This window comes from Oenanthe melanoleuca, chromosome Z (assembly GCF_029582105.1).
Source record: "Oenanthe melanoleuca isolate GR-GAL-2019-014 chromosome Z, OMel1.0, whole genome shotgun sequence".
NCBI lineage: Eukaryota > Metazoa > Chordata > Aves > Passeriformes > Muscicapidae > Oenanthe > Oenanthe melanoleuca.
Window position 1 is genome coordinate 13053470 of NC_079362.1, and position 72089 is coordinate 13125558.

General features: G+C 38.6%; 1 protein-coding gene across 1 annotated transcript; it reads left to right on the forward strand.

The window, feature by feature from the left end:
• The first annotated feature begins 2180 nt into the window (after positions 1-2180).
• MACIR (macrophage immunometabolism regulator) lies at positions 2181-15445 on the forward strand. The gene is made up of 2 exons (XM_056513597.1): positions 2181-2462; positions 13142-15445. The coding sequence occupies exon 2, from the start codon at positions 13163-13165 to the stop codon at positions 13784-13786; it is 624 nt and encodes a 207-aa protein (XP_056369572.1). The 5' UTR covers positions 2181-2462; positions 13142-13162; the 3' UTR covers positions 13787-15445.
• The last annotated feature ends 56644 nt before the right edge of the window (positions 15446-72089 follow it).

Genomic DNA, 72089 nt, shown 5'->3' on the forward strand with positions numbered 1-72089 from the left:
TTTGTCTTTCAAAATAAAAATATTCATTCCCCTCCCTGTCCCCCAATATAACATTATTCTGCCCCATGAGCCATACCCTTCTCACAGCTGCTTTTTACTTCCCTTTCCCCTCTCAAATTAGCACCTTGTTTTTTATCATGAATGTAGTTCTATATTTCCAGCAAAAATCAGATTTTCAAAATAATGGTGAGAGTCCTTCAAAAGGGAAAGTGAGTATTTGATAAAAATGTTTGTCTCATAAGGCTTTGGAATTAAATCCATGTACAAAGAGCCAAAGAATCACAATAAGCAAATAATTTATAAATTGCTCAGCTTTCAGCTGTTGAATTTATTAACTTCTCTAATATTCAAAACACCATAGCAGTTTCCAATGTACAAACATGGAATACAGGAATAGCAAGAAAAATAAACCTCTTGATAAAATCACTCTAGGGATAATAAATCAGGAAGAGCTTGAAGAGAAGAACAGAAATTGAGCTGTTTTCTGTGCATTTTACTTTTAATATTGTGTTTACTCACAAATTGCTGTGTATCGTAATTCTAATTGACTGTCATTGATGTGGTAAGCTACTGATGAGCACAGACACTCTAAGATGTTGGTATTTCATGTTCTTGCCAGGATTCTCCAAGAATGGCTTATAATGGTCTCTTTCCCTCTGTTTTGCAGTAGAACTAAAAAGTGTTAATCAGACTTTACATGGGAAAACAAAGCCCAAGTTTTCTAAAATATCTTCATTTTCCATGTAAAATCTTGGATGCCTTGATAAACATTACAAAAAAGCAATGAAATACAGTACTTTATCTTGGGAAAATCTGAACAGCATAATTGCATTGAAAATGCAAAATTTTGAAAATTATGGGCATTTAAGAAACTGTAGGTTCATTTTCAAATATTTGGTTTGGAATTTGAATACTAGCTTTAGAAGAAGTCTTCAGTATCTGCCTTTCTTTTGGTGCCTAGAAATTTAAAAGTTTTGCACCATGTTAATTCTGTCAGTGTGATAAACGTTAATAAATTTTACAGCTAATTAAATACTAAAATGTATGGAGAGAGGAGGGCAAGAGATGATGGGACAGGACTGCTAATCTGTAAAATATGTTTTCTTGCAAGCAGTTATACAGTCAGAATACATTAAAATCACCCCGAAGCACCTGTTGTCTCCAAAGTCAATCACTACTGCTGCCTGCCCTCTCCTCCTTGGAACTCCATTTCAGAGTCTGACTGAAAACTCAGCTGACAACAAGAGCAGGAAGTTGTCAGGAGGAAATTTGATGGGGGAAAGTTGTGATATACTAACTCACAAGATCTTACCTCATTGATACCTCAGGACAACATAGGAAGATGGGATTTCCCATTCAGGCCAGTATTGCAGGTGTCAACATGAACCAAAGGAGTCTGTGTACTGTAAGCAACATGGATGGGGCATCATAATGCCCCTGAATTACATTCCAGGTTCCATTTCTGCTACTTGACCAGATACATTCCCCATGTTCTGTTCTAAATTTACTAATTTCTTAGAGATTTTTGAGATCTTGCAAACCCTATGCCTCTTAAGAACTTGCAGAGCCTGTAATTAAGATTCTTTATAAAAATCCTGGGTTTCATTCCTCTGTTGTTTGTTCTAGCTTACAACTTCCAAGAAACAAAAATTCCAGGACCATTTGGGTGCACAGTGTCTAGTCTGGGTGCATATGGAATGCCTACATCGTTCAGTGCAATTCAAGACAAAAGCACCCGCAACTTTCTTGGCAGGACCATTGGGACTAGAGGGAGAACAGAACATGGCCTTTGTATGGGGGTCATGTACACGGCCTTCCCAACCAGAGTAATAAACTCCAGCTGTGTGTTTAAATTAGTCTTTGAAAATTCAGTTTCAGAAACAAAACCTAACTTATGCCCACCCCCAGATGTTTAAGAGCTGTGTGGTAGAGCTCATAACTATTACTAAGAAGAAACACAGGACGACGACATTACACTTTTTCTTCCTCTTCCCTTTTATTTTACTTACAAAACCCAAGTTAAGCAATTGCCTGTAAGATTTGCTGCACTTAAGAGCATTTTTGCTTACGCAGCAAAATGCAATAGGGAAATTATCTGATTGGTTATTTGCAAAACCCATAACTAAAGGTTTGTTATCTAGTCAGCGTTTAAACTTTGCAGGCTGTGTGGAAATATTACAGAAGTAGGCGGTATTCCCGTGACGAGAAAGTCACCAACAGATACTGACAGCTTCACACTACGGAAAACGGCAGGCCGCACCAACGCTAACTAACCCCGGCGGAAGACAGCGAGAACCAGACCGGGGAGGGAGGCGGGGCTCGGGACAGCCTGGGTGCACGGCACGGAGCCGCCGCCGCGCTCCGCCCTTAGCCCAGCGCCTGGCGGGCCTGGAGAACTGCAGCGCCCCGCACGCTGCCCCGGGCAGCCGCTGCTGCGCGGGCCCTGCCGCGCTGGGTCGCAGGTAGGAGCGGGCAGCGACTGAGCCTTGGCCCCACGGCCTCTAGCCCTGCCCTCGGCTCCCGGAGCTGGATGGGCCCAGGGAGGTTTGGGCAGCTGTACGGTTTGGGCGGGGGAGGAAGCCCGGGGAGCTGCATGGTGCTGCCCGCGGCGGTGGGCCCCGCGGGCTGAGGGGACGGGTGGGCCGTGCCAGGTGGCGTGGTGCGAGCGGCGGCCCTTGCAGGCTCCGGAGCCCGCCCTGCGGCCCTGAGTGCGGCGGGGCTAAGCCGGTCGGGAGGAGCAAGGCAGGAGCTGCCCGGGCTGGAGAGCAGGATGCTTCTGGTGGTCACCCTGTGGGCAGGGAAGCCGGGTAGTTGCCCTGCGGGGTCTGCAGCCTTCGCTCAGGCTGCTCCTGTGCGCTCTCTGTTCCACTGGATGGGTGACAGTGTAAGTGGTGGAAAAGCCCTGAACTTACCCGTTTGTACCTGTATCTAGTATTAGTGTATATATGTATTTAGTATGCATAACTGGCTCCTCAATTGCAGTTTAAAGCCTCTGGCAGCCCCATATTCTCAGGCAAGTGATAAACATGAATATTACCTTATTATTGATTCTGACAGTAACAACGTGCACTAGTGCACAACCTTCTGTGGGTAACTATATTTCTTTGTAATAAATTTTGCTTAGTGAAGAGTAGACATCAGCTTAGAGTTTTGTCTTAATGTTTACTCTATGGCCTGTGAAGCTCACTGAGTTCCTGTGTGCATTCAGAAGTGCATTAAAGTGTTTCTTTACAGTATGAAACTTGATGAGCTGCTTAGGTTCATTAGCAGGCATGTTTTTCCAGTTCTGTCTCTGCACATTTACTGGAAGAGTGTCTTTGAGCATCTACGGGCCTGTTTTGAGTGGCCTGCAGAATGTAGGAAAACAACTTCAGATCTTAATTCTCTGTATATATTACTTTCATGCTGTTTTATATAGGGATTTTGCCTAGCATTACAAAAAAAAATAGAAAATGATGAACACTAACAAAAGTCTTCTTATTGAGCATTTCTTTGTCACTGCGTTTTCTAGAGTAGGTCAGGATGTCATACTTGCGTGCAGAAATGAATCAATATCAGAAAGCTGGTCCTCCCACTGCTCTCTTGCTGTTGGTATATTTTGAACCATATTCCAGCAATACCGGGTGTGTTTGCTTCAGTTGTGTTTTTATTTCCCCCTTGAGTAAGAGCATTTGTTAGAATAATGAGTATAGAGGAGGGTTGTTCTCACACTGGTTTTGAAGCAGAGGGAAATGAGGCAGTGGCAGTGCAATCACTGAAATTAAGCTCTTGCTCGAGTACTGACATTATAGTGTGGCTTTCTGTATAGTGTCTTCTTTGGTCAGCCTTATCCTGCTGGCTTGGCCACCAGGCACATGTAATCATATGCAAATATTGTATGATATGGCAAAGTCAAATGGATCAGAACTGAGTGTCCTGGGAGGAAGATTTCTGTTCACACTAGTTATAAGTTTAATAGAAATTTACTGTAAGTGCATGTACTAGTGGGCTTTTATTGATTGTTACTCCATACTTGAATTACATTTGTTTTTGAGCAGCATGTAAGTAAGGGAAGGAGAATTTGAGAAGCAGGGAAACAACAAAACTTTAAAGATTTTATGTACATTACTCTAGTGAGCTTGAGAAAGTGACCTATATCAATGTGAATGGCATAATGTGAAACTGATGCCGTAAGTTTTAGCTTTCATATTTTCCAGATTCTGTACTGGATTAATGTATAACTCTGAACTTTTTATAAAGTGTTAGTAAGTTCTCTTAACAGTTTAGTTAGATAAAACAATCCAGCCTGAGAACCAAGAACATTGTGGCAGCTTCAGGCCCAAGAAGTATAAACAACAGCAAATTGAGGAGAGCAGTCTGGGGGGATGGGACTTCATAACCTGAAGCTGTAATTGGCCAATTAACTCCAATATGTAAATGGACCAAAACTTATAAAAGTGTGGAAACTTGAGACTGGGTGTCCATCTTAGGTGTATCCTCAGCTGTACTCTTGCACTACCCAAGGTGTATCCTTTGAAGGCCTTTTAATAAATACCTACTTTATTCCCTTAACACTGTCTAACCTGGGTTCCAGGTAGCCTCTCTAGGCGTCAAAACCTTTCTACCAAATATCTAAATACCTGCTGCAGATTTTAGAAAGTTAGGACAAAGAAATAGTTACTTGAAGTGCTTCCGTTAAAAAAACTGAAAAAAACTGAATTGCATTGATTAAACATATTTTTCATAATATCCTTGAGTAGGTCTCTTTTTAAAGTTTCTTTCTTTGAATAGCTGTTCCTAGTCAGAGGCTGAATATTGCATGGTTTAGGCTGATCATTTCAAAATAATGTCACCAGAGCTGCACCGACTTGGCAATATAGAATACTACCCAGTCTAAATTTCTTTTCTAATGCAAAAACAGAGGAGACCCATAGTCCCGTTAGAAATTTGGTTTTTATAGAAAATAAATCAGTATATATCTGGTGAAAACTGGAATACTTTAAGCACTCTCCTTTTGTTTATTCGTTTTTGTCTCTTATTTTTAAAAGGCAGTTTAGTTTTTTGTTGACAAGCCAGATTGTTTGATGTCTTCCTAAGTAGGCTAACCTGAAAATAAGAACTTTGAAAATAAAACTTAGATTTTAGTTGATGAAAAGATGGAAGATCAAAAATACAGAGAAATAAAAATGAAATAATAAGGGAAATACTGTTTTTGTTACTAATCCAGTAAAGAATAAAAATTATTTGTGTTACAGTATGCATCAGCTTCTTTGCGTGTATCTCACTGTTTCATTTTTTAAAGAGTCAGCATAGTAAACTACCACCTTTGTGCTGGCCAGGAGCATAGTTTTACTGACTTAGTGAAGGGGAAGTGCTTGTTTGTGATTCAATCCAGCAAGGGAGTTGCATTGTCCATGTGGAAGACTCTAAATATTTCAGAGAAGTTATTGTCTGTTAAACACTTCTGTCTAGTATTGCTTGGCAGAGAAATGTTAAATTGCTTTCTTTTCCACCATTTTCTTTCACTTCTGCTTGCTAAGTCTGCTCATACTAAATTCATTAGTCTGGTCAAACTGTTGACATTCCATCTGTCTCTTTTCTGTGTAAATGGTATGCTCTGTCGTGAATCTGGTCTGAGCTAGCCACTTGTGTTGCATGTAATTTCTCAGTAGAGCACTAATGACCATCTTCAGTTTTAAAAGGTTTTTTTCTGGATCGTAAAAGTTTTCTGTTTAAAACTGTGCAAATGTCAAGAATTAAAAAACTGATTACTGCTACTTGAACTAGGAGCATACTGGTTGTTATGAATAAATCCTTCAGAGAAAGTTTTACCCTGCTTCCTGCTCCTGTCTGCGCAGGACGGCAGCCGATCCCGATCCCGCTCCCCTTCCTGTCCCTAATGCCAATCCTGACCCCATTCTTGTTCCCGCGGGAGGGAGGGGGATGCTGCCTGTGACTTCAGCTCCCACTGGGATTCCGGGCAGGGCAAGTGGTTTCACGGGGACATTCCCCAGAGAAAGTTTTACAGCGGTTAAAGTTGTATGTTTTCATAAATGTTTCCAGTTGTCTGTAATGTTAATGGTTAATTCTTAAGTTCTTGGCCTCACCCTGTTTTTGGCCCCAATTGTCTTTTCCCATACCCCTTTCCCCTCGCCTCAGGTTAATGCCCTCATTGCCTCCCTGAAATGGCGCCTGTGACAGAGGAGGAGAAGTGACGTAAGTGGAGTACATGCAAATGAAAGACGCAGAGAATGCTGGGACACCATTCAGAGCTGAAACCCCTAAAATAATGAGCCCAAATAACATTTTAAGACTGAAAACAGCATTCCACAGCTGGGAAAAACAACGCAGAAGGCAAGGTCACCATCCAGAGCTGCACCGTGACCTTAATCACACCCTAACATCAGGATCTCCCCTTACAATAATGAGCCACTTCAGTCTTTCTAGGGACCCTGGAGGATGGAAGACCCAGCTCTGCTTGTGAAGACAGAATTGACCTACTTCTCCCTGTTTCTGGAGCAGCAGCGGTGTGCACAGCTGTTCGGGTTCCCTGCCCAGAGCTGATCTCTAAAAAAGCCTTAAAAAGGAGCAGGTCTCCTGGCCCATTTATTTCATTGATAGAAATTGATGTAATCATCTTTTCAAAAAGAGCATCTTGTAAATTCTAGTTTTATGTAAGCCATGTGGTATTTATTGCCTGGTATATTGGGTATCTGAATGGCTTAATATTTTACCTGTTGAACTCCCCCCTTCCCCTCAGTAATACAGATGCACACTTTACTAGTTGTTTTGTCAGCTGTTTTACATTGCATTCTGAAGTTGCTACACTGGCTTTATTAATTCAGTAATATCAATTCATGTTTTCTTAAGGCCTGCAGGATTATAGTGTATGTCTTACACATAATTTCATATTCTTGCATCTAATTTTGAGAAAGTAAATCTGCTACTCGTAGTTGCTACTCCATCTGAATGTTTTCTTATGTGGTGCAACCATTTCATATTGCCCCCATTCTCTTTAGCTTAGAGGAGTATCATATTTTTTGTCAGGAACAACAAACATTTTTTATTTCCTTCAGACTGCAAGGGGAATGATTTAGACCTTATTTTTTTACTCCTCACAAAGAGGCAATTAAAATAATTAAAAGTGCCCTGGCTTCACTTGTGCTGGGTGATTTCACTTACTCCTGATGTTTAACAGACAAAACATTTTGTCTTTTAAGTGCATTGTATATATCAAGTAATGGCAGCATAAAGAAGGAAAAGTATCAAAATTGGCTTGATATCTCAATGCAGTATGTTTGATTCTTACTGTTGGTATCACCACTGCCATTCCCATCCTGCTTTTCTGGTTGCAATTACTATAATTTTATCAATGTGTCATATCCTAGTGATTCTGAAGTAATTTTATTGCCTGTAGGCTTGGCATCTAACAGGAAGAATCAGTTCTTAAGAAGAAAACATTTACTGAATGGACAAAAATTTAATGCTTATCAAGAAGAAAAAGGCGTGTTGTCAAATCAGTTCAGATTCTAGCTGAGTAGAAAAGTAGCAATAGAAATGCCAAATTACAGAGAACCAGTTATTTTGTGAAGACTAACTTACAGTGGTTTGGACTTTCTGCAAAGCATAGGAATGTGGGAATTGAACCAACTGTGATAGAGAACATAAACCTGAGACCCTCGGAGGCTGAGCATGCAGAGATGCTAATTAGCTCATTCCGAAGTAAATCTTATTCCTAGCCCTGATTCTCTGTTGGTGACATATAAGGTCATGTCCCTGTCCTGTGTTCTGGGTTGGGCCTCTCCCCTCAGATATACCCCTGTGTATTGTGAACCTGACCTCTCCCCCACAGCTTTGTTTGCTGCCTGCTCTTGAACAGCATTGCTTTTGGATGCTGCCTTCTTGCATGGATTAAGGATATCTCTGGCACACGACTGTACCTGTCCCATGTATTTTATTAGCCATACTGTAACCCAGTTAAGCTGATGAGGTTCTCGCAAGGGGAAAACCCCTCACATGTGGCACCCCTGAACAGGGACTTCTCATATCAAGAGGGACCTGCAGGGTTTTTCAGGTTAGCTGGATTATAGCAAACTGAAATAGGAACTCTCTGCTGTGGAAATCAATGGGCCTGATGCACTGAGCAACCGTCAGAGCCAGTCATCTTGGAATCCCTGTGGGAAAAGCAGGTGAGCGGAGGGAAGAGGAAAGACCCTGTCGCTCCTCCCTTTAGCCAGGTGGGTTCTCCTGCCTGAATCCCCCAGTTTTTCTGGGTCCAAAATGGGACAAAGACTTTCCACCTTAGAGCAGGATGTATATGGACAATTACAAAAACTTCTAGCAGACCATGGGAAAGAGGTGAAAAAACGGGAACTGAAAATCTTAATGAGATGGGTATTGCGGCATTTCAGTATAAGAGTATCAAGGAAAACGACTCTTTCTTTTTCTTTAAATACTGAGTAATCAAAGTTTGTGTTTAGTAAGTTACATTTCTTTCTGCAGAAAGATAGGAAGTAATACGTGTAACAGAAGAAATAACACTTTACTGGGGAGAAAAAAACCAAAAGACTTGAGTCCAGTGAGGCACACTGCAAGAAGACATTTCAACAATAAAATTATTTACAGTGCATATCTTGTAATATTAGGCCCTAGTATGTCCTGCATGTCTGTTTTTCATTTGTCCCATGTTATGAGAAGGATATGAGTGGTATCTGACTTTTGATAAAACTTTGTGGAAGTTTTGTGATACAACTTAGTGAAAGATTGAGTAATCAGAAAGCCTTTATATTTACAAAACATGGAAATTTTGATGGTTTTACACTGAAAGAACAATCCCAAGAGTATTAATGGATACTTTGAGGTCATACAGTGATTTTTAGTAGTTAATAGAGGATATATCTTCATTAATTCTCTGCTCTGTGTTTTAGACAATTTTCTCAGTAATTATCTGGATTTGGTCTGGTTGAATTCTTTTCTGAAGGCCATTCTAGTAGGTATTGATCAGATGAATTCTCTTGGTAACTGCTATTTTCAGTCACTTTGCTTTTTTTTTTTTTAATATGTGGATCAGCAGCAAAGGATATGCCATCTTGTTGTTAGTCTCCTTGCTTAGATTCAATAATAATACTTAATTATAAGTTGCCTTGAATTGGCATCACTTTGTTGTCATTCTGTTTGAGAGCCAAGAAGACAAGCCATGATCTGAAGAAGTAATCTTTTTGAACAGAAATATTGTTTTTCCAGTGTTATAACTGATGTTGGGAATTACTGATGAGCTTGTAAGCAGCACTGAACATAACAGAAGTTATAAATGCTTTATAACCATAGAAATGTCCTAAAAATACTGTAGAAAAGTTTTAAATATCCATTTATATATAGATACTCACTGTGAATCTCAAATTATTTTCTATTTACTTTCATAGGAGTCTTTTTAATAATGTCTTTATGTATTTTCAGGTTTTTTTCCCAGATAAGGATACAAATAATTTTGAAGCCATATGGCAGCTTGAATAGCTGGCATTAAAATTCTTGGGAAAGAAGAGCTGAACATACATGCTGAGTTGTGGTGGTTTGTTTATGGAACTGTCCTGTCATTCCTGTCACCAGCTAGCAGTGCTATTTCCCTTGAGGTTTTCATGTTCGTGGCACTAGCTTCTGATGCTGCTGTTGCTTTCAAATGGCTGACAGATTTCTTGCTTTTAATACTGTTCTTCATACTGCAGCACAGAATGGGATTCTGCAGTTTCAGAACCTAAAGTACTGGGATGGACCATGCTGGCTTGAAGACTTTCTGCTCTGATTTTCCTTTGTACTGGTTTACAGTGAGGGTAATTACTATGCAGTGAATTGCTGAATTCTTCCCTTCTGCATGGTTACTTTTCCAAGTTGATTGCTCTTGGTTACCAGAGCATAGATCCATGTTTCAAATCAAAGTAAATTAATTTTAAAAGTTGTGTTCTGAGAAGAGTCTTACAGATTTTAAACTCCTAAAGTGCATAAAGATATTTCTTCCTCCTTCCTCTTCTTTAGGGCTCACACTTCTGTGCCAAGTGATTTGTTTGTTCTGGGCTTGTTTGACTTTTTTTCGTTGTGTTTTTTGTTTTTTTGGGGTTTTGTTGTGTCCTTTTTTTTTTTTTTGGTTGGTTGGTTGGTTTGTTTGTTTTGTTGGTTTTGCTGTTTATATATGAGTAGGTAATGTGGTTAATTTCCAACCTTGCAGTACATCCATTTTATTTATACATTTTCTAGCATCATTTCAGTTTCTTTTAACATAACAAATTGAGTCTGGAAGCTTCCAGGAGAGATTTCCAAACTGCAGAGTAAAACTTGGGGATTAAGAGCACAAGCAGATACTTAGGTTTCTTGCCTAAAGTCACAGGGTAGCTGAAAGTTGTAATGCAGAATTTCTGTGTGCTTGTGCCTCCAGTAATCATGGTTCCTGGTGGTACATAATTTCAACTTCAGAAATTGTTATTAATACCTTTGTCTCAGCACCTGAAGCTTGATCAAATTTACTGTTTCACTGCTTGATATGGTGTTAAAATAGGAAACAACTGTTGCTGCTGCTGCTGCTGAAATTGATAATTGACTCCATAAATAGATAATGAATTCAGTTAAATATAATGGGAAGCATTATTTACTTGTGTGGACTTTCTGTGGTGAAAACTTTTGGTCTCTGCTTTGCTTCAGTATTTAAATTCTTTATTTAACTGTTTTACCTGTATTGCCTGATTCACAGAATTGTTAGGGTTGGAAAGAATTTCTGGAGATCATTTAGTTCAACCCCAGATCATCTAATCCAACCCCAAAATGCTTAATAATGCCCTGGATGAAGTATTGTCTGCAAAAGTTATGGTACACAAAACTGGTAGTGAAAAATCCTAAGTGCACCGTGACTGTGAGAATATGAGACCGTAGGAAACATTAAAAATTATCTCTCCATAATAAAAATCTATTAATAGCAAATAAAATCCTCATTTGCAGAACTGTGGGCATTTTGTTTACTTCCTAGTTTATTAGCATAGAGAGCAGGAGGTTTGACTGGGGACTAAGCAGGGAAGGAGAGGTAGGAACATCACACCCCAGTCACTTAAATCAGGGTTAAAGCAAGAATCTTCTGGTCTGGGTAGACACAAAGGAGAAATACCAACCAGATATCCTGAAGGGGTAAAAAAATCACACAAAAGTTTACTAGTGAACTATAGAAGATGAGTAACTTTGTCAAATGATTTAATACAACATGAAACATCACAGCTCAGATATAGTCCACTAAACATAGAAAACCTTTAAACCCATTTGATGTTATCTTCTGCAAAAGGAAAATTAGAAGAAGAAAGGGAGAAAGACAGGAAAGATGCAGAAAAACAGACATAGCTACCAACTCCAGGGTTCCAGTCATGTAAAGCTCCAAGATGAAGGTAGGATTAAAGAACAATATACTTGCCTCATGGTCCACCTTCTTAAAGATCCTTTCCCCCTCGTGGGACTTTAGATTGCTTGGCCTTTTAGGGGCTGGGGCAGGGCCCCACCAGAGCAAGGCCTGACCCACCCACTACCAGACATTCCAAGCCCCTAAGATGTCTTGAAACAGTTTCCCAGCCTATGACAGAATATTATTTGAACTGCTCCTTCCCAGTCCCTTAACAGAAACAAGATAATCTTACATTTTGCATAAGGCTAGTAATTTCTTTTGCAATACTTGCACACAACTCCCTTTCTTATATTAAAACAAATTAATGGAAATTTGTCTGAATGGGATTTTGGGGAGTGTCTAATTGCAGAAGATGGAATGAAGTATTTCCTTGTTTGTTGAGTCATTGCTACTTGGCCTGTGATGTTCTAAGCCTCAAAAAGGCAGGAAGTACTAGCTTCAAAAGTTTGAAATTCTTGGAAGCGTGATTTAAGTTAGACTTATTTGTGGAATATTACTAAGCTTTTGAATGCAGTTTATAGTCACATATCATGAATTTCAGAATTGTTTCTGCTTAACACTTAGATGCTAACTTCCTTTAAGTCTTGTTGCCTTTAAATGTGACATAGTTATGCTGAATTTTTTTTCATGAAGTATATTGACTACAGAGCCACTAGCTACAGTTTAGAGCAAAGGAGAGTCTGACAATGAAGAAAGCATGGATTTGGAAACAAATGTGACCTTTCTGTTTTATGAAGTAGCTGTGTCACTGAAACAGTTCAGGTGACACTGAAAATAGAAATGAAAAAAGGACTTTGTGGTGTTCTGGCATCTACTAGGGTATACTTGCTGTGATGGTGACCATATCTTTCCATGTTAGATGTGGTAATAGCTTGTAGTGAGCACTTGTGTCTTTAAAGGCACCAAATAATGTGTATGGAATAGTGAGGGAAGGGTAAAGTAGTCTGTTTCCAAGAGAAATAGGAAAAAAACAAATAAATATTGCTTATTCTTAAGATGCTTATAAGAATCTAGTGCTATATTCTTTAAACACAGTATACTCTTTTAGAAATACATTAGTATCCTATTAGAATAAAAGAGTATGTGTTTGATTAATTGTGAATAAAAGATGATAGGTGAATTTTCTTGGGGTGTGTGAGGATTGCTGGTGACCTAATCAGACAGGTGTGGAACAGCTAGGATGCTATTATTTGAATTTAAAGCAAGCTGCACATCTGGAAGATAGAAGCATTGCAGTATAATCAGATCATATTTAGTCCATGGTGATATCTGAATGAGGTGGTACCTTTTAGGCGCTTTTTTTGAAAACTTTGTTTACTAAGAAAATTGTCAGTAGACAAATTACACAGGAAAGAGGGAGGAAGGTGCTGTGTATCTGCTAATGGATGTAGATGCTCCAATGGGTGAGGGACTGCAGGGAATCAAATGCACCAAAAGGCTGAAAAAATGATCCAGAGAGGTGCTCCGTTTTTGTGTATGATAATACTCAAGTATGTTTTTAGCTATTCAGAATTACCAGTATCTTTATGGTACCTTTTTTTTAAAAAACCCATCCAAGATAATTTTGAAAGGCAGATAGTGGTGATAGTTATGTGACACCATGCAGAGCTAAGATCAGGCTGAATAGGGAAATACTGGTTATGACTTCTGGGTGATACAGAATTCCATTTCTGTGGTCTTCTCTCAGCACCTTGTGTTGCATTTTCTTATGAAACTCTGTTTTATTTTTAGGATCAAAGCTTTGTATTTAAAATGGAAGTTGATGTGAACGGAGAGTCCAGAACTGCCCTTTCTGCCCTGCCTGTGCCTCTTGCAGAGGTGAGTTCTGCAGCCAGGATGGAAGCAGAAAAGCCACGCTGTTCCAGCACCCCATGCTCACCATTGCGGCGAACAGTTGTGGGATATCAGATCCTTCACATGGATTCTAACTACCTGGTTGGCTTCACAACTGGAGAGGAGCTGCTAAAATTAGCCCATAAGTGTACGGGAAGTGAAGAGAACAAAGGAGAATCTGGTCCTAACTTGGGCTCCAAACATCTTGATTCAGGACTGCCACGTTCTTCACGTTTGTACAAAACTAGAAGTAGGTACTACCAGCCGTATGAGATCCCAGCAGTAAATGGAAGGAGGAGGAGACGGATGCCCAGCTCAGGGGATAAATACAATAAAGCTTTACCATATGAACCTTATAAGGCACTTCATGGTCTCCTGCCTCTCTGCCTTTTGAAAGGTAAAAGGGCTCATTCAAAATCCCTGGACTACCTCAATTTAGACAAAATGAGCATTAAGGAACCTGCTGACACAGAAGTGCTACAATACCAGCTCCAGCACCTTACTCTTAGAGGGGATCGTAAGTTTGCAAAGAATAGCACATGAGCTGTCATTTCAAATTTAGAAATAATGTCTGATCTTTCCTCTGTTGCTGCAAAAATCCATTGTTTTACTATGTACATGACTGTCCACATTGTAGGTGGTTTTGTCAGCTCAGTGTTATCAGGAAGTAATTTATTTGAATACAGTCTTGGCAGTGCAGTGTTCTACAAATACTTGGAGAGAGAAATCTTTCCTGATCAAGCAGCTTCTGAGACAGATTTGACTGCAACTAGTAGATATTTCTTCATACACATTTTAATGAAAAAAAGCTTTTGATTTTGGTTTTTTTTTTCTGTACTACTTCATGTACTATTTACAGTAATTCAGCACTGACAAATTAATGATGTCTGCTTGGTTGCTAATTTTGGCATGATGTTAGAAACTGCTCTTGGATAAGTACTCAAGGAGGTTTTCTGGGTTTACTTTTTGTTTCTGTAGTAAAATATATGGGTTTTTCTTACATCATGAACTAGAAATTGAGCTTGATTGGATGAATCACTTGCTATTTAAACAGTCTAATTCAAATTGAAAATGGGCTTGTACTGGTGATGTGGGTGACATTTGTTTGTAAAAGAAACCTTTGCTACTTGAATCCTGTTAAATTATTTTTTTAGTTTCTGCATGGAAGTAATTGCTTTGTCCTTTTTATTCTATAAAACATGTTCAGAATAAATATTTAAATTATTTAAAGCAAATCTTACAGGAAGTGAAGATTTTTGGTTGTTGGGGTTTTTTTTGGTTTTTTTTTAGTAGATTTTGTTTTTATATTGTCTTGAGACAGAAACTGGAATGTCTGTACTAGTATGTTGGTAATGTTTTTGATTTTAATTTGTGATTTTAATTTCATCTGTAGTTGCAGAAGTTGTCAACTTCAGCATAGCTTTGGAAATTCTGTTGACTTAAAGCACTAAACATGAGTTCTGGAGGGCAGATTTTTTGTTGACAGGAATGCAGTAAAATATTTCTTGTCAGCATTGAAGAGCTGATTTTGAAATTTTTAGCAGAAAAATGCATTGGATTACTTTTGTTACCGAAATTCTATCCAAGCATGACATCAAATGCAGTTTTGACAGCTGTATTCCTACATGTGTTTAAAACATTTTTGGTAACTTTAGTTTAAAAATTAAAGTAGTTTTTATACTGTCTTTTTTTTTTAGGTGAAGTCTTTTACTGAAGCAGTACATAACTTGATTTTGCCTGATGACCTCTGCAGAAGTTAAAAATAATTTCATATTGCTTTGAAATATAAGTTATTTGATCAGTTGTTTCTGATAGAGTTGATTTTTTTTGTTTATTTGTTTAGCACTCAGAATTACTATAAAGCACTAGTTAGTGCATGTGCTCTGGAAAATGTGTTCTTACTCTGTCACTCCACAGTTTAAATGAAGGCAGCCCACTAGTGAGCATTTTGTGCTTTGGTTATTTTTTTTAGGTTTATTAGAAAATACAAAAAAAAAGAGTGTATTTTTCAAAGTTAACTACATTGGTATAAATTTAATGTCTTGAAAGGAAAGTCTTCCTATATAGTCTTTATTTTGAAAAACAGAATATGGTCAGATGCCAAAGAGATAGGGGATTTGTTTATGGAATAAGCACTATTGTTAATTTAAATATCAAATTAAATTGTATTTCTGGCTGAAAAATAAAAAGGGTATTATAAGCAGCTGTTGTGGATTAATTTGCTGTGCAGGAGAAAAAGAAGACGTTTTAAAAAATGCAACTTTACACCAGGGAACATTTAAAAACAACTCAGGGTCCTGGATTTCTGCGAAGTAAATGCTTAGTTCTTTTCCTTTATTTCGGGAAAAGGGTAATGCATTTACCTTATGTCCATGTTTCTGATGTCCAGTGCTGTAATTGTATGGCTACACTAGGAGACTGCTTAATGGCTGTTTAGCTGAGTTCAGACATAGAAAATGTGTTGGTATTTTATCTTTGGTGATTTGTCAATGTGCTCAGACACGGTCATGGTGATTGCTTAACTCACACACACTTGCAACCCTCATAACATGGGAAATACTATTTACACTACCTGTAATACAGACTAAACAAGGAATTGTTAATAGATAACTTAGTTTTTTTCTAAGTTTCAATGGTACCAAAGAATCAGAAACAAATTTTCCAACATAATCAGTATTTAAAAGTTCTATAGTGTGGTCTGATTGAAGCCAGTTATTAAGTTTCACCATAAAAGAATTATGTGCTAAAAAGAAAACAGTTGGAAGAGATAATCCTTATTGATAATATAGGCATCAAAAACTAGAAAAAATGCTTTGAATAAGACTAATTTTATGGTGAAGCTACAGTACAGAAGTGTAAATAAGTTGTTAAGCTGTTTCAGGAAAAATGTAGATTTAAACTGAAAAATGTAGATTTATTACAATGCTAATAGCTTTAAAGACAATGTCAGGCTTGGCAACCAACAGTAAAATGCACATATCTTTGCATATTGTCGGAGTCAGCAAGTGAGGACTTATTGATGATTCTGAGTTTGGCTTTTTGCATGAATGGTTTGCTGTAATCGCTTAGTTGGGACATCAGTTTCCATGATGGGTGATTACACTGTACACTGTAAGAGTGGCAGAAACACATGCCAGACAGATCCTTAGAAGAACAAGGTATTGTTAGAATTACTGATTTTTTTTTCTTGTGTCTCACTGTACATTTTTTTAGCTAGAAGGTGATGACAACTTTCCAAGCCTTTAACGCCTTCTGATTATATGGGGTTTTGCCCAGATGATTTTTTTCCCCTCTTTATTCCGTCACAAAAGGACTCAGGGAAGAACAAGCTACTTTCAGGTCTACAGGATGTGAAGGCTTCCTTTCCTTCTTGAAAGGAGCAAGGGAGCATTACCCTAATATTTAAATACCCAGTCTGTCTTACACCTTTCTTAACTTACTCTGAAGTAGTTTGGTGGTAGAGAATGACATTGATGCAAACTTACAGAGGCCACATTAGAAGAACTGGGGAAGGAGGGCTATCACTTCCAGGGGAAAAACCCAGAATCAGTTGCCTTGTGTTGAAAACAAAAGAGAAGGTAAGGAAACTAACTGACTACATTTTATCCAGTTTTAGTAGACAAGTTCTCTCACCTTGCCTATGCCTGGTATCACCTATCAAGGAATTGGCCTGGAGTAAAAAGAGGGGGAGCCTCTTTTTAAGAGGAGGAGAACCTTGCACAGTGCTTAATTTCTGTGAAAGAGAGTGAAAAGACAGGAAGAATTCACCATAATATATTTGGGGAGAGGCTGGAGAAATAAATGGGAAACCTCGGAGTAGCAGCGCAACAAGAATAGCAGTAGTATGGTTCTAGTGTCACGAAAAACCAAAGACATGGAAGGAGATGGTGTGCTGGTCTCTCTAGGAAGCAATGGAGTGTTTCTGCCTGGTTAAGGAGGCTGATATGGTATCTTAGCAAAATGCTGTGATAAGTCTGGGCTGCAGTGAAGGTGGGAAGCAAGAGCTTGAGGCTGTGTAACACTTCCATACTCATAAGCTTAGATGAAATTCAGATGAGAATGCTGAAGGAATAAAATAATAATTTTTATTGCGATTGAGCATGGCCTGAATTCAAATTCTGTGGTGTTTTATGGTAATGAGCAGGCCTACAAGGTGAATGGGTAGATGGTGCAATTTTGTATTCTGAGAAGCTGTATGAAAAAGCAAAACTTTTGTTTATTAAGTTACTTTAAATTTTTAAAAAATTAAGAAACTTTCAGGCTTCAGTATGTATTATGGTGTTAATATCAACTATGATATCTGGTAGGATTAGTGTTGCATTCCATTTTTGGCATTTTGCTAGACCATCCCTGAGCTGTTATTTTTGTGATGAGACAGAACTGCTAAAATATGCAAGAACATTGGGAGCCGTACTGACAGCCTGAACCTTATGAGAAAATGAAGCAAGCCATGATTCACTGTAGTGCTTTACATTAGCTGATTTTTCAGAAAGTTGAAAAATGTTCAAAAAAAGCATGAGGTACTAGGATGCCTTTAGAAGTCTCCTTCAGGCCAGGAATGTTGCAGCATGGTGTGAACTAAAGTCTGCAAATGGATAAAAGCAGAAGGGGAGAGAGAATATCATTGTGCACTGGAAGGTTGAGTGGTGGAACACCAACCTTTTAAGCTAAGTGGATGAAAGCAGAAAAAACAATGTATTAAATGCAAATAATTTTTTTTCTGCCTTATCTCAGTGATTTTAAGGTTTTACTGTTAATTGTGGTGAACATATTTTTAGGAAGAAAAATTGGAGAATATCCAGAATAGCTACAGCTCCAAGCAAATGACTGTATGCAAGGTTTTTACTTATCCATCTATAATAATGCTTTCCATACAATTTAAATATTTCTTTTAATGAGCCTTTCAATATTTAGCTGATTTTTTTTCAGAATTAGGCTTGGTAAAGAGATAGTTGAAAAAAAAATTGAAGTAAGAAATACCGATGGGGGTCTCAGTAAAAATGGTAGATAAACCTTCATGTAAATAGTGGCCTTCCTATTGAGATTTTATAATAACTGTGAAGTAGAACTGCAAGCCTAGGGAAAAAAAAAGAATCATTCCGCACTCCCAGGTGCAGAGGTGGGATACAATGATCTGTAAAGACTGCTCCGATCTGTACATTTTGCGAGACACAGGTGTGTTTCACAAATGATGAAGTGCTTTGCGGATATTAGTTTTAACTTTTCAGAGAGGCTTTTAGAAGGCTGGAGTACCTGGTTCTGGAAACACAGAGTCATTTAAATTGGAAAGATCATTGAGTCCAACCGTCAACCCACTCCCAAGTCCACACTAAACCATGTCCCCAAGTGCCACATCTACAGGTCTTTAAATAGCTCCAGGGATGATTATACCACCCTAGTCCTGGGCAGCCTGTTCTAGTGCTTGACAACCCCTAACATGAATAAATTTCCTCTAATATCCAAACTAAACCTCCCCTGGTGCAACTTGAGACTGTTTCCTATTGTTCTGTTGCTTGTTTTTTAGAAGAGCCTGACCCACGCCTGGCTACACCCTCCGCTCTTGTTATTGCAAGGTCCTTCCTGAGTTAACCCAGCTCCCTCAGCTGCTCCTCATCAACTCCATTCATTTCTCTGGACTCACTTCAGCACCTCAATGTCTTTCTTCTTGTGAGAGGCCAAAAACTGAGCACTGGATTTGAGGTGCAGCTGGTTTTGAATATTTGAATGTTTTTATCTGCCTTCCATTTTCAGCAGCCATTTGAGATGACTTCTGTCTCTTTAGAACTAGATTCTAGGAAGCGTGGAGAAAAAAATCCTTATTTTTAAATACTCTTGTCATGTAATAAATGCTTTATCTGATTAACTGCAGAGTCACCCAAGATTTTAATCAGTATTGAAATTACTACTGCAGTAATTGGTAACTGGCCTCAAAAAGAGACATATTTTTAAATGCATATAAATGTTGGCATTTTCCCTACTTGCATGATTTAGGCTTCCAGTTAATAGGAAGATTGGCATTGGTTTTAATATTCGAGGATCTGGATTAATATTAGAGGATTTCAGAAAAATAAAGCTGTAACACTATTTGGCTGTAAAACTTCCAATCAGCTGTCTGCATTCCTATCTCTTATGGAGTTCTTGTTGATTAATTTAGAACATCAGCCAGAAGGTAAAACATTTTTGGAATTAAAAGATGGCCCTAATTTTCCAGAAAAAAAAATCATGTTTTATCAGTTCAAAAAATATTATCAATTGAGACTTGCTTATGTCAGGAGAAATAATTTGGGGGCACTATTTTTTATATTTATGTGACAGTGAGTTGAAGGAAGAAGGCAGAAACCTTATGAGAGCAGCTAATGCTAAATACTAATTTAAATACTGCCAGAAAATAAAAAGGCAAAAGTATATGTGTTAATCAGAGGAGACATGACTGTGGCTTTGTTCAGTAATTGGAATCACTCATGGTATCTTTTAAAGACAACTTAGCAAAACAAACCTATAACAATAGGTGTCTGCAAGTGAAAAGTTTTCTTGTATCTTTGATCTGGGAAGTCCATTTAATCCTTGTGTGGTGTGAAAAGGTAGTAATCCTGACCGATAACTGGCAGAAGTTTAAATTTCTTGTAGTGGAAGGATCAGTAATGCTGCTTGCTGGGCCAATTTCTACACATCAAGTAATCATTCCGATTAAAGCTCTCTTTTAGACTAAATATTTCCTATGATTGGAAGACTAAATCTGTTTTTAGCCATCCAGATATGATGACATCATCAGGATGCAATAAACTGGCTGAAGGATTAAATACCCACTACCCTTAAGTTGGAAAAAACAGCCTTTTTAAAATTCTTTGATCAGCATTAGTCAATTTGAACCCTAACTACATGCTACAGCTGAAAAAAAATATCTTTATTAGAATGTGTGCTATATATAGTGAGTTTTTTTTTTTTTTTTATATTTAGCAGACAGCTGCTTTCTCAAAGAATTTTTATTGGGCAATTTATTGGAAGAAGCTTTTCTGCACTTTGCTCCAGATGACACTGAATGCTTAGCTCTGGGAGAATTACTGGGGTACCTCTGTAGTAACATTTACATTAGAGTTAGATTTATAATGGTTATGGGAATGAGGAAGTCAGGTAACTCACAGAATTTATCCATAGAAATCCTACACATGTTTTAATTATGTAAAAATAATGCAGTCCAAAAAGTAAGAAACCTCCAAACAAAGCATTCCATTAAACCATAACTGACTTATTAGAAGATTCTGGGTTGCTATCACAGGGGAAAGGCTGATGTTGAGACTTAAAAAGCCTGCTTAAATGTACAGGACAAGGCAGACAGTGTATGATGGACGGCTTAGTTGGAAACAGGATTATGAGATTGTTAGAAAACTCACTTTTCTGTGGAAACAAAAGATGGTAGTGAAAAGTTCTCTAAATGCATCAAAAGCAGGAGGTAATTTAGGGAACAAGTGAGATAGTGGGAGGAAAAAATGTCAAGGTGCTTGAGTGACGAGACTGACAGACTTGGTGAATTCCTTGTTTCATTTTTGTTGCTGAAATTGTTGGGGAAAGTCTTGTATAAATTATTTGTACAAGAGGGATCAGACAACAGGTTATCAGAACAATGAGGAATGATTTATTTATAATTAATTGAAAGTAGAGGGTACTCAAAAGGATATTTAATTTAAAAATGTGAGGGAAGAAAAACTGCATGAAATCTCAGCCCAAGGTACTGGATTGATTTTTGATTTTTTTTTCCTTAAATATTGAATGAATCAGTTGGTGTCAAAAACAGATTACTAAGAGAGTTGTCATATTTTCAGATAGGGGCAAAGTTCCTTCTGAAAAAATGTGTTCTAACCATGCATGAGTTCCTGTTCTCGGAGCAGGCTGCCCATTAAAACTGAGGTGATGCCAGGCTTGGTTGTCTTGCAGTGTCCCTTTGACCTCTTGGTTAGGAATATATTTAGGAATTCTACAGATGGAGTAACAGCTGTTAAAGCACATCTGGACAGTGCAGAAATACTCATAATTTCTGGTTAGAGCTGCACATTCAACTGAACTGCAACTTTAGCCATTATGCCTTTATGCCTTCTTATTTCACTTCACTCTCAACTATGCATTTTAAAACAGACATTTTGAAATTATTTTAAATTCCAATTTTAATTGCTTTTTATAATAGAAAAATCTAAAATTCAGTTGCCAGAGCTTCCTTAGACAGCAGTGCAGAGAGTTTAGACTTCCCTGAACAAAGCATTGACCTGTGTTAAAAGCTTCCAATCTTTTTCAAGTCCCAGGCTGCAGCCATAAACTGAAGAGGGTTCCATGGTAGTGCAATCTGCAATATTAAAAGGGTAGATGCAGGCTTCTGTATGACCATGTTCAAAAACTCCCTGTTCCTATTAAGTGAAAACTACTGTCACAGCATAGTTAAAGTTCTGAGCAATCCTCATGTAATAATTACTTCCAGACTCACATTTCCCTATTGTTGAGAAGCAGCTATATTTTAATGAACATTGCTTTTATGAAATTGTTTCCTAGGCTAATCTGTGTAATCTAAATTTGGACTGAATAACTATAGATGAAAGCCTATATCTGGTATGTTGACTGTAGTGATTCAAAAAGGTGCTTTTTTGTTAACATACATCTTCTTAGGAAAAAAAGAAATTGTAGAACACAAAAGTTGTGTTCTGTGCTTCCAAAAATATGAAAATGGACAGTTTTGCCATTTATTTGGCTTAGTATGTCTCATGAATTAAGATTTTAATTCACTCCGCCGCCTTTATGTTCCCACTCCTCACTTTGTGTTAGCAGTCACAGTGAGCCACCATCTGTGAGCTGCTTTATCTTGCTAGAATGATACAAAATAGATAAATTCTTCTGGAGCAAATAGGGCAATCGTATACCTGTGCTCTGCAATAACCCTGTGCATATTATCCACATTGTTTATTTTGAATTCTGGTTTCCCCCTTACCCCAACTAGTGCTGTTTTTATTATGCATCACAAAGCTCAAATTCAGTGTTAAAAAATCAGCTCTCAAAAAGGGTTTCAGAACTAAGTAGTAAAATTAAAAAGTACACAAAGCATTACTCAGAAACATGAATGCATTCCTTGGTTGTGTATTAATCCTCTGGGGTATATGTGTGTCTGTATGTGTGTGAATGTGAACTATTTCTCAAGACCAAAACCTAGTAAATTTCTGTAGTATGCTGTGGAGCCCGGGGGTAAACTGAATCCCATAGGATGTGGCAGTTGCTAGGGTAACAAGCATTATTTGTGACTGCTTATTTTAAGAACTTCTCTTTGTAAGGGGGCTTTTTCCTTCTTTCCTCTTTTTTAAAAATTCTCCTTGCCTAACAAAGGGATGGGAAGTGGCATTTCATTTCAACACTTTTTAACAGCAGAACATGATGGGTGTTTGACCCTACTTTAACTAGTAGAAAGAGAGAGGCTTTCACAGATAGGGCCTCATTTATATCTGGAAGATATGTAGAATTTTAGAAGAGCACATTTTTTCAAGCTTTTCTGTGGGAACAAATTTTGCTGCTGCTGACAGCACAAATAAGCAGAATAAATTTAGTTGTGAATTATTGAGTGGTGTCATCTTGCTTCTTATTGTAATTCCGTCTGAATTCATAAGAACACAAAGTAAAGATAGAACAGTATTTGCAAAAAGAGAATAAAACTGTGTTGGTTTAACACAGCCTAGTTTTTTGGTGGGCTGGGGGAAGCCACAGAGGTGGCTTCTGAGAGAATCTGCTCGAAGCTTCTACCGTGTCTGGCAGAGTCAATCCCTGATGGCTCTGAAACTGGACATACTGCTGGTCCAGTAAGAGAAGTTGGTCACTCTTCTGTGATGACATATTTAAGAAAGGAAAAAAATTGTATATGATTCTCCTTCTGAGGGGTGCAGAAGCCATACCATCACAGCGAATGGCTGTCTCGGCACTGCCAGCGGTGGACATTGCCTGCCTGGCCACTTTTAGCCAGCCATGCTGAGAGCAGAAGGGCAGGGACAGCAGCAGTAGCTTCTCCTTTTCAGTGCTCCGCATGAAGAGAGGCACTGGATGGAGCCAGCGGGGACTGTGTGGCCATCAGTGAGGGGCACGATGAGTGATTCCCCACAACCCAGACGGAATCAACTCTACAGTGCAGCTAAAGCCTACAAAGACTTTTCAATTGACAGAACTTGAGGACAAACCAACCTATGGACACCAATTCTCTCCCAAGTCAGAGAAAAGGAAAAGGTAAAGATACGTGAGGAGAACAACATGACAGCACCAGGATCAGTGAAAGGAGGGAGGGCAGGAGGTGCTTTGGGGGTCAGAGCTGAGATTCTTCTACAAGTCATGGTGAGGACTATAACACAATGAACTCTTTCCACGTAATTCATGAAGTGCATGCGGAGATGCAGAGGTCCACTCCCAGCCATAAGAAAAGGCATTCATGCTGGAGTGCATGGATGCTGAAAAGCTGTAATCTAGTGGGAAGCTTGAAGAGAGAAAGAAGAACCTTGCTTCCAGAGAGGAAGCAGGATCCTTGCTTCCACTACACCCCATGAATTAAAATGACCCACACCACTAATTTGAGAAGACTATTTGCCTGTAGGAGGGACTCACACTACAGCAGGTTGGGCAGTACTGCTACTCCTGAAAATTAGAACCATCAGAGAAGTTCACAGAGGACTGTCTCCCATGGGAAGCACCCCATGGCATAGCAGGAGAAATTGCTCTCCCTAAGCAAACCAACCAAAAAAAAAGTGAAAAACTGACCAAAACTCCCGCACCCTGTGTCCTTGCGCTGTCGGTGGAAAGGAGGGAGGGTCTGGAGGGGACAAAAGGTGTTCTAAAGGTTTATTTTAGCTTTCATTGTCCTCTTTTAATTTTGTTAATAGTGTTTTTTCTTTATGCCTTTTAAGTTTGAGCCTGTTTTGCCTTTAGTATTTTCTCTTAATCCTTATGTCAACTCACGAGCCCTTCATTTTTTCTTTCCCCCTCCTCTGCTCAACTGTATCAGAGAATGAGTGAATGCTTGTTTGCTTGTTTGGTTTTATTGTGGGTGCCTGGCTTTTAGCCAATGTCAAACCAGGACAAAACCATAAATATTTAATGGATTTATTTTTTTTTTTTTACATTAGCAGTTATGGTAAGAATACAGTGTTTTGCCTACTCATAGCAAAAAAAGAGAGGCAATGCAATAAGTTAATTTTTAAGTTCTTTCTTCTATTTGACCTTTTGTTTTTATTAATTCTAAACACATGTGTAAGTGTATTGTACTTAAAAGTGAAACATCTATTTCTAATCCTTTTCATAAAAATTGTGCTCTCTAAAGTTTTTTTTAAAAAAAACCAACAGCAATGTATTTTTTACTTTGAAACTTGTAGAAATAAGTACATTTGATATGATTTTATTGCCAAATCATATATATTTTTTTAATGGAAATAAATTGGAGGAGAGTTGAAAAAGCATGCTATTTTTAGTGCAAACTTGGCAACCGACCCTACTTGGTTTCAGAAAACATTGCAATTTACACTAGTATGAAAATTTAGTGTCACAGTGTCTTTAAATAATTTGAAAAATAATTGCTTTGCTTTCAGTCATTTTCCCTATATCCTAATGGAAAAACAAAGCTGCTTGAAATTAAGTACCAACACTTAAAATGTGTGTGAATTTTGCCATTCTGAATGTGATGATCTTTTATTGTAGGTATGAATATTTGCTGCTGTTACTGAAACAGGTAGGTCTGAATACAAAGCATGGGTGAATATTAGGGGATTTTAGGAATTCATGTCTGTAAATAGTAATTGACTTAAGCTGAAAAGAAGATACCAAACCCACTCACTGGAAGTATATTTTCTACTGCTTTTATTGCAAGAAAAATTATTTTGGCAGCTTGAAAAAAGTGTTGTCATGGTGTGACTTGGGTTTTCAAATTTTAATATATTTAATTTCTTTTAGAGATAGGATTTAGGAGTAGAGACAAGGCAGGCTTAAAACTTAAAAGGGTACAAGAAAAAATTTATTAATAACACAAAAAGAATTCAGAATAAGATTCCTAGATTATTCCCTCCTCCCCTTTTCTTCATTCCACATTCCTTAACAACAACATACAGAGAACACTTCACTCAGTTATCTACTTAAATAATAATTTCAGTTCACTCAAGAGAGAAAAGTCTCGTTTTTGATTTTGGCTTAGGGAGTGTCTTCATCTTTACAGTCTGCATCCGCCTGGGACCTACAGAACCATGAATTTTCCTCCCATTTACATAGTCCTTCCAGAGCCGTGTTATGGGTTATGGTTATGGGTTATGGGTTACAATGGGGTACTACTTTAAAAGGCAGGCTGCGAAAAACAAAATTCTCTTCATCTCCTTCTCTATCAAATGTCTCTGTTCATATTCCAGTCCCAAAATAGAGACCTCAATTTCCCCGAGGCAAAAAGTCTTCTTCTCAAGCACCCATCCTCCCCAAGTATATTTCAGAGTTTAAAGGAATTTTAGTGAAGTCACAATCCACTCGTAGCCCCACAAAAACGGTTTTCAGCTACTTATCAGTTGCATCTTTTCAATCTCTTCCCATCAGGAACTTTATCTTCATTCTGCTGACTTCTGTGACTCCATGCTTTATTCCTTCTCATTCAGGGGAGCTCAGGAGATCGAGAATCTTATCCAGGCATTAAAAGAGTTAAAATTGTATCCAAATCGTGAAGAAGCTGCAGGGGCAGCTGGAGGCCTCTTCTGGCACCTGGAGAGGGGAGCCAAGCCGAGCCAGCAGGGCTGGGGCCATGCAGCTGGTGCTGGGGCCATGTGGCCCGGGCCGTGCAGAGCCAGGGGCCCCCAGGCCAGGGCCGGGCCAGGGGCTCCTTGCAGAGCCAAGAAGCAGGACCGGGGGGCTGGTGCCCCAGCCAGAGGCCACCGCACCACCCCAGGAGCCAGAAGCCAAAAAAAGCAGCTAGCTTAATCCAATGTGATTTGTGAAAGCAAAATAACCTTCCATTGGTTTCCTGAGCTGTCCACTACTAAATCAGATCTCTGATTGGTTCCAGCAGTCCACAGGGGAAGCCCTCAGAGACGGGAAAGACCTCCCACTCCCCAGCCTCATGTTGCTTCCCTCAAGCGAATCCACCCCTCCCCCCTAGCGTGTGAAACCAACACAAGTGGCAATTTCTTTTAGCCATTCTCCAAACTATTTTCAAGCTCATTCTGAATTTTCTAAGGAGTTTTTAATGAATCGTAGAATCAAATTCCATGTACTTGAGACTCTTGTCCAAACACTTAGTGAACTCAGACTTGGTGCTATGAGTACTTACCTGGGGAGCCTGTTCCAGTGATCTACCACCTTCTGAGAGAAGAACCTTTTTCTAATATTGAGCCTAAACCTCCCCTAATACAAATTTGGACCATCCCCTTGGGTCCTGTCTCTGGTCACCATGAAGACATTGCTGAAAGTGATATCTTACTAAAACTGAATGATGAGTTCTCTGTTTTCACCCAGTAACAAGTTCCTGAGTCATTTGCAAGCACAGGTTGTCTTACAAGATCAGAGCCTGAATTTCAAACTCTTCATGGCTGAATCTGATTCTCAATGCTATATGTAAGTGGCAATGGTAATCCTGTAAATAAAAAAAACCTGGTATCATAGCACCAAATAGAATTGAAGTGTATATAAAAGACACCTTGGGCTTTTTGTATAGCAGAGTCTATGAGAAGACACAGAGTTATTATAACATTTCCTTTCCTAGTTTTTGAATTCATAAACTAGAAAATGCAAGTTGTTTCAATAATGTGTAAAGTAATTTGATATTAAAATCAAGTAATGCCTAGAGATAACTACAGAAACTGTAAGTCAATGCAAGTATGGTTTTTGCTAATTGGAACATTACTGGATAATTTCCCTGTTTTAATTGTAAGAAACTTGTTTCTCTTTTAGATGCTATCATCACTCCCTGTCATCTGCAATAATACAGGCTAAAATACATCTTGTTGTGAAAGCTCCGTTTTCTGTGTCAAGATACTTAACAGCTTTTGTTAGGCTTACTAAGTAAGGCACGCAAAAAAGTCTGTTACTTTTAACTGATGTTTCCTTATGTATCCTAAGTCTGTGAGAAGTAGATGAGCAATGTTTAAAATGGGGCTTAGAGATTCATTACCAGCACAACAAAAAGGAAGATTTCAATGAAGAAAGGTAATCATAAGTTTTCTTTAATACTTTCCCATAATGTGATCTGAGCATGAATAGGACTGTTTGGATTTCTAGCAATAACTAGAAATTATTTCTGCAGGCATACTGCTAAGCTGCAATTTTTTGTACCTATGACCTTGTCACCTGTATAGCCTTGCAGAGATTATAAAACTTTGCAGAAGAGTACTGAAATAGAAGCATGGTGGAGAGATTGCTACAGTATCTACAGCAAGTGTGGGGACAACCTAATTGCACTATTGCAGCTCAGGGCCTCCTAAAGCAGCCACTTAATTTGGCTACACTATTGCCCTGGCTGTGAATGAGATCACAATAGTTAACTATTTCTTGCAAATCTAGTCCATGCAAAACTGGGCAAACTCAATTCACTTCTCTTGTCACCTGCCAGCAGAATCCCTGTCTTTGTTGCTCCTTTACTTTTTGTTCTTTTTCATTTAAGTTGTCACTTCTGTTTTGGTTAAAGAGTTTATCTCTTTGGACGTCTTAGTACAACACTTCTTTCATTGCAGACTTCTAGATATTGTGACCCTTAGAGATGATAATAATAGTATTTAGAATCATAGAAAGATAGAACCATGGAAGAGGATGTATTGGAAGGGAGCTTAAAGATCATCTAGTTCCAACCTGCTGCCATGGGCAGGGGCACCTTTCATTAGATCAAGTTGCTCAGAGCCACATCCAGCCTGTTCTTGAACACTTCCAAGGATGGAGCTTCCACGGCTTCTCTGGACAGCCTGTGCCTTTTCTGTTCTGTTAAACAGTCTTTAACTCAACCCATGAATTTTACTTTTTTTTTTTTCCTAATTCCCCCCTCATGCCAGTGGAGGTTTGAGAATGAGTGAGCTGCTCTTTTTGTGTTTAGCTACCTGCTGGATTAAACCACAACAGAATTCTAAAGGAAAAAAAATGTTGAATTGTTGAACTATTATCTTATGAAGAAAGATTATAGGGCCAAGGTATGTTTAGCTTAGTTTAAGAATGACTGAAAATGCATACTCCTGATACATTTTTATGGCTTCCAAGTGGTAATAAAAAACAGTACTGTATATTAAATACCTGGTACCAAGTTGTGGCAAGTATTGAAGAACAGCATGAGTGGAGTGGTACAAGAATTTGTGACCTAGGAAAACAAGAGATTACAATGCCAGCTAAAACTAATACCAATGAGTGTATTTGTTTTCGTTCATCTCTTAAATAGAATGAAATAAACTGATAGAGGTTGTCATTTGTCTCATCAAAACAAACACCATGATTTAAAAGGATGCTATCTGGAAATGAGTCTGAAAGGTAGATTATTTATATAATATAAGCTGTGTGTTAGCATGAAGCATATGCTAGGTATTATGGATTGATTAGTAAGAGGAGAAAATTGAAATAGCTAGGAAGAAACGAAGTGATGCAGCGATATATATTAATGGTATGTATTAATTTTTAATAACTAAATGTGAGTTTTCTGTGGCTGGCTGTGTTTTCATATGTATAGCTCATTAATAGACAGATTTCTAAAGAGCATTTTAAAAACTGGAATAAACAGGACAGTAAAAGATCAGCATTTATGTCATTGTTGGGGGTTTTTCTTCTTTGACTGTGTTTGAGACCAGAAGCTGAAATTAATTTTTATAGAATAGCAGCTTTCAGGCTGTCTCAGGAAATGAATTCAAACATTCCAATCTCATGCTTTCTATCTTAATTTTCAGAGTTTAAACACACCCTCTGGAGTTGTTGCAGAGCGTGAAACCATGCTGGTGTTGTTTTAGGTGTATAGCTTCTGTGTGTATGTGTGCACAGCTGTACAGCTCCATGCCCCTGGCATTTGTAGCTGCTTTGAAACACAGCATAAGGCAGGTGAAGTTGGTTGTTATGGAAGTGGTTTCTGCCTATGTTACCCCAGGAATATCATGACAGAAAGCAGCTATTCCTCTATTTTCTTTAAATGTGGCTTCAGTTAAGATGAGGCAGTTTAAAATCAGATTGCTCTAGAATATCTAAAATACAGGAAAAATTCAGTCCCATTTTGAAAGCAATGAAATTGAAGGAGTTGTTAGACACAATCTGAAATGTTTTTCTGGGGAACTGAATATGGTGTAGTAAAGGCTTAATAGTTTGTGATACAAATGTTTTTATTCTCTTAAAACAATGGAGAGCTGGATGGGGAACCAAATGCCATGGCCTGGCTGGGCAGTATGAAGTCAACTATTGTGATGTCTCACTATCAGAGGTGAATACTCAACCTTCTCTTTCAACTAGAAAGAGTTCAGTCTAGAAAGCAGGAGCATTCAAGAAGCATACAAGTAAAATAAATTATATTTGTTTGATAAGATGTGAAGAAAAGTTGTTTCTGTAGTGGTGCCTAAATTATTTTGGCGTGCATATGAGAAATGAGAATTTATTTTCTTTTTTTAACAATAATGGCTTCTCATCTTGGTTGCAGCATCTCTCTTTTTATTTCTTTTTTTTAGACTGGCAAAATTTATATGCATAAACAGAATTAAAATCCTTGTTTGGTAAGAACTGAGTTAAAATTGCCACAAGGAATTATTTAATCTTATGATACATGCCACTCTCCAATATCACACTGGGTTTTTTAGATTATTTGTTTAATATATTAGTTAATTGTTGTGTAAGTATCTACTCACTGCGTTATAGTGCCTTTATGGGTACATTGCATAAAATGGCATATTCAAACTTACTCCTTCTTTCACAACCAATCATCTGCAAGACCATTGCAAATTTGGCTGCTTCAATTTAGCCTTTATTCCAGCCTAAATATCACCATTATATTTAGGTCAATTATGTCTTCAAAGCTAGACTTCTTAGTATAATTATAACTTGCATTTCCTGCTAAATAACTAATAATTTCATCTTTCCTGAATAATAAATGCCTTAGGATTGAGTCTGAAAGATGTTTTTTTTTTAAAATCAGGATGTAATTGTTCCTGATAACCAGGAAAAAGGTCATATTGAAAAATTGGTTTGCTGCAGGCTCTGTCATAAAAGAAAGCACCCCTTCAATCATTGTTCAATGATGGTCTTTGAATTAATCCCTCTACTATCTGCTAATGCATAAAATATCAGCTGCCACATTCTGGTTTGTGGTCAAAGGCTGAAGACCTACAGCACAGTCAGTCAGATGTCTTCTGGCTCTTTGTGAGTGTGCCAAAGGGCAGGAGACTGGATGAGCCTGTGGATTTCAGCAGGAATCAGAAAACAGAGCAGGTGTTGGACCTTGCCAGATCAGCCCACCTGCTCCATTACAGTTGCTCTCTGTGGGGCAGGGAAGTGTCGATACTATGCTGAAAATCTGGCACCACCACAGGTTTTGATTTATCCAGGCAGGAAAATGAAATGTAAAATAGGAAGAAGGAAATCTGCCAGAGGGAAGGAGGAGTGTTTTCCTGAGACCAGGGAGTTCTCATTCAGGCAGGAGCCAAAACAATGGCAACAGTGAGAAGAGAGGTGTCTTGGGGTGAGTTTATGATGCTTGTATCCCCAAATCATCTGTTCTCTTGGTGTTAAATATTAAGTTCTGCAGCTTTAAAACTAGTTTCAGGAATAAAAAAGTAGAGAAGAGGTGCAGAGTTTGTTATCAGAGACTGCACTTGCTTCCCTGCATTCCTTTGCACAGACTTTGTTGTCTACAGCAGAAAGCAGGAGAGAGCTCTCCTTTGCTTTTAGTTAGTTTTTCTGGCTAGCTGAGGCAGAGAAGTTCCCTGTACTGTTTTTTTTTTTTATTTCCCTGGAATTGTTAGAACCTGCTCTGGACTGAAAATCCAGGGGAGCAGTGGGAGCTGGCACCTGGGTCTGGCCTGGTCTGCAGCATTTCCCAGCACCAGAGGGACTGAGAACGCCTGAGTGAGCCAGGCTGCAGCCCATGGAAGGGACTCTTCTGTCACCTCGTCAGAGTGGTGAGAGGTTTTGCTGGTTAGTATTCTTCATTTTTGTGATGAGGAGTGCTTTGCCTTTTAAATAAACAGGGTTTTTTTTCCACTTCTCTGCAAGGAAATATTTTCCTCGAACAGTTAAAAGAAGAACTGCTTAAATCTGTTTCCTAGAAAAGCCCCATTCAGAGGTTTCCTCCCAGATTTTCCCTAAACCAAGACAGGAGGTATAGGAGAAAATGGCACTTTTGGGGTAGAACCAAGTACATAATGCAAGCATATCTAGAACATACATGTGAACAGCATAAGAAACTGTTAGGAAGGGGAGGAGGGCAGAAGTTGGTAATGCCTGTCAGGAGGAAGCATATAGAGTTCATGGCATATGATTAGCTATTGAGCGGAGGACAGCAGAGTAAGCGGAGTCCCAGCTTTGAGCCCTGGCAGGGGTCTTGCAATTTGGGAACAGCAGAGGATTTCTAAAAACAGAAGGAAGTGTTTGAAGAATTTATAGAAAATATTGGACAAGAAAGAAAGGGAAAAACAGAGGTCTTCTGGAGATACTCTGTGAACTTGAGTTTGAGATGGGCCTAGAGCACGTAGGACCCTGGTTCACATCACTGCTGTACAAGTGACACGTGGGTATGGGCTGCAGGCAGAGGCACAGCAAGATAAATAACAATGAATGTCATCTAAATAGCTAGGTTTAGACATGTAGTGGCTTTAGGTGGAAAGACAGTAAGTGCTTAAAATCGTATCTTCAGAAATTTTATGTGTTTGTATAAAAAAATCTTGAACATTTACTATGATTTGAGGTAAGGCATTAAACCAACACAAAACTTTTTAGTAGGCTCTCCTTAATGCCTGTAAATGTTTAGATAGGGACTGTCTTCTTCCATTAGTAATCTAAGAATAGAGGTTTTCTTATCTGATTTAAATCAAAGTCCAGTGGAGCAGATAATGACATAAAAAGTTTAAATATAATCTTACGGGCATATTCTCAGATTTTAAACAGAAAGCTGAGTGTGAGATTCACTGAGTAATGTATACTCTGATTATAAATATCTTCCTGTAGCATCCAGTTAGAGGGCTGATCTTTATTTACCTTTCACAGCCCAGACAAAAATAAAGTCTTACTTGAATTAAATGTTAACCTTGGATGATTTTGCTTAAATATTTTAAATAACATTTAAATATTTTATAAATTAAATACTGTGCTTTCAAACTGAAAAATAGAAATCCAAGGTATATTTTTCAATTTAACTTTTGAAAACAACTGAAATTCCAATGAAGTTTTGAAGTTCTTTTAAAGTTAAATGCACAAATTTGGCAATTTAGAAGTTTGGTTGAAAAATCTTTCTGCAAGTCAGCTGCAAAAAATCCTTTACACTAGGTTTCTCTTCACTAATCTGTGTAATAAACTGATTTGGGTCATATATCTTTCTGTGCTCACATTATTACTATTTCCCATGTTCTTTCAGTTATATACATTAAAAATAGATAAAAAATAATGAAAAGCAGAAATAGACAAATAAATATGTTTCTTTTGGACTTAGATAATTTTTCTTTTCCTGTTGATACATGTACATAGTTAAACCCATTTATACACAATTGAAATGACTGGGGTAAATCTGTATGAAACTTGAAGAGTGTGGAGCCCAGAGATATTTGTATAATCTTTCTATTGCTTCAAAATGACATCATTTGGATCTCAGAAGAGATAGCAGCAGAGAAGGATTTGGCAAAGATCACTCTCTATCTGGGTATAATACATGACAGTAGTCTGGCTGGGAAGGACAATTACAACCTTCCCAGATTCCTGAGTGGAATGCTTTCATGAAGTATTTGAGAATTAAATGTGAATACAGTGTGAAGGATCTATTTTATATGCATCCCCAAAATAATAGCTACAAAGCCCAAGAATATATCCACATGAAATATTGGTTTCCTCAGAACATAATCCCTTCAGCCCTGGATTTAATTCCTATTTATTTTGCTTGCGCTAATCAAGTCTGCCTACTGCTATTCAAGCAATTAATACCATAGATTTCATGCAAACATATGATTTGTATACATCCTTTAGTCATAAAAATAAGCAGAAAAAGAAAAATGAATTAAAATTTCTGCAGAGAGGACTGGTATGCTTTATGAAACCTGCAAACTCTCATAGTACCAGAACAGTAGGTAAATGTCAGGGTTACAAGGTGTGTAATTACGGTATTTGTAACTGAAATATCTTCTCTTTTGGTCAAAAATAGAAGAAATATTAAGCAATGGATTTAACATCTTGCTCTTCCTTTGGAGGCTTAGCTTCAATGCTGTTCCTTGTCTGCAAAAGTAGCTGATACCCAACTCACATTGCATTTTAATATCTGTGATCCCTCAGGAATAAATATATTTGTTAATGACATTTTTACTGCTGTTTCTTTACACAGAGCAACATTTTGCAATTGAGAGAGGTCTGTCAAACAGACTATACTGACTAACAGTAGCATATCTCAAGTCACTATTCAGAATTCATACCTACAGGGGTAAGCACCCTAAACTGCTAGTTTAGATTTGGTCAAGAACCAATGTTTAATTTATTTCAGTTTCCTATATTTCCCGAGAATAAACAAAGATTTGGGTATATGATTAGTAAGCTTTTCATAGTGCATATTTATACTTCAGAAGGGTTGCTAATATTTATGGTTCTTTCTCATTTTTTTGTGTATGTATTAAAATATATATATAAACATACTGTATGCATTTATACTCTTATATTAACTGCAGCAAATTCAGCTTCTTGGAAAACACATACACCATGACAAAACAGAAAATAACATACAATAATATAAGGTTGCTTACAATATAGGTAGAAATTGTGACCTATTTTAGTTGTTATGGTAGTACTATGGGAAAATGACTGAAGGTTGTAGATCTGATTGTTAGAGAGGCCAAATGCCTGCAGGTCCTGTTGATTCTTGCTGGGGTGGATATTCAGCACTCCTGTAAACCTCTCTTAAGTGTTTGCCACAGATATCTTTTAAATAGTCATTGCTTATTCAGCAAGAACATAAATATGATTCTGCAGGACCTGTTAATAAACAAACGCTATTCCTTCCAAACCTCTGCTGTTTGGCTGATGCACAAATATGTTCTGGTGTGATAAAGGGATATATAAATTGAAGATCTTTTTTGAAACAGGAGGTGTTTCATGTCTCTCAGTTTCAATTTCATTTTCATACATGCTGCTTGCCTCATGCATTTAAAAAAATAAAAAAATTAAGACAAACTTATTTATAAGTCATGTGCACATTGCTGGTAAAGCAAAGTTGTAAAGGAAATACTGTCTGAAACTTTTAAGCAGAATGTATTAAAAGTATGTTGATTTAAGTATATATAGTGATGATTTGAAGACCAAAAAAATCTATTGTGTATTTCTGGGCCATGTATGCAAGATATACTGCCTTGAACTAGGTTATGTTACCTCTTGCTTCAGTGGAAAGGAAATTTTAGATTTGCTATCACAATATTGACAGGGGGAAGCCTCCAGTGTCTTCTATCTGTACAAATGACTACAATTCAAATCTAAGGTGAGACATCGGCTAAGCTGGTCAGAACTCATTACATTTGTAGATAAAGAGGCTGACATTTGAAAAGGACATGTAGCTGAGGCCTGAGTTCAATACACTGTGGAAGAGGCTCACTGCCTTTTGTATTTGGGTTATGATTACAGAGATTTTTTTCCATGTTTCCTGTAATCATTTTTGTGGTTGCAAGAATGGTAAGTGAAGTCTGCACTCAAACTTTCCTCGAGAAAGTGTACAGGAACATTGTAGCCCTATAGCATAAGGTCATATGCATGGATCATGAATCTTAAGAAACACTCCATAGCTAAGGAGTGCTGTGTGCATTTTGAACTGCACAGAAACGGTAAGTGCTTTTGGCCTACTTTCACTTTCACCTGGTTGTGACTTTTACATTTCTCCTGCAGGACACCAGTGAAGTGTCCATGCTTTGACATTTGGGATTTTAGATTTGATTTATTTTGCAGAAGGCTAAGGAGTGTTCTCTGATTGCAGTCTAGTGTTTTCTGGTTGCAAGATGGAAAGGAGCATGTTGCCTATCACCAGAGTGCATAGCATGGCTTTCTTGAAGTTCACGAACATGGTTTTGTCATCAAGGTGAAGTTCAGATCTACTGTTTTCTACCGCTTTTAAGGAAAGGTATCCAGCCAGACAAATGCCTATAAAGATATATAGAGAGTTGAATAGGTACAGCAACTGCATTGGTGTCCTGGTTTGAAGGACAGGTGTCTGCCAATAAAGGCAGAAGCTTCTCTTTGAAATGGAGAATGTAAAACCCCTCCCTCCAAATTATTATTATAATTTTGAAATTAAGGGGCTCTCAGGCAAAGATAAGGAAATTAGGAATAACAGTTCTTTACTAGGAAAATTAAAATAGAAATGCGGTATTAAAAAGAAAAATCCCAACACTGACAGAGTCAGAATACAACCTGACACCCTGTCAATCAGGGTGTTGGTAGCAGTCCCATTAAATGGTGGCTACAGTCCTCCTGCAGCGGCAGATGTGGTTCAGATAAAGCAGTGCTCCTGTGGAAGGGTGCAGTTTTCCTCTGAAGGTCCAGGGATGATGTGGAAAAGGTCGTTTTCCTCTGGAATCCAGTAGAAAGATGGATATCTTGCTGTCCAAAATCTCAGTTTTTTTATCTAGGTAGGAAAGACTTGGCTCCCCCCACTAACTAGAGCATCTCCCAATGGGATGATGTAATTTTATAGTCACACAGTGGGACTTAATGGCCCATTAGCAGATGATATCTTCCTGGAGGAAGGATGGGTTGTGGAAAAAATGAAGATTGCCCCACCTGGTTTTAAAGATGGCCCATTAGCAAATAGTATTTGCCATGGAGATAAGGAACCACTATCCCATGCGGCTTCAACAGGTGGTGATAGAATACACATTTCTGGCCACATCAACCCAACACAATTGGCTCTTTGGTGAAATGCATTTGGTATAAAATTTTAGAGAAGGTAAAAAAAGCTTTCTGGTCACATGACAGGTGTAGAAACCCATTTCACTTCTTTTTCTGTTTACTTCTTTGAAGGGGGTTAATCTTGTGTTTAGCCCTCAAAGGGCGGGACAGACACCACAAAAACACAATACAAACTCTTTGTTGTGAGAGAGATCTCATTGGTAGAACTACAGATAATGTATAGATCTGAGGTGTCACAGTTAAGAGTTTGTTGGTTGCTGTGGGCAAATGTTGAGTGTACACAGGCATGATTTAAATATATGAATGACTGGGGATAATGCTTCTCTGCAGAGCAAGTCAGACACATTTACCAGACTTGTTGACCACAGCTTTCTGCTGTGTTTGTTTCTGTGTGTTTGTTCTGTAACACTGCTGCTGTCATCTTCATATATTCACAATGGCACTCCAAGGTCATGTGGAAGATGAAAGAAGAATTCAAATATTTGAGGCACTACTTAAGTTAGCTTATTTAGGTTAAATAGGTTACAGTATTAATAGCAATTTTCCCAGGCTTGCTGTACAGAGGAAGTTTGAAGAGAATATCTAGGTTACCAGTTTTTCAGATTTCAGTGGTAACCACTATTCAACAAACATGGCAGTTTCCCTCAAGCAAGGAGAATCTGACAAAATGAAAAGTTCTTCTACCCCATCGCTGCCAAAACTTTTCAAGATGTCTGTGCTGTGCATACAGTTCTTATTAATTATTATTTGTTTACTTTGCATTTCTGCAGCTTTACTAAGGGACTTTAGACTATAGTCTAAACCTACACCTCCACTTTCTTGTGTCTTCACTGGCATCATACTTCACTGTCTTGCTCTACTCCAAAAATTCCCCATTTACTACTTTTTCCTTCTTTCCCCTGGTCTGTTTCTGCTTGTCATGCTCCTTCCTTTTTATCTCCTTTCTTTGTCTCCCTACAGTCTGGCTGGTGCTTTTTCTTTTATCCTTTGGTCTGGATGGCTGCTGTATCTGTCAAATCCTAATTATCACTGAAACTCTTAAAATTAATTTTCTTCAAGGAGCTATTCTGGTGTATTTGCTTTGCGTGTAGTCTCTGTTCTCAGTTTGTTTGGGTTTCCTTCCTCTCCCTTTTCTATTGGATCTTATGTGCAGGGACAACAGAAGGCAAAGAAAAGGCAATAATCTGGGTTTGTGAATCTGTTGTGTGTTACTGAAGGCTGTAGAAGTGTCACTATGCCTTTTCTACTCTTGGTCCACCAAGGATACAAAGGTGTTAAAACTCCAGTTCTTATTTCATGCTTTCGGTTCTGACATTTCCATCAGCTGGACAGCAAAGCAGCTGCGAAACATATATTTGCAGCACTCCTTTCAATGTCACCATTGGCTGTTTGATTAAAAAGTGATAGGGGAGGGATGGTTTAAGCCTCGCTCTAATGAAGTTGATACATGAAGTCCAAAAATAATTGCTTTTTTGTCACACCTTCTTCCTTGTTCTTCCTGGTCACAAGGCCAGAGCAGTTTGTTGTTTCCTTACTGAGACACCCTGGACAAAGGTGGTGGAGGTGCTACTGGGTTCAGAAGACTGGAAACTTGAAGCTGACTTGCTGAAAGACATCTTAGTGCATCTGAAAGATACTTTTTCTTCTTTGCTTAACCCCTAGCAAATCCTTTGTGTTCTTTGAAACTGACAGATGTTGTTTGCTTTAATGGTTATAAAGCCTATGTTGCAGCTTCTCTCAAAGCTGTGTGGGGTTCTATGTACACAGCATGTGTTCAGACAGCATATAATCCTTTTGAGACTGGTTTTCTAGAACTGTTCACTTCATGTATACCATCAAGAATTTTAGTTTTAGTGAGTAGTTGAGTTTAGCTGCTTTTGCTGCATGAAGTTATTTATTCTGTCTTACAGTCTGTGTTTACATTAGTAACAGATAAACATTTTCTATGCTTGCTCTCTGGCATGCATATTATATAATAATTGACCGTAATTGACTTGAGGGCTTTTTCATCTCAGAGGTGAATTCTTTTCTGGAATGCTTAAGAGAAGAATGTGAGAGGCTGCTGGTTAGAATTTCTGCAAAAAAAGTCGAGTAGAAGTGCTTTATTTGTCTAGGGATAAATGATTTTATAGTGTGATTTAATGCTTAATGGTTTCTAGTTTTCTCCTTCAGGAGAAAAAGTAATAGGAAGAAAAGTTATGTGAAGGGAAAAGAATTAGCAAAAGTAGTGTGTCTCCTTGCACAGTTAAAACAACAACAACAAAGAACTATCCCAGAGGCAGTGCAGAAAAATGTGTGATTTTAGTGAATATCATGGGATCAGAAACTGTATGACCCTATTGTGAACAGTGAATCTGAGAAGAAAAACTCTGGAGGCATGAAAGACTTTCACAGCTAGGAAGTAAAATCATACTGTGTTCTGCCACTCTACACTTAGTGTGAGAGACTTTTGGAAGCATTAAAATCTTAAATAAATTATTAAATTATCAAAATTCTGTTGGTTATGAGTAGCATCAATAAATCAGTTTGAGAAAGAAATTGCTCCTCCTGTTTTCCTGGAAAGTGGTTGAGAGTCCATTTAATGTTTTAGGACACCTTTTGTACTTCGTTGACATGAGCAGAGGGCCTATATGAAAATGCTGCAACTCCTCCAACAGATCATTTTTCGTGTGAAATGCTTTAAAATTTCTCTTGTATGATCTTGATTAATTGCAGTGTATCACTTGTCACCATTGAGTACTCCTACAGTGACCAAGCCCAGTGTCCCCCTTATTTTACCTCTTAGTATGCAAGAACTTTCTTTGTCATCACAGTCCACTTGCACATTTTAAGCAGCTGCACACTGTGGATATGTATAGATATTTTTTGCTGAGTCTTTGTTCTTCCATTGATACAGCAACTGGACTCAATCTGCATAGGGATAAGAGAAGATAAACTTCCCTTAAGTGCTTCTGCCTACTGAGTTGTCCCTCTCTGAACCAAAATTTCTAGGGTTCAATGCTTTTGTAAGAATGCCAGTTTGGCACTCTAAGCAAAATAAATGAGGGGAGAAAAATCTGAAACCAAAAAAATGTCATGCTTTTAATTAAGAAAGGCCTGGCTTTGTACTAAAGTTTTTTATCCTCAGAAGTATGGAGATCTTTATACCCTTAAGGGTTTCTTGGTAGAGAGTTTGCATTTGGTCAAAAGACTCTTTCTAGGCAGTTATCTCCTGAGAAAATTGTTTCTGAGCTTCTGGACAATAAACAACTGTTCAGTCCCACAGAGTCTAGGGTGATCTGGATAAGGTTAAAATAAAGGCAGTGACAAGCAGTACCATCCTTCCAGACTGCCTGTGTACATGTGCCTGTATAATGTTGATTACAAATATTTTATTTAACCTTGGTGCAACCTCAAGCAAAACAACTTATGGGATAAATAAATTTGGCTACAGATACATCAGACTATGAGTTTATCAGTCCTTCCAAGATTTAAATAATTTACTAATTTCACCTATTCTCTCTTTGTCTTTAGATGCTCCATAATGTTGTCATAGTGACAAGATAATTTTGTATATTTGGAAGTAAATTCTAAATTTATTTATACTTTGTGTTGTTCTTCATCTCTTCTTCCTCCTGAGGCTCAGTACATTTATACTACAATAACATCTACAGCTCAAGTAACTCTCTTGCTTACTTTTTCTCATGTACCTTAGTGTACATTGACTGCTAATGAAATTGTTTTTGCTAACAAGTTTTCTTTTTACTCTCTGCTGGCACTGCAATTCTGCAGTAGCTAGTAAGTTTACTAACTGTGCTGTGTTCAATTTTTCTCCTGGAAGAGTTTCCTTTCCTTTTTTTTTCCCTTTTTTTTTTTTTATTCCTAGAAGGAGCAACCCAAACTTTTAAAGGAAACCACCATTCTTTCTATTACCAGGCAGTATATTTTGAATACATAGTAGATATCACGCACTGCACAAGGAAGTTTACAACTTTTCATTTTATATCAACAGGGGCTGAGATGTTCCAGACTGTTAAGCCTCAGCCAACTTGGTGCAAAACCTGCATGTGCAACACACCAAAACTGAGACAACCTGAGCAAGCTTGTCACCTCACAGCCCAACCACAGCACTGCACACACCCAGCCACATTGCCCTGGGGATCTGAGCCAGCTTGTCTGGAGCAGCCTGGGGGTCAGCATGGCAGCATGATGTGCAGTGTGGACCTATAGGCTCTTTTGCATAATTAGCAGTTTTTGCATATTTATTTTTACCACTATATTGAGAATCTCTGCTTCTTTGGAGCTGTTACTAAGCTATTTTAATAGATCAGAGCCAGCTTATCTCTTTGGAGGCAGCTCTGAGTAGTAGTAACAGGCTATTATACTGCTAGGAAAGAACTTGCTTTTTATGGTTATTACTATGATACATATAATAATATATTAAAAAATTCACACCTCAAGACTGTGGCAGGTAAAAATAAAAAATTATTTTATGTCATTTGCTACGTGGACCTGAAACTAACACTGTTCTGTAAAAAAACCTGACAATACAGTATCTGCTTCATTCTACCAATTAAAACCCAAGAAATTAGGAGAAAAGCTAAAGACATGGAAATATAACTTTTTAAATTTTATTTTTTATCCTTTGCCTCTGATCTGATGTCTCTGAAGCTGGAACTGTGCTCCTGACAAATCTCACTAGCTGATAACAAATATTAAAATTTAATCTCCAAACCTGATGTCAAAGTAAGTTCCCTATGAAAACTGCATAGCACTCTGTAACAAAGGATATACAGCTGCTATTCATCTGTACACTGCTCTTATCTGAATGTGAGAATATGCTTCTAAAAGTCTTCAAGAGTAGACTTTTCTTCTCATTGATTCTAGCAACCAATTGTTATCTAGGAAATCACTACTTAGAGCTCTCTGTGAGGGTTCTTCATGCATGACCTCTTCTGTCAGTCCTGCATTTTTGTTTGTGTGTCTGTGGGGAGGGGGTCTTACTGATCCCATTCTGTTCACTTGTTGAGAATCCTAGATTCAAATCGAGATCCTTGATCCATCTTCCTGCTTGATGGAGAGAGATGACTGTTCCTACTCTTTTTTTAGCATTGAATATATCCTGTGGGATTAACTTGCTTACACTGCCATGATGTGGGTGAAACTCCTTCAAATCCCCACTTGCAAACAGCTCAAAGCATCAGCCTTGTCCTATACAGCCTACATTTCTTCCCACAGATTGTCCTTGGAATTATTTTTAAAAACATCTAGCCATATTCTCTTCTCTGTTGTTACAATTTGTTGATAATGTTGGGATTGTGCTGTAGTTGTTTTACAATCATGATGAAATTGGCAACGACCTAGTGACAGAACAGAGTAACTGCAGATGAGCAGGCTTTGCAGCAGTGAACATACCCTGAATGCTTAGCACAGTGTAACTGTTGCAGACATATGTAAACTTCTGTTTTGCTAGCACAGTTACTTACAATCATGAAGGCATAGCAGGCTCAAACTCAATTCCACAGTGATTATTTGTATTTCTTCTTATTTCCAATCAGTGCAAGCTTGTACTGTACCTGGTAAGATTCAAAGTTAGGATTAGATTTCTCTGCCCCTACTGTATCTACTGTGATTCACTCTTTTTTCCCATAGGATTGTAATATGTGTATATTGCTGCTCTTCATTTAGTTACTAGTGATTACTTAAGTTAATTTTTTTTTCTTCTACCTTCACACTTAGCTCTTACTAATATTATTTTTGCTTTCATGCTGTCTCCTTGACAGAGGATCATGAGTGTATTGTTGTCTAGGGCTTCTTCTAAAGTTCTTGCAGACTGAAAATTTGAAAATTTGCTTTCTGGTGGATCTCACTGCTTCAATCCTTTCTTTAATCAGATTACTTTGCTAATTATGTAGAGAGATGTCGGTTTCATTGGTAAAAATCTAGTTTGTTTTTCACACTTGTTTGTGAATCATAACTTGTGGTCTCTCTATCTCACCCAGAAACTTAGAGTATAAGCTAATGTGCTGGCTCTTTCCTGTGGTGCTGCACAAGGGCACGCTGTATCTTACTTCCAGCACTCAAACAACCTGAATTGGGCCACCAGTAAATGGTTTTTTCATTCTGAGTGATTTGGTCAACACATGCATGATGCCAGATTTCCTCACAGGAAAAAAATTCAAAGAAATAATTTTAAAGAAAGAATATCTAGTTGAAGACTTCATAGTGTACCTAAATAACACTGCATGTCATCTTATTTCAGAATGTGGAACAATGATGTTGTTTACAGAAAAGGCCAGGCCAAAATCCAACAAAAGATTTAAAGAAAAAAAAAAAAAAAGAATCTGCAATTGATTGTATATTGCAGATCCTTTAGTACTGACTCAGTATTAATAAATTTACTTCTTAGTAACTGCATTTTTAATTTTTTCATTCCTAAACAGAAGAGAAAATACATTTGAAATTTCTTGTATGATGTCTTCCTTTGTTCCAGGTATTTTCATTTAGAAATGTAAAAATTAATTTATATTTAAATAATGTATTACTTTAAAATGTAAAAGGCCCTTTACCATCTATTTTTATTTAAATATATCATCTCTTATCTCATTTTTCCAAATATTTTTCCAAATCACAGTAACTGCTGCTTGCTGTAATGAAAACAATTGCTTTTCAAATGGTGCTAGATAAGAGATGTTCTCAGCAATGTAAAATTAAGAAAATACTGTTACAAATGAAAAATATAGATATGATATTATACATTACTACAGCTAATCTAACCTAACATGCAAATGACCCCCCCATGAAATATAATCTTCAAAACTTTTAGTTGTCCTACAGTATTAAGAAATAAATTGAGATCTTTTTTCTTGTGTATTTTATTGTCAACAAGACACCTTCTCCTAAATGATGAAGCCTTTAGATGAAAGCAGCATCTTTTCCCCAGCAAAATGGGGGGCTGGCTCTGTCAGCATGTTTTTTGTTAGTAAATATCTGATTTGGTTGGCATCAATTGCCCTCGAGAAAATTTGTCACATTCTACATATTGCAGAAATCCTTCCCCTTCATTTAGATAAAATTAGTGTGTCATCCTGTAAGTGGTGCTGACAGAGGGAGTGGCCAAGAGCTCAGGAATCAGCAAAGTCTGGGTATTAGTTAGATTTCTGTTCCAGAGTGCTGCAGTGTTTCAGCTTTTTGCTAATGAGTATCTCATCATTGCTGTGTTTGAAAAGTGGATTAACTGTGAAAAATTAAAAATAATTTCTCACTAAAACAACTTTCAGCTTCTAGTGGTTCAGATTCCAGAGTCTGGGAGAATGAAGGTAAAAAACTAACCCCAGTGCCCTTACCCTTCAAAAACCTACTACAAAAGGGAGTCACACACTTCCCAAAAATATTTTTGTGGCCTCAAACTCCTTCCAGCTTAATAATTCATCCCTTTGAAAAATGCCTTGGTGACCGTCTGTGGTTTTCCTGTTGCAGAACCTTGTACATATTTCCTGCTGAACAGGCAGAAAAATAGCTCAATTTGGAGGGCAGAAAACCATCTGAATAAACCATGCTTCATGAACACGACCCCATTTCTACTTAGCACAATATCATACTCTGTTAGTGGAAGCATTCTGCTTTCAACAGTTATCATTTTTAGTGCAAAGAAAACCTTGAAAGCAGATATACCTAGCAATAATTATAAAGTCTTCTTAAAAACAAATGAGCCATAAGTGGGATACTGACAATACAGTGATTGCAAAGCTTTGCTGACCCCTGAGATAGCAGTGAAGTAACTCACCCCAGTTGCACTTCTTTTGAAGGAATTGCAACAAAAGCTTAGAAGGGAGCTAAAACTTAGATTCCAAAGGGGAACTTTAAATAAAGCTTGAAATCTAAACTTCCTCAGCCTTTGAAGAAATCTTGATTTGGATTGACTATTATTTCTTTGGTGGCAAACTGAAAATTCTGTTCTGTCTCATAGAAAAATATGTACCACTGGTGGGGTTTTATTATGTTTGTTTTCTTTTTTTCTGGTGGTTAGGTTTGATTTTTTTGGTGGTTATTTATTTATTTATTTATTTATTGTTCAGTTTTGTTTCTTCAGTTGTATTATCTAAGATGTGTCTAATTTCTGAAGGCTTTCTTTTCCTCGTTCTTCAGAAATATTTCCAATCTACTTTCCTGAGTTTCCATTTAAAGCACTCTAAGTAAGAATTAAGACAATGATAATCTGTTGACATTACTGAAATAACTTGAAGACTGGAAAAGCTAGTGTTTTTCTTCATGTTCTTTCAGACAAGGTGTGTTTTTCTGTCTCAGTTGAGTGGGATGGCCAAAGTAGACTTCCCAGGATAGAGGCAGGGTTTTTGCTGTGATCAGGTTTTTCTCATTGTTCTCCAATATTTTTTCATATAAAGATTAAACTGTCAGTAGTCATTTAAACTCTGCCAGCTGAATTTTCATTAGCCAAAATGAGGAATTATTGTACAATTATGGCTCATAAAATGTGGCATTTTAATGTGTATCTGTCCCTTAGGTGAGGATGGTAACAAACACCTGGGGGTAAAAACAGCTCAGCAGTTTTTCCGTTTATTGCTGCAACTGGAGATAGGATGAATAAATAACAAATTGTGACATTGCAGTGCAAGACCAGTGTAGGGACATTTTTATTAACAAAACACTGATGCACTTTAAGTTCACAGGTTCATGTGTTCTATTTCTGTTATAGGTATCACTGAAAGTGTTTCAGTTTGGTTTTTTTCTGTTTTTTTGAACAAACAAATACTTTTGTTTATAATTTTAGTGTTATTAAGGTAAAAAACAGTTTATTACAGGATAACTGCTATATATATGAATTTTTAAATCATAGAATCATTAAAGCTCCCCCTGAACCTTCTTTCTCCAGGCTAAACATCCCCAGCTCTCTCAGCTATTCCTTATAGGATTTGTACCCCAGACCCTTCTACAGTTATATAGCCCTTTCCAGGACTTCCTACAGTTTCTCAAGGAAAATGCATTTGTTGTGTTTAATTTTGTTTGCATTTGTTTTAATTTTTTTTTGTTTGCTTTTCTGCTTCCTAGCTCTGAATTGTCACTCTCAATTGAATAACTATTCCCCAGGAAAAGCTATTAGTCTCAAGTAAACAGCATTTGTACTTGATTCGTAAGTGTTATTTCCTTCATTGTGAAAAAGAGTAAGAAAAGGAAGTAATTAATAGCTATTTCATTATTTATTCTCAGAGGTGTAACAAAAATGTAAATTTCATTTCTGAAAACAAATTTTTAAACTACTGTTGTGTGTAGAATATGGCTATGATGACTTTTTTTCAAATGCAGTCATAGATTTTACCTCAGAGCATAGATTTATACAAAGCAAACATGGTAACATATATGGGGTTGGGTGCCTGTTTTCAAAAAATTGCTTACACTGTTTAACTAACCATTCTTATTTTTGAAATAAATCACTCAAATCACTGTACCAAATAATTAAAATAGTTTAACAACATTCTTTGAAGTACTATTGCTTCAAGCATGGAAAGCTAATGAATGTTTCTTAAAAAGATACATTTGTGGTAGCTGGGAGAGCACCACTTGCTTTTTAGGTTTTTTTCTGCACTGCAATTGATATTTTCCAAGCTAATCGTAACAGCAAGTGAGTAGCTGAGTTTCTACTGTGTTCAAACAATCTTAAGGTCTAAAGATCATAATAAAAGCAAGTATCACAGCTTTTGTAATTAAAATTTCACAGAATGGCAATATTTTTTTGTTTGTATTGAGTGAATCTTTGAAATAATCTTTCTAATTTTACTTGAATTAGTGCTTTGATAGGCTTGGAATCTGAATATCGAGATTTATTAATAGGAGGAGTAATTTAAATGCTAGACAATTACGTGAAATACTGTGTTTATGACCAGCTGTAATAACCACAGATGTCTAATGCTCATATCCCTGATGCAGTTTTATGCTGCTGTCTCTTACTGCTAATTTCAGAGGAAGCAGCATCCTTTGATTCTTTAATTGATTTTTGTGGGATGACAGATGACCAATCAAAATCATTATAAAATTAAGACTTTAGACAGAATGTGCAATAGCACAACAAAGTGTACAGATTTATTCCATGTAATAGTATGTAGCTGCTAACCCTTCAACCCCTCAAGCTGTAAACCCAGATTGTCTCAATCTTAAGCACCTCAACACCTAGAAACTTATAGGCAAATCCACATATGAATCATCTGGGTGAAAAAGTAGAACACTTTGCAAAGACTGTGCATGCAAAAAATCCCCCAAAACCCAAAAAACCCACAAAAGCCCCCAACAGGGAGTACAAAATGTATGTGGGATATATGCCAGGTCACAGCTGTAAAGTAGACTCTGTGTTTGGTTGAGTTGAAGTAAAAACAAAAAATACAGACAAGGAAGGCAACATTGCTTTGCATTTATTTACTAATGCTTACAAAAGTTCTTAATGTATAGCAATGCTGAAGATTAGCTGCTGCTAGAGTACCTCTTCAGATGACTCATAAGATATAGCATGGAATTCTAAACGCAAAACAGAAACGGGAAAAATTGAGCTTCCTTCTCACATCCTTGTCTCCTCTAGTGGTCTGCTCATGAAATCTTGGATTGCCTGGTGTAGTGGTAACCATTTATTAATTGAAGCTTTCAAAGCTGTAATCCACCTAGAAGAAATGAAGACCAACAATTGTCCCTGATCAAGTGTTATGTATACATTTCTCTGTCCTTTGAAACACACCTTTAGTAAGTGGGATATGTTCAACTCTGTTATTGTGTGTTTTCATAATGAGTGGAGTGGAGAGATGCAGAAGGTGGAGGAGTTAGCGACAACAACAATATAGATTAGCAGCAATTTTCCAACATACTAAAAAGCTTTGTCTTTTGTTCATTAAATTAAAGCCCAGGTAGTGTAATTAACAGGCTTTAGCTTAAGACTGTCACTGACAGAGGTGGAATTTATCTGGATTATGGTGAGAGAATTTACCTTCAGAATGTGTTTTCATTGTCCAATTTGCTTAATTACGTTCAAATGGTCATTGATAGAAGTCAATAACTCTTGGCAATGAGGAGGATATGCACTCCATTCTAACTGATGAGAAGTGCCATAACTTTTCTATTCAGTGTAATCACCCACACATAATTGTGAAAGGCACCTTAACCAGGTTTACTCCCAAACCTCTACAAGCTGGCATTGCTGCTGTTCCAGCATTGAAAAGAACAGAACTGATATCTCATATTCCAGGATATGTTTTACTACAGTTTGACTAAGGCTACTGCTAAAGGAAAATCTAAGGGGAAAAATGAAAACACACTGCACAGTTGTCACTACATCTCCCAAGCTACAGAGCTCCCGGTCTCCTAAAATCTGGTAAATAAACTGGAAAAAAAAGACAAACAAAAAATGTTTGGTTTACCTTTTGTTTTCATTTACATTCTCAGCACATAAGTAAAAAGTTTTAAATTCTTCAGATGGAGGTCTGAGTTCAATGACAGATCTCTTGGAGCCCAGAGACTGTTCACTCACAATATAGCCCTGCAGGTAAAGGCCACCTGGAAGGAATAAAATAGCATGCATTTTATTTATGTCTACTTCAGATACTATTTATAGAATTACTACCAATTACAAGCATACCAACAAATCTGGCAAATTGGATTTTCAGATTGGTGTATTTACAGAGTATTACAGACCTTACATTTAAAAATCTGAAAGTTCAATTTCTTTTTCTGTTATGAAAATTGATTTCAAAACAGTGTTAAACAAGATTCCTATCCATCAAATGATGAGCAATAAAGATTTATTTTGTTTTCCTTAAATAAGACAAGACAAAGTATTTTTTCCTAGCTTTTGACTGCTATTAATGAAGCTGCCTCCAGCCATTGTAAAGTTCTTTGGGGGAAGGGTGACTCTTGTCGCTGATATTTTCTTTTTCTTTCCCTTTAAAACTAAAGCGGTATGAATTTAAACATGAAAAAAAATCTTAAAATCAAGTTTGGTTACTTCTGCTGCCATGAGTAACTGAGATGTCATTACAGGTCACATTAGCCAGCTGGGAAGGAGAGGCATTAGGATCTTCTGGACATTTTCATTTTAACTGTTTTTTGGTTTTGTTCTTTTTATTTATTTTTTTCTCCAGACTTAACTTCAGTGCAACTTAAGGTGTAAGTTCACTTTATACATACATGGCAAATAGTCAGAATGATCTGCAGTCTCACATTTAGGCACAACAGCACCAAGTTAATGTGCTAGCACTGAGAATGATGGAATATGTCGTGACAATGGAAAAAAATGCACTAACAAGAAAAAAATACTACCATATAGAAGAATTTTTATGTAGTTGGATATTTGAACACAAGAAGAAAATACTTGGCAATAGAAGCATAGGCTTCAGGGTCACAAATGCATAAAATTTAATTTCTGCCTTTCTGTTAATTCACTGCTTTTCTCTGTGTAAAGAGGAAAACCCTGGTCATTTTGTAAGTATGGATGAAGCGTGATACGAAGTGGAGCCCCTTCTGCCTGATCATAATAGCAAAAGCCCTATAAAAGGTTTTCCCCTTTTGATCGGAAGACTGGCTAGCAAGCAAAAATAAAATTATTTTCTTTCTGGTTCTTCTGACTGCCAGCTTCCTTAGCACAGGGAGAAAGCATTTCCAGATCCTCATTTGTCCTCCCTCTGTGTGTGAAGTGAGCTCTGCTTGCAGTTGATCTCAGTAGCATAATTTCGCTGCTTGGAGAGTGGGCAGCCACCCTCTCCTGCTGTAGGGAGAGCTCCTACCTGGGAACTTAGCTGCAAAAGATTGTGACCACCCTGAACCATCAGGGAAGTTCTGCATATTGAGGCGTGGAATAGCTTTAACAAAGCCATGTGAAAATCTTGTAGCTTCAATCAGTCAGAGTTCATGATAATTGCGGATGTTTCCTAACATGCAGGATTTGACAGCTTTCAGGAGCCAGCCATCAATGGGACTGCCTCAACCCATCATAAAGTACTTTAGAAGGGTGGATCTTGTTTCTGATAACTGCTCTTGAGGTAATGTGTGCAGAATAACTCCATTTCAGCAAGAAAAAATAAAAATGTGAGAGGAAAAGGAAAAAAGACTAGGGTCAGGAACGAGGTGGTTAGTAAATAAATAGAGACTGACTCTGGTTTTCCTTCATTCACCTTAATAGAATAGCATGAATTTCCTGATAAACTCTCATTAATGGTAAAAGTTCTACTTGGAAACTGCAGTAGCACATTTCTGTTTCAACAGTTAATGCAAATCTAGCAGCCATCCCTACCTTGGGCAGATGTAGACCGCAGAGTGGCATAAAAGTACAAACAGCCATCCTTCAGAATACAGTAGTGCTGAATCCAGACATCTTTGCTGCTGTCCAGTTGGTGGAGAAGCCCCAGGCACTCAGGGTTCTTGATAGCCAATGGTGGGAGTGTAGTGTTATGCAGTGTGACATCTACCCACACATGGTTCTGCAAAGCAAGCATGTAATGAAATGTTGTGGTAAAAAATTATGAAGGACAATGCTGGCATGAAAAGACACAAGCTCTAGTCTTCTGCCAAGAAATCAGGTTTTTTAAAAATCTTTTGAAAAGTTGTGCTGGTTTTAGCTGGAATAATTTTCTTCACAGTAGCCAGCATGGGACTATGTTTGGATTTTGTGCTGAGAACAGTGTTGACAACACAGGGATGTTTTAGTTATTGCTGAGGAGGGCTTGAACTGACCCCAAGGGCTTTCTGCCCTTCACCCTACCAGTGAGGAGGCTGGGATGCACAAAGGGTTGGGAGGGAAATCATCCAGGACAGGTGACCCTAACCAACTACAAGGATATCTCAGACCATACAACATGCTCAGCATATGAAACATGGCGAAGAACAAGGAAGTGGGGGAAGTTTGGAGTGATGATGTTTATCTACCTGAGTACCCATTACATGTGATGGGTCCCTGCTCTCCTGGGGATGGCTGGAAACCTGCCCAGCCATGGTAACGGGTAAATGAATCCCCTTGGTTTACTCGTCCTCTGTGTGTGGGTTTTGCTTTACCTATTAAAATGTCTTTATTTCAACCCAATAGTCTTTTTACTTTTAGTCTCCTGATTCTCTCCCCGCCTTACACTGGGATCTAGAGACTGGGCAGCTATGTGGGGCTGAGCTGCTACTGGGGTTAAGTTGCAACTAGATTCAATGCTGAAAATGAAATAAATGTATATCTGAAAGAAAATATCCAAATATCTACTCTCTTAAAACAATGATTTGGCTTTTATGCATCTCTTCTATTTTTCAGTACATGTTTTGTAGGTACAAATAGGATTACTTCACAGCTATATGAAGTTTTTTTTTTTGAAAAATTGCCTTGTTGATTGCTTGATTTCAGTAGTTTTTACTGTATATAATACGGCAAGACAAAATTCACCATCTGCTTTCTGGGTTTCAGAGAAAATGTCATGGCGTCTGTCAGCAGGATACTGCATTCAGCAGTACCACACAAAAAATCTTATCCTTCCCTTCCCTTCCCTTCCCTTCCCTTCCCTTCCCTTCCCTTCCCTTCCCTTCCCTTCCCTTCCCTTCCCTTCCCTTCCCTTCCCGGAAACTTCCCTGAAACTTCCCTTCCCTTCCCTTCCGTGAACCTTCCCTTCCCTTCCCTTCCCTTCCCTTCCCTTCCCTTCCCTTCCCTTCCCTTCCCTTCCCTTCCCTTCCCTTCCCTTCCCTTCCCTTCCCTTCCCTTCCCTTCCCTTCCCTTCCCTTCCCTTCCCTTCCCTTCCCTTCCCTTCCCTTCCCTTCCTTTCCCTGAAACTTCCCTGAAACTTCCCTTCCCTTCCCTTCCCTTCCCTTCCCTTCCCTTCCCTTCCCTTCCCTGAACCTTCCCTGAACCTTCCCTGAACCTTCCCTGAACCTTCCCTTCCCTTCCCTGAACCTTCCCTTCCCTTCCCTGAACCTTCCCTGGAACTTCCCTTCCCGGAACTTCCCTGAACCTTCCCTTCCCGGAACTTCCCTTCCCGGAACTTCCCTTCCCTTCCCTTTTTTTTTTTTTTTTTTTTTTTACTGTATTGTTAATGGATGAATGGATGAATGATCTTTCTATATGTTTAATGTTGGAAATTTTACACAACAGGTAATTGATGCATGCTACAGTGAAAAATGACTCTTTTGATGTGTTTTGCCTATGTGAGCTTTTATCCTTTTTGGCTCCAGCAGTCTTATTGTTTCTTTAGGTTAGGATACACACTTTCAACTGTTCAATTTAGGTTTCCTGTTCTCAAGCATGTGGACTCCTTCACACTCTTTTAAAAAAAATACTGAGAGTAGGAGACAATCTTGCTTGTAGTCCTGGACAGGCAATCTTTACTAAAGAAAACCTGTACCCCAACACTAGGCCTTGGCAGACATCTGTTGAGTTGTGGCGATCCCAAAAGAAGTTGTTCCAAGGAGTTATGGGATTGCACATGTTAATGCCTCATACATATTCCCAACTCTCATTTTCCAGTTGATCATCAACACTCCCAGTCCCTAGAATGTTCTTCCTTCCTTGTATCCCCATTGGCCCTCGGTTGATGCAGTGTCCCACCCAGCCTATACCATTGGACCCTACCTTCCCTTACCCCACCTCTGCACCACTTTCCCCTATACCCATTGGATCCTAACCTCGACTCCACCCCCTTTCCTGCCCCACATTTATAGCCTGAACCTCCCTACATCTTGGTCTTCAACCACTGACTCCTGCTGAGACCTGGTTAGTGTGTTCGGATTTTTGGGCCTCGTCCCGCATTTGTTTTCAACATTATTAAAGTATTTTAAGTTGTTAGTCTTGGTCCTTGCACCACTCTTCTTTTATTTTCTGCCACTGTTGCCCTAATATCAGAGGAGCCCTAATTTTGTCGGGGACCACCCTCACCCCTGACAACTCAGGAAGAATATACTTGGAAGCAAGTTTGGTTTTCTACTTAAAGCCTCATATGAAAGTTAAAGCCAAAAGAAATACATGTTTGGTCAATATTACTTCAGTGCAAAAGGTATTGAAACAACAAGGAATACTTTTCACTGTTTTTAAACCTGTCACTAAACACTGCTGAATGAATCACTCATGTAACTTTTTTTCACTCATATCACTTTATTTTAAATCACTAATGCAGGTTTTTGATTTGTACTTTGCAATTTTCATATTTTTATAAAGGTGGTCTGTATATAGCAGGAAAGAGTAGGACTCACAAGGCCAGGAAAGGGCACAGTAAAATGTTTTTGACCTCTATGGTTCCAAGTCTGGAAATACTAAAACTAGCTTTTCAATTCCCAGTTCAGGGGTCAGCCAGATGGATGCTGAATTATGCTGGCCTGAGTAAGGTCTCCCAGTAGCAGCTTGAGATCAATTATGGCTGTATTTTCCCCAGCCATAGGAGCCAGCAGAGAGCAAAACAGTGTAAAGAAATGGATAAGTCAATTTTTATCAACATCAACCTTTATTTCTGTGAAAACACAGAAAATAAGAACTCAGCAATCATGCCTCATTGTCATCCAATATTCTGCTTGAAAAAGTGGGTTGCCTGCAATCAAGGCAGAAATGTGGGTAGTACGTAGGAAGATATGGCTCTTTTTTACGCTGAACGATATTACCTAAGGCTTAACACATGTATGTGGGAGTCATCTCTACCCTTGCTTTCTGCCTGCTACACTAATTTCATGTTATGTTTCTAAACCAGTTTAAAGCTGCTGATATCTGGAGAGGGAGCATTTTGATTAATTCCACCATAGCAAATAGGCTGAGTCATAATTCTGTATGTGGCTCTTAGATTGGGAATGATTCATAGCCCAGTAGAAGAGAAGTGTACAGCTTCCATGTGGTTGTCTGCACCTGACCAAACACAGCTGCTCTCTCTGTCTTCTGCACAGTCTGCAGTACATGCTTCTCACTTAAATACAGCATTACCTGATGGATGGGATGCACTGCTTTATCCATAGCCTCCAGCCACCTATAATATGACAAAAAGTGAGACTAGATTAGTTTGGTAGATCAAAACAAATAGATTTAACTGCCTCTTTAATTCTTGCTGACATATGCAGCATCTAAAAGAATGCACAATTTTCAGGACATGTTCAAGGCTTTAAGTCAGAAAATCAGTGGATTAAATCTAAATAAACAATGCTGACTCTCAAAAATGTAAGTCTCAAAGCTTGCTGTATAACACATTGTAATAAATAAAGGTAGTATTGCAGAAAAGGGAATCTATATATCAAAATATATAGCTCAAAATATAGTTCAACTTGTCAGGCTAAATAATTACTCTCCTTGTCCTTGTCATAATGCAGGAAATGAATTAATGGGAAACATAAAAATCCTTATAATGGAAACCACCAAATACAGCAAGCTATTTGTTGGCAAAGTTATTCTGTTGTACTATAAATGGTATTTGGAAATAGAAAATATTCTGCTACGACAATGGTAGGTTATGATAAGTAGTAAGATGATATAAAAAAATGGGTGTATGAATACCAAACTGCCAACTTAATTCACAGCTTTATTTTTCACAAAGAGTAAAATAAGACTTGATTTTAGTACTTTTTGAAAGTTGTTACTCCATTACTCTTATTATGGGTGATTTTAGTCTCTTTGCTTTGTCAGCATTTTTGCATTGGGAAATGCAAAATAGTATTTTTAAATTCTGTGTCAAACGAAAGACATTGCCTCTTTTCAGAACCAACATGCTTTTGTGGCACATTTGCATTTTAAAATGCTAACATGAAAATGTGACAGAATGACAGAAAAGGAGATGAAGATGGGATTGTACTTATTACTAGCACTGTCCTTGTTGGCCAGAAGAGAGACTAATAAGCAAGTTTACACCCACAGGAAAATCTACACTTCTATTTCATATTCACATTTCAACAGTGTGTTGCGGGTTGAGTGTTTTTCTGTTACTGTGTCACTTTAAAGAATTTTTCCCATTATCATGCCAATGGAGCTGGCCGGGTTACACACAGGACCTTTTGAGGACTCTACACAAAAGGGGTAGGTGGGATCGGCTTGGAGAGGGGCACTCGCACTTCCGGAGGGGGCTCGTGTTTCCGGGAGCTCGGAGAAGGATTCCCAGTCTGGAGCCACGCAGCTGAACGCAGGAGAGCCAGACCCTCTGCCATCACCTGCCCTGCATCTGCCCCACTGCAGCCTCCTGCCTCTGCGGACACAGCTGAGCACCAAAACCCAAACGGTGAGCGAGGAGCTGCCCGCTCCAGCCATTCCCACCTGAGACCGGCGCGGCCGCAGCCGCCCCTTCCCGCCTCCGCTCCCGCCGAGAGTGTGCCCACAACTAAAGAAAGGGACTGGAACCGAGTTATCTGTTCTGTTTTGTTGGTAATTTTAACAACTGCTGTTGTTTCTGCTTGTACAGTTAGATATATTAGTAAAAGAGCTGTTATTCCTACCCCTTTATCTCTGCCTCAGAGTCCTTGATTCAAACAATTATAATACTTGGGGGGAGTGGAATTAAAGTCTCTATTTCAAAGGAAAACTTCTGCCTTTATTGGCAGACCCCTGTCTTTCAAACCAGGACACAGTGGGAGAGAAGGCATGAGTATAGGAGTGAAGTTTTTGTTCTCAGGATAAATCAATAATTCAGAGGGGTAACAAAACATGAACATTAAAGATTTTATTTAAGGGAAAAAACCTATGAAATGGAAAAATTTTTGAACCTTCTGCAATTGAGAAATAGAAACATTATTTTCCCTTCAGTTGCTGATAGATTTTTAATTTTTTCTCCCTAAGGATCAAGGATTGCCTAAGGATTAATGAATTCTAGACCATCTTCACTATTGAACATGGATGGAATTCTCTCAGTAGAAGACAGGAAGCAGGTGCTTCTTTGGTAAATGCTATTCTATGAACAGGAGAAACATCTGAAGTAACCATTCCAATGCTGCTGGTTTTCCTAAAATGATCTGAGTTTTAGGTTAAATGTTTCTTTAAAAAAGAATTTAGAGTATTAAACAATGTATAATGATGAGAAAGTGAAATCACAAAGAAATAAAAATAGAAAATGGGATGCCCCCTTCCAATATTGTATCAAATGTTCATTTGCCTGTAGTCCTATTTTATTTGGTACAAGTAATTCCAGAATTTCAGTAATAATTGTGAACATCCTCCAAAGATTCAACCTCCTTCCCACATTGGAATAACAAAACAGATGCTGTTAAAATGAAAGATCACTTACCTCTTCATTTCTTGGTTGGAAGTTGCACAGAAGTAGAAAATCCTGTTTCCAAACTGAGGTATGCATTTAAAAACAAATGGTTTACCCAGAGTGGTATCGACACCAATTTCTGCTCCTTCCAGCTTTGTTACTTCCAAAGGTCTGCACTTCCCTTCATCCTGCAATTAGAAAGAAAGATGCCTAAAGCTTAGAACCAATATATTTTTTAATGCCAAACTGAAGTTTTTTGATGTAAAACTGAAGAAGATGAAGGCAATCCTGCAAGCTGTCAGTGCTGTGTGACTACTTTGCTTATAATGCCTTCAGACACAAAATAACATTGTGAAGACAGCATAACCAAAACATGTATTCGGGTCCAAATCCCATTCCTAGAGCAAAGCACAGCCAGTGCTGTGCCAAGGAGGTATAATTCAGTAGGATCCTGTCCATGGTCTTGAAGGCAATGGTCACTTTGGATACTGAAATGATTGACCACTGTTACTGCACATCCCTTAAACATACTTGGTAAACATTTTCTGTGATGTCTAGAATGAATATATAAATAGACATTCTGTGGCTGAGAATTATTTATGTCCACTGTGTTTCAAATACATCTAGGAAGGGAATAAGACAGATTGGAGGGATTTAAAGGGATACCAGATGCCCCTCAGTGAATGACAGAGAGCCGTGCTCCCTTAATTCTGATAATCCAGACCAGAGAATCATAAAATTGTTAAGGCTGGAAAACACCTCCATAATGATCCTGTCAAACCATTAGCCAAACACCACCTTGTTCACTGCTACTGCCATGGCCTATGTGCCAGATCTGCATGTTTGTAAGGGGTGTTTTTTCATTCATGTGGTTTTCATGAGTAAGAGATCATTCCTTAGGCAAATATCCCTTTGCTACAAAAAGTGGCAAAGGTATATTGCTAAAAAAAATAATATTACAAAAAGTAATTTCTTATTCCTGAGACTGAAGTTCAGCTCATTGATGATACTGACATTATGGAACCTGATATACCTATGTGATTCTGCTTGAGAAGATCATATGTTTTGTACAGATTTTAAATTAACTAACTCAGATTTTAGCTACTACTGTCCCATTCTTCAATAAATTAGAAAAATATTTTTTTCTTTCCTCAAGGTTGTGATCATCTACTTAATGAATTCTAGGCCATCTTCACTATCAAACATGAATGAAATACTCTCAGTAGAAGACAGGAAGCAGGTGCTTCTTTGGTAAATGCTATTCTATGAACAGGAGAAACATCTGAAGTAACCATTCCAATGCTGCTGATTTTCCTAAAATGATCTGAGTTTTAGGTTAAATGTTTCTTTAAAAAAGAATTTAGAGTATTAAACAATGTATAATGATGAGAAAGTGAAATCACAAAGAAATAAAAATAGAAAATGGGATGCCCCCTTCCAATATTGTATCAAATGTTCATTTGCCTGTAGTCCTATTTTATTTGGTACAAGTAATTCCAGAATTTCAGTAACACCATTCATAGTATTTCCTGAGTGATTCATTGAATTCAAATTTTGTTCAAGCACAGTTATGTCACATCCCGAGGTGTCTCCTTAGACTTGAGATTACCTTAGGTGGACATGCAGGTGGTCTGGAACCCAGCTCTTTCCAATGCCCATCAATGAGAGACTGCAGGAGGCTGTTCTCAGAGGTTTTCATGGTTGTTTATTCTTCCTTATCTCAGGAATGCTTTGTCTAGCGAACAGTGGTTTGCTCGCCAGACGTCCAGGGCAGAATCTGCCTGGCAGAGGCAGGACTTATCTTTTATAGTCTAAATTACCTACTAGGTATTTACAGATGACCCCCAATACAATACAATCTTGTTACATGGTCCAGCTCTGTTCTCATCCAATCTAAAAGTGCCAGCATGTCACCCAGCATGGATGACACGGAGAAGAAGGAGGAAGAGGTATCCAGATGCCCAATTCTCCATCTTGGCCACTTGTCCCTTATCACAAACATTCTAGAAATGTGCTAATTCTACATTTTAACAGTCTAATTTACACTCTATTTATTTTTGCGGCTTGCATTTCTTTTCTCAATGTTGGTAAATTGTTCCAAGGAGCTAAATCCAGCCCCTGAGACACCTGGGTCTCATTCGAGGGTCTTTGGGGACCCTGCCAGGGGGGTCTTAAACCTTCCAAGGAAGCCAGAGGAATACTCTGGACTCCCACACAGTTATATTTGCTATATGGGATATGTTTTGTAATGTAACATTAGGAAGCAGCTGAGGAAATATATGCACATTTCATGCTATTAGCAGCAACAAAAAAAAAAAAAAAAAAAGGAAAAAGCTGACAACAGAAATAATTATGAAAAGAACTTGAAAGAAAGACACAAAAGGATCTGTAACTACCAGTGAAAGGGATTGAAAGTAACTTTACAGAAAATAATATCAAATCCTAGAAGGAATCTAAGAGACAATGTGAAAACTGAGCAGTGCTAGAAAGCAGAAGCTTGGCAGTAGGAAATGTGAGGCAGTTGTCCTGAGGTCACTGGTTCAGATTGGTTTCAGGTCAGTAGTAGTATGACCAAATTTTTGACTGTCTTTTAAAAATGTCCTCCTGGATGTGCCCAGTGTACTTAAAATAGACATCTCTTAACTGAGACAGGAAACTGAACTTTTTTTTTTTTTCTTTTTTCTTACTTCTCATTTGCCTAGCTTTCTCCATCATATCTGATGTGTCCACAACCCTTCCTGGCATTTTCACCCTCTGTTATTTTCTGATTTTCTCTGACCAGTTTCCCCTTGAGGTCTGGTGTTGCTTGCTTACTATATTACTAAAATCTTCTCCCAATGTCTTTTTTTCTAATCACTGTATTTTGTGTAGGCTTATTTTTTTTTGGTCTTTAGGGAAGTTACAGCTAAAGCCTGTTTACATTTACTCCTTCTTGAGTAAAAAGAGCTTCTTTGAGCTGGACACATCAATACAGAGAAGAAACTAAGACTTTTAATGTTTTTTTTTCCTTACATCTATTTCCTCTACCCTTGAGGAAAGTGCTTGCCTATGTCAGTGAATAGGGAGCTCTAGATTCCAAAACAGTTCATATGGCATTTTTTGCCAGTAGGGATGAATTAACTTAGTTTTTAATTTTGTTTTGCTTTCAATAATTTACATATAAACTAGAGGGAGTAGAAACATACTGAAGAACAAAACAATGTGGGAAAAAGATTTAACAGCTTCTCTGATTTGAAGAACCTAATTATCCTAAATCAAACAGCACTGGCTGTCAGGTAAAGTACTCATGGAATGATTAACCTTCACATTCCAGTTGGTCCAGTTGGTTATTTTCTTGAGGCTGAGTAATTTGCTGCAATTAATTGCACAAAAGATAATGAATGATTTGCAGGACCAAGCTGCACAGGAAGAACTATTGACTGAGTTAAAATTTTGAACAATTTGAATCAGATAAAATAATTTATCTGTGTATGCCTTTCTCTGGGTCAGGGTATGCAATCTTTTAAGCCAGATTTAACATGCATATCATTAGCTAGCATAATTTCTCATTTCTCAATAGAAATAATACAAAGGATGTATTGGAGACAGTGGATTCAGCAGGTTCTTAAATATTGACTGAAAAATATATTCTGAAGCAATGGGAATCAGGAAAACATAAAGAAATCAGAATATACACAGGTTCTGTATAATGTGGCAGCTTCCAGACTATGGTGATATGGCTCCAAGCAAGAATGAAGAAAAAATAGAAGCTCTATTTCTATGAGCAACGGCTCAGACCTAAATCTATTTCTAGCTAAGCTTTTTATATAAAGTGATTAGGCTTAGCAATGAACACAGGGGCTTATTCAAGAGAACAAAGGACTGAATATTTAGATTGAAATGCTGTGAAGGCTCTGCACATGGCAGACAGGGGTTTTCTTTCTTGGTGTAATAATTGGACTCTTTATACTACACACATGAAAATAATTCAAAAGCATTTTTTCCTTCTTTCCTCCATTCTACTGGAAACAGGGATATGACTAACATGATTTTGGTGATGCAATAGCTATTTACCAGGTCAGGGTCTAATTGTTTTGGATGGTAAGAAATGTCTTTGTTCTCTTTACCATCCCCTCAGCTTTAAGATACTTTGTCTAGTATCTAGTATCCAGTGTGGGAGATACTATGCTTAAGCGCTTCCTAGAGGCATTAAACTTATGAGATTAAGAAATGCAAATCATAATTCTCTTTTTAAAAGTGACGTTATTATATATGATTACAATGAAGAGAAAAAGGACATTCCTGTCCTTCAGTGCTGCCACAGGAAGAGTGCTTCTCAGAAGTATATGCTGCAGTTTTCTTGTAATGTGTTTCAGAGCACTAGGAGCATGAACTATCATGAAGGCCATTTCTCGGAGACTTGGGGCTACATGTGAAAGTTGATTTTCTTTTTATTCACAATTCAGTCTCTCACTACAGCTGAATTGCTAAAGCATGCTCTTTTCTACTATCAGGATAATACTATCCAACTTGACTATTCCTTCCAATGTAACTGCTCCTACTTCATCCTATCACAGCTTTTTCTTTTGACTTTCCTACTTGGAGTCCATACAAAATACTGGCAACAAACCCATACTCTTTAGATATTTATTTCTAACTACTAGTTCTACATCATTCTTAGCCGAGGGAATTGCACAGTGAAATTGAATAAATGACAAAAATAATACAATGACCAGATAGAGATGGTTTGACTAGAATTAGTTAATCTCTGACTTCTGAAAAGGAAGTCTGCCATGAATATACATTAATAACACTTTTCAGTTGAAGACAGGCCTCTTTAGAGGTCCTTCTAGATGATAACCACAATGGTATTTATTTATTAATTTCCTTTCATGTAATAGTTCTCTCTCTCACTATCCTCTTTACCAGGGTCTATTTATCTCCAAGGGGCTGGAAATAATTCATAGAAAAAGATAAAGATAAAAGATAAAAAACAGAGAGGAGCTAATTAAAGCTTCTAAAATTTATACGTGTTTTTTATTTATCTAGTCTTACTTAGCAAGAAAGCAATGATGAATTGAAAGGAGGAAATTCTGTCTTTCACTGGCATTTTTAGTGGTTTCGATAAAGCCAGTATTAAATTTGTTGAACTCCTTACCTGATGGATATTTGCAATTAGGAATTTTGGGAAACAAGTTTCTGACTATAATGCTTTCTTAACCCTTGTGTTTTCCTATTAAGCCTTCAACACTGTTAGCACTCTAGCAGGTATGTCCCCATGATAAATGAATGCATGCTCCACAGTCTTTAAACCCCTTAATGGCGCATTTTTTCCTGGGTCCCAGAAATTATATTCCTTTTCTTTAATGAAGTCACAAGACCAGTATTTTTTTATCCTGAAGACTGCACTATATTTTAAGGTTTTCAAGTTAGCTTTCATGTTCTAAAAGTGGCTTGCTGATGACAGCTCAGAGATTTAATATGTTGAAGTGATGCTTTGCTGCTGTGAAGTAGATTGTTTTTTCTATATCATTGGTCTCATGTAAAGCTGATTAAGTCTTATTTGTCTTACACTGAAGTCTTCACCACAAACATTTTGTGGTGACTTTGCAGCCCCTTTACTATGATGAGCAGCAAATGGCACTTGTAGAGGAGCAAGCGTTGCTGTCTGTAAAGAAAGGAACAGTGTGTGACTATACTGATGTATTTTCAGCTTTCCCTGAAAAAAATGTGTTGTCTGCTTTTACTTGACTTACGGAAGTATTTAAGTGTACATTTATGTCTGTCTCATAATTTCCAGATATCTTCCCTTGAAGAAAAAAACTGGGCATGTTGAAAAATAAGGAAATACCATGTTTGAGAAGATCCAGTGTTCTGGACAACGGAGATCAGATGTGTAGAATATATAGTGGAACTCCATGGTTGCCAAGCGTAGGCAAAAGTGTTGTAAATCATTTATCTCTGCTGATCTCAGTAATTTATCAAAACCAAGGTTCTAACATAAAAACACCTCTGCTCTGAGGTGGCAAACACAGCTACAACTGCTGAAGTGAAAAGTATATTTTAGCTACTTATTTGGATTGTAGAGTCAAGGACATCTGTTGGCAGCATCTATTTAAAGGAAAAGAAAGCAACCTTGTGTGTGAAGTGACTGAATATTTTGCAACAGCTATCACTTCACCACTGTGTGATTGGCTAGAGATGACTCAAAAAGCAGCAGTTACAGGGAGACTCAAATGTAAAAAAAATCTAGAAATCTTCTTTATAATATAGGCAGGAAGAAAAGAATTCAAGATGGATAATTTCTGGTTGTAGATTGCAATGATGAGGAAATCTAGCTCTCTGTTTTTGTTCATATGGACTAAAGTAGAGATGAATCATCCTTTCTCCAATACAAAACATTATACTCTACATTTCAGACTTAAATAAAGAGCCTAGTTGTCTTCTTATACAACTGAAAATCAGGCATGGCCTTGCTGGAGTCACTGGAAATACACTAATATAAGTTGATGTTCTTAAGAACTGAATGAAGATAAGTAAATTGATTAGCCTGGCTATTTTGTTGTATAGTCATTGCTCATCCAGGTTTTTTTTTCCTCCTGAATTATTCTTGCCTTCAATTAAGTATTTCAAAGAACTTTTTAGATACAGTAAGTGAAAAAAAAATTTCCTCCAGAATAAGGCAAGGCCTGGAACTTAATCTTGCAATTTAATCGTCTAGCTGGCATATAACATAAAAGCTGTGTTAAACAAAAAACATTATTTATAATTCTCTTAGGAAAAAAAGTGGGATGAGCAGTTCTCTTCTTACATCCTGAGAGAAATCATACCAAAAGAAACAAATGCCAGTGAATACACTTGAGATCCCTCTTATTTCATTTGGGCTTTAGATCTCTCTGTAGTGAAGAACTGTATTTAAGTATCTTTTTCTCTCTCATACTAAATGACTCCTCAGAGTACTCTGCAAGCATATTACGTAGTGAAGAAAATCCTTGTGTTTTCATCTGCGAAAATAGTGCCTCAATATTTCAGTATTCTGAAATGTATTCTTTGGAGTCCAGAGAAAGAGACCAAAAAAAAAATAAAAATATGAAATAATCTAAAAAGTAATTGAAGGGCACTAGTCTTGGATAATGCAAGAAAATAAGCAGTAGTTAGCTATTGCTATAAAATATTTATGCAGTGCTTATTTATTATTTTAAGAAAAAGCAAATGGACACAGTTTGCATGACTGAAATACTTATTTTCTTAGTGCAACAAGTAAGATAGTTGAGGAACAAATGAATTAAAAGCAACCTACTCGTTGAAAGAAAGAAGTGAAATGTAAGATCATGGGACACCTCCTAATCCTCACTCCAATTTATCTAACATTCTGCCTTTGTGATATTTAATTGATGAAAAACTCTGGTTTAAAAGTATAACCAGATATCCATTTTTACATTTCAGGAATTTGATGATGGATCTGGTTATGATAAAATTAAATCTCTCCAAAACAATGTTCCTACATATTTGTATCTTTTTAGTGTGAAGTTTTTTACTTGGTTTTGTTTTGACAACAGAATAGCTAGTGCTGAAACAAAGCACTGGCCAGACTGTTTTGTTGTGTGTACCATGACAGATGCAGAGCAATTCCAGCTATTCTGCTGGGAATGTCAAGTGGATAGAGAACTGTAGAAGAATACTCAACAAGCCTCCTTTATACAACTCATACAAAACCCTGTAGCACTGATGTTTCACTGTGAATACCATAAGTCAAGATAATGATCTGTAAATTTGAGTACAGAACTGCTGCAGTTCATAATTCTGGACACAGTTTGATTCACCACCAGCCACTCTCCTTACCTTCTTGTGTTTGTAATAGTGTAGGTAACCATTATGTTTCAGCACAAACCACCTCTTTCTCCAGCCCTTCAGTATTGCTGATTGTGTTCGTTTGTGCAGATATCCTCGGCAGGTAGGTTTGGGGGTGTTGGGGTAACGGCTGATGTCTGATCCCACTATCATAGTCAGGATATCAGGACCTAAAGTATTACATATGAAAACATAAGTCAAAATTATAAACATGTCAATATTTCTGAATACTCATGTAGGGTAAGGAGCAGGAAGGCGGTATTCTATACCACGCCCATGTCCTCCCAGTGAAGATTCTAGAACCGGCAAGGAGAAGAATAGCCAAGAAAGCATATTAAATCAAGTGATATTTGGCCTTCTTTTAACAAAAAGTCAGGACTGAAACTAATTTTGCATTAAGAATAGTAATGGAGCCAACTATCTGAAGTGATCTTTAAAATTTTTTTTTGTGACCTATCTTTGCAAGCATCTTTGGTACTTGTCTGTTTTACCAGTTATGAGAAGTAATTGAATTTCATTGCTTAAATAGCTGTACATAAATTGAGGTTTAACAAAAAATAGATGAGATGCTCTTAGAGCACCTCCAGTTTCTGTTATTTTACATATGCTCTTGAGAATTCTTTCTTTTCCATGCCTGGGAGTATTCTAACCTTTCCTGTGCCCCTCACTGAGAAGGGTGGCTCTTGGAAGCTAACCTGTGCTAAAGCATCTACCTGTAATTTGCAAAAAGGTAAGCACGTGGAATAGATGATCGATTACAAGATTTAAAAAAATATATTATCTTCATCAATGAGATGCAACATCACAATATTTTCTGACAGTATCAATATATCTATGATTTTGACCCCAAAGGCCTGAAATTTTGAGTGTATCAATACTAAAGGAGCAGGTGGTAATGCCTAGAGGTGGATTGAGAAATGTGACTATGACACACCTTCATCTGCAAAACATTTGCTGGGTTTCTTTTTGGGGACACTTGACTTTGGGAATGCAGTTGGTGTGCCAAGATTTAATCCAGGAGGTGTTCTCTGAGGAGTTAAAAATACCAGTAATCAGAGATTTTTCTGCTAAAACACTCAATATTCTCTTAAATAAAACAGTGTGAATAGCACCTCTATAATTAAAAAACATGGTATGAGTCAAGTTAAATTTATCACTGTGTTGCAAAAATATTTTAATGTATTGAATTTCCCATGAGCCTTTGTCAAAACTTCATCTGGGGTAAATAAGGGAATAGCAGTAAATTAATTTTCAGCATGCAAACGTGGCTATCTTTGGGTTTTAGTCATCACAATTCTGGGAAGAATACACTTGACTAATGTCCCTGACTCTGTTTCTGTGGTGGTGCAAAAGGATGCCTTATGAAATAAACTCTCTGATCTCTTGACTAGACTGCAGGTCTTGGCAACGGAGAAAGAGAAGGAAGATGTGATGTCTCTCCATGAGGAAGTATAAGACATAAATAAGGCATTTGTGTCTCTGCAGTCACTTTCAGAGCTTTCTGAGTCACTGTACTTATAATAGGAGAGCCAAAAGCATTATTGTCCCATGCTCTTTGGGAAATAAGTTTCTGAAGTGTCTAGAAATCAAGGTCTATACAAAAAAGTGACCTCAGCAATACTGTATGACTACTTCATGAAACAATACATTAAACTACTAAATGAGATTTCTGTTGCATACATCACCCTGTTTGTCTGGATGTCATTGGAGTGTTGAACAGGAAACCTGACCCATTGATTTAATTTATTGTGATCTCAGAATTACCTTTCCTTGCCAGATTGGCAGCTTCTGAATGTGGCATGCTGGTGACATCAGTTCCATTGACTGCTATCAGAATATCTCCAACTTGAAGCCCTGCTTCTTCAGCTGCACTATCTGGAATTTAAAGAATAGAAAAAGAAAGAGAAAAAGAAAAAGAAAAAGAAAAAGAAAAAGAAAAAGAAAAAGAAAAAGAAAAAGAAAAAGAAAAAAGAATAGAAAAAGAAAAAGAGAAGATGAAAAAAAGAGAAAAAAAAAAGAAAAAAAAAAAAGAAAAATAAACAAAACAAAAAACAAAAACCCACCAAAACCAAAAAACAAACACAAAAATTTATTTAGCGCTAAGATATGAAGCATGCCTATATCATCACACTTCTCTAGCAAAACTAATATCTGTTCAACCAATCAAGGATTATGTTTTAGGGCCTTCATGATGTCTACTTGGAGGTGGAACAAGTTTTACTGACCAACCTGTTACTCATCTATAAATGAAGCTGCAGGATTTGGATACTGGCGCAGGCTAGATAATCACTGGCTGTGGAGAAATTAGGATTTAAATGCTATAAGATGCAAATAGACATTTCAGTATCTGAGAGTTATGGCCTGAAGTGCAAAGAAAGATCTGATGCAAAGCTCAGTAGTGTCAGTAAGAAAAAAATCTATTTTTCTGATAAGCTTTGAATTTTACCCCAAAAGAGTACCTTCCATAAACATATTTGTCTAATAGAATTTGGATATAGCATTTTGAGGATTTTTGGCTTTAGGAAGAAATTATATGGTAAGTTAAAAAGGTCCCAGTGAAGGAAGAACCCAATCAGATTTTAATGCATCATCTTTTGTTTATTTGTTAACCATTGCAAAGCACATGCATTCCTAATAAAATAGTGCTCAGCTACATGCCAGGCGGGAATGGAAGCAAACTATAGTGATAATATGTTCTATTCATAGAACATATGAATGCACTAATAGAACATATGAATATATGAATGAGGACACCAAGAGACAGTTACTTAAAACTCAGCTCAGATACAGTATTTACCTTCTCATTTATAAATAAATATTCCTAATGTACTGTGAAAGAATGGTTTTGGACAGTATTATTCCATGTCCTTAATGCTTAATTTATGCTTTTAAAGATTTTTTACCTTATGATGCAGTAAATGTGATCCTTTAGTACATTTCTGAGAATGCTTAGAAATTGTAGGGATGAGATTAGTAAAAGCTTAATAACAGGCATAATAAAGCCCCAGTCCACCCTCATGTGTATTTGCAAAAATGTTCTGACATTTGCAAAAATAATTTCAAGTGTCAGAACATTTTGGGTAGTTTTGGCCTTGAGCATGCCATACCAGACTTTATGACTGTAAGTGGTCTGTAAAATATTATTAAAATACTCATTATAGAATCATAGAATGGTTTTAGGTGAAAGAGAGCATAAAGATCATCTAGTTCCAATCCCCTTTCACTGGACCAGGTTGCTCAAAGTCCCATTTAACTCTGCCTTGAACTTTTGAAGGGATAGGGCATCCACAGTCTCTCTGGGCAACCTGTACCTCATCACTCTCACAGGAAAAAATTTCTTCCCAATGAAATGAGTTATATTTTGAGAAAACATAATTTTACTACAAGCTTGTCTGAAAAAGCTCCATTTTTTTTAATGTTGTCACTATTTTAAAGCAACTGCATTTGAAAACAGCATCCAAATAAAAGAGTGATATGAAATGTGAGTTGCTATACTTACTGTTCACTAGTAGGGATAAATTGGTAAGTGTCAGAGCTATCATATGTACGATTTTATTTAGGTAATGAACTTATGAACTCAGGCTGCTGAATTCACAGGCTTTCCCAGTGTTGTCAGGATAATGGACAATCTAATACATAAGGCTGGTAATAGTCGCAAAGCTATTCTCAAATGCCATGCCAGAAGGCATGTACTAGCCTTCTCTGTATGGGATGACATTTTGTGTAGTATCTACATTTTAAAGTGAGAATCTATCACAGTCTCCTGTACCTTCCGCTCTTTTTCTAATTCTACTGTGCCTGTCCTGAGATGCAGAGCAGTAGAGCAAGCAGTGTTCTAGATTTGGATGAGCCAAGGCCGTAGGGTAGGTAGAAGTAAAATGACAGACTGCTTGTGTCTTATTCTCTCTGCTGTTACTGACTGAGTCAGCTTTTAGCCAGATTTCTAAGCTGACATTACGCACAGAGCCAATGATTTCAGAGACCTTTCAGTGGTGATTCCCAAGATCTCATTCCTGAGCAGAAGTGCCAATGCCATTATTAAGGCCTGTACAGCTAGCTCATCCTTCGCTTCTCTTACATTCCATCTTGGCTGAAAATCATCTGCCATTTTTCGCTCATTCATTAGGGTTTTAGAGTTTCTTTTGGGGTTCCTTACAATCATCATAATTCTCGGAGGAAGCTAACAGCCCACCTGTCGAGAATGACAGATGGCTTGACGGATCCAAGCAGAAGTGTCCCTAGCTGTCCTGGTTTGAAGGACAGGTGTCTGCCAATAAAGGCAGAAGTTTTCCTTTGAAACAGAGACCTGAATTCCACTCCCCCCCAAGTATTATAAACGTTTGAATCAAGGACTCTGAGGCAGAGATAAGGGGGTAGGAATAACAGCTCTTTTACTAATATATCTAACTGTACAAGCAGAAACAACAGCAGTTGTTAAAATTACCAACAAAACAGAACAGATAACTCGGTTCCAGTCCTTTCTTTAGTTGTGGGCACACTCTCTCTCGGCGGGAGCGGAGGTGGGAGGAGGCGGGAGCGGCCATGCTGGTCTCAGAGGAGAGTGGGCTGGAGCGGGCAGCTCCTTGCTCACTTTTTGGGTTCTGGTGGTCAGCTGTGTCCGCAGAGGCAGGAGGCTGAAGCAGAGCAGATGCAGGGCAGGTGATCGCAGAGGGTCTGGCTCTCCTGCGTTCGGCCGCGTGGCTCCAAGATCGGGGGATCCTCCTCCGAGCTCCCCGGAAACACGAGTCCCCTCCGGAAGCACAAGAGCCCCTCTCGAAGCCGGTCCCACCTACCCCTTTTGTCCAGAGTCGTCAAAGACCCTGTGTGTAACCCGGCCAGCTCCATTGGCATGATAATGGGAAAAATTCTTTAAATTGACACAGTAATAGGAAAACACTCAACCCCCAACATTATCCACCCCGAATTTTTCCCATGCCAACATGCTACAGCAAATTAAAACTTTTATATCATACACATACATGCAGTTACAGGCACAGTATCATAGATAGTTCACCCTAGAACAAGGTCTCCTTGGGGTATGCATCGGGTCTCTCCATCCTTTTGCATCACCCACCAAGTACAACCTGGTCCTTGAGCAAAAACCACCCCACAAACAGGATTGTCTTTGCTGGAGGCAAAGTTCACCCAAACAGTTTTTCCTAACATGCCTCTCAGGTGTACCACAGGGACCTTATCTCCATCTGGTGTTCCCAAGGGCTCAGATTGGGCAGGGCCTGCTGAGTTAGTGGAACCTCAGGTATTCACTAACCATGTGGCCATTGATAGACTGATCTCCCAGTTTTTGAAAGTCCCCCCACCAAGTGCCTTTAAGGCAACTTTAAGCAGGCCATTGCACTGTTCGACTTTCCCAGCTGCTGGTGCATGGTAGGGTATATGGTACACCCACTCAATGCCATGTTCTCTAGCCCAGGTGCTTATAAGGCTATTTTTGAAATGAGTCCCATTGTCTGACGCAATTCTCTCAGGGGTACCATGCCTCCAGAGGATTTGCTTTTCCAGGCTCAGGTGGTGTTCTGAGCAGTGGCATGAGGCACAGGGTAGGTCTCCAACCACCCGGTGGTGGCTTCCACCATGGTCAGCACACAGTGCTTGCCCTGGCGGGTCTGAGGCAGAGAGGGATCTGAGGCAGTCAATTTGCCAGGCCTCTCCATACTTGTACTTGGACCATCGCCCCCCATACCAGAGGGGCTTCACCCGCTTTTGCCTGCTTGGTGGCAGTGCACGTGTCACAGTCGTGGAAAACCTGAGAGATGCTGTCCATGGTTAGATCCACCCCTCGGTCTCGTGCCCACTTATAGGTGGCATCTCTGCCCTGATGACCTGAGGCATCATGGGCCCATCGAGCTAGGAACAACTCTCCCTTGTGTTCCCAATCTAAGTCTATCTTTGAGACCTCTATCTGTGCAGCCTGATCTACCTGCTTGTTGTGCCGGTGTTCTTCATTAGCCCGACTCTTGGGAACATGGGCATCCACATGACGGACTTTCACGGGTAGTTTCTCTACCCGAGTGGCAATGTCTTTCCACTCATCAGCAGCCTAGATTGGTTTTCCTCTACGTTGCCAGTCATCCTTTTTCCACCTCTCCAGCCAACCCCACAGAGCATTGGCTACCATCCAGGAATCAGTATAAAGGTAGAACTTTGGCCATTTCTCTCTCTCAGCAATGTCCAAGGCCAGCTGAACAGCTTTGAGTTCAGCAAGTTGACTTGATCCACCTTCTCCTCAGGTAGCTTGTGCAACCTGTTGTGTGGGGCTCCATACAGCTGCTTTCCACTTCCGGTTCATCCCTACAATGCGATAGGAACCGTCGGTGAAAAGGGCGTAGCATTTTTCATCTCCTGGCAGTTGGTTGTATGGTGGGGCTTCTTCAGCCCGGGTCACTTGCTTCTGCTCCTCTTTGTCAGCGAGACCAAAATCTTCACCTTCTGGCCAGTTTGTAATTATCTCCAAAATCCCAGGGTGATTCGAGTTGCCAATACAGGCGCGCTGCGTGATGAGGGCAATCCACTTGCTCCATGTGGCGTTGGTGACGTGGTGAGTAGAAGGAACCTTTCCTTTGAACATCCACCCCAGCACTAGCAGTCAGGGTACCAGGAGAAGCTGTGCTTCCGTGCCAATCACCTCTGAGGCAGCTTGAACTCCTTCATAGGCAGCCAGGATTTCCTTCTCTGTGGGAGTGTAATTGGCTTCAGACCCTCTGTAACTTCTGCTCCAGAATCCCAGGGCTTGGCCTCGGGTCTCACCAGGCACCTTCTGCCAAAGGCTCCAGGACAGACCATGGTTCACCGGCTGCAGAGTAGAGCACATTCTTTACCTCTGGTCCCATCCTGACTGGGCCAAGGGCCACTGCATGAGCGATCTCCTGCTTGATCTGGGTGAAGGCTTGCTGCTGCTCAGGGCCCCAGTGGAAATCGTTCTTCTTGCGGGTGACCAGGTAGAGAGGGCTCACAATCTGGCTGTACTCAGGGATGTGCATTCTCCAAAAGCCTATGGCACCTAGGAAAGCTTGTGTTTCCTTCTTGCTTGTTGGTGGAGACATTGCAGTGATCTTATTGATGACCTCAGTGGGGATCTGGCGCCGTCCATCTTGCCACTTCACTCCCAGGAACTGGATCTCTCGGGCAGGTCCTTCGACTTTGCTCTTTTTAATGGCGAAACCAGCTCCCAGCAAAATCTGGATGATCTTCTCTCCCTTCTCAAATACCTCCACTGCTGTGTTCCCCCACACAATGATGTCATCAATGTACTGCAAATGTTCTGGAGCCTGACCCTTTTCCAGTGCAGCCTGGATCAGTCCGTGGCAGATGGTGGGGCTGTGTTTCCACCCCTGGGGCAGTCGGTTCCAGGTGTACTGCATGCCTCTCCAGGTGAAAGCAAACTGAGGCCTGCACTCTGCTGCCAAAGGAATGGAGAAAAACGCATTGGCGATGTCAATGGTGGCATACCACCTTGCTGCCTTGGACTCCAGCTCATACTGCAGCTCCAGCATGTCCGGCACGGCAGCGCTCAGCGGTGGAGTCACTTCATTCAAGGCACGATAGTCCACAGACAGTCTCCATTCTCCGTCAGATTTGCGCACAGGCCAGATGGGGCTGTTGAAGGGTGAGTGGGCTTTGCTGACCACCCCTTGTATCTCCAGCTCACGGATCATCTTGTGGATGGGGATCACAGCATCTCTATTTGTCCGGTACTGCCAGCGGTGCACTGTCATAGTGGCAATTGGTACCTGTTGCTCTGTCACTTTCAGGAGCCCCACTGCAGATGGGTTTTCTGATAGTCCAGGCAAAGTGTTCAACTGCTTAATGTTCTCTGTTGCTACAGCAGCTATTCCAAAAGCCCACGTGAACCCCTTTGGGTCTTTGTAATAGCCATTCCTGAGGAAGTCTATGCTTAGAATATGTGGTGCCCCTGGGCCAGTTACAATAGGATGTTTCTGCTATCCCTTCCCTGTCAGACTAATCTCAGCTTCCAGCAAAGTGTATTCCTGTGGTCCCCCCATCACCCCAACAATGGAAACAGGTACCTTCCCCACATGTTCTGATGGTATCAGGGTGCATTGTAAACCAGTATCAACTAGCACTCTATGTTCCTGTGGCTTTGATGTGCCAGGCCATCGCACCCACACTGTCCAATACTCTCTGTCATCCCATGCCTCTCCCCGGCTAGAGGCAGGGCCCCTCTAGCCCTGGTTATTATTTCTTTCCTGGGCATACATAATGGAGGTTCCTTCCAGGGGATCTGACAGATCATCCTCCCTTCTGTGATACCCTGCACCTTTACCTTCATTTTAGCTACCTTCCTTTTAGCGCGGTTCCCTCGGTTAGCATTTCCCTCCCTGAGCTGATGCACCCGTGCTGCCAGGACAGAAGTGGGTTTCCCATCCCATTTTACCATGTCTTCTCCATGGTCTTGCAGGAAAAACCACAGGTCAGCTCTTGAGGTGTACCCTCTCTCCCTAGCTGGGTGATGTTGGGTTCTAGATTTAGGGCCTGTGACTCGCACTGGTTCTGCACTAATCTTTCTTATCTCCTCCCTTATCTCCTCCCTCATCTCCTCCATCCTGTCTTGAACTTCTTGGAGGTCCCTGGCCACGGCAGAGACATTGGCCTGCATTGGACTATTCATCATACTCTAAAAATTTCTGAGTCTGTTGGCAACAGAACCCACTGTCTCTTGGTGGTTATCAGCATTGATCATTGCAATGAAGGTGGTATATTGAGATGGCCCCAGGGTTGCCAGATTCCACAGCATCTGCCCTGTGCATCTGACCTTGTCAGGA

Excerpts from the sequence above, each read along its gene's own strand:
- MACIR (XM_056513597.1), top strand. The coding sequence starts at position 13,163 with ATGGAAGTTGATGTGAACGGAGAGTCCAGAACTGCCCTTTCTGCCCTG.